The sequence below is a fragment of the Diadema setosum genome, chromosome 13 (assembly GCF_964275005.1).
Source record: "Diadema setosum chromosome 13, eeDiaSeto1, whole genome shotgun sequence".
Classification (NCBI taxonomy): Eukaryota; Metazoa; Echinodermata; class Echinoidea; order Diadematoida; family Diadematidae; genus Diadema; species Diadema setosum.
The window spans coordinates 20,577,591-20,649,679 of NC_092697.1; the positions used below are offsets into that span (position 1 = coordinate 20,577,591).

General features: G+C 38.9%; 1 protein-coding gene across 1 annotated transcript; it reads right to left on the reverse strand.

Moving 5' to 3' along the window:
• Positions 1 to 1,353: 1,353 nt before the first annotated feature.
• Positions 1,354 to 52,669, reverse strand: LOC140236894 (uncharacterized). The gene is made up of 18 exons (XM_072316828.1): positions 52,519 to 52,669; positions 51,475 to 51,759; positions 48,791 to 48,911; positions 46,838 to 47,025; positions 42,666 to 42,820; positions 35,005 to 35,185; positions 34,062 to 34,150; positions 33,113 to 33,230; positions 29,230 to 29,265; positions 23,945 to 24,046; positions 22,251 to 22,392; positions 17,464 to 17,612; positions 16,819 to 16,989; positions 13,170 to 13,331; positions 10,075 to 10,347; positions 7,003 to 7,317; positions 5,442 to 5,593; positions 1,354 to 3,422 (listed from the first exon to the last, which is right to left on the reverse strand). Exons 1-18 carry the CDS (start codon positions 52,589 to 52,591, stop codon positions 1,686 to 1,688), a joined length of 4,449 nt encoding a protein of 1,482 aa, XP_072172929.1. The 5' UTR covers positions 52,592 to 52,669; the 3' UTR covers positions 1,354 to 1,685.
• Between the last annotated feature and the right edge of the window lie 19,420 nt (positions 52,670 to 72,089).

Sequence of the window (72,089 nt, forward strand, 5' to 3'; positions counted from 1 at the left end):
ATCACATGGTGCAGCACTTGTTAGAAGTTTGTCTTCACAGCGCGATTACAAAAATTACTGCAAAATTATACACAAAGCATCTGAAGAACATACGATTATAATACGACATGGAATTTTACACATTCTATTTTCTCAATTCATGTTAAACAATAGGTGGCTTTTACTAACATGGTGCACTGTCTGGCAATAAAATCTATACTATCAAAGAATATTTCTTTAGGTGTAAGTTCAAGATTTGTTGCTGTCTTTATGATACCCATGGTTACATTTATTACATATTGGATGAAAAAAATTGCCACATAAATGGCAAAAAAAAGCAAGGAATGGCATTGTAAAATAATGAAATATAAAGTTATAATGTTGCGATGAAATTCATCCCATCATATGGTCTTCTGGGGACCTCCTAAAGTGACATGGTCCCATTAACGATTACATTACCTGAGCAGTAATCTTATTTTGGTGATGCCAGTCAGAATAAAAGGCTGAGTACTCCATATAATAAACTATATACCCCCTTCACACTATGTGTGGCGGGGGTATAATAAAGTGATGGAATTTTCCTTTTCCAAGAATTTTGAAGAGCACCGCATAATTAATATGTTACCATACAAGCAATTGTAACAACCGAGTAATCCTGGTACTTTTCATAAGATATGCAAAAGTAAAAGTATGAGAATGTAACAGTCACGTGAACACCCAAGACGGTCATAAAGACGAGTCCTGAGGAACATTTCTGCTGAATGACTTCTTTTAAAATGGTTATTTCTATCCAAATAGTTTGTAAGCATTTTTCACTGATTGTTGTAATTTTGCAATTTCATTCACTTTTTCCCTGGGGCAAATTGTGTGACAGAGAATATTTTTTCTCTTTTTACAGATACGGTGTATCTATATCTTAAACCATCTTCCAAGGGTGAGCTTTGTCAAAACTGCTGCATACATGTACATGTAGTTGTTACTGAAGTCCATCACCAATACTTCATAATGGGTGTGAATTGAAATTTTGTGCAATATTTTAACAAAATACAGAATTAACTTTATTTCTCCTATATAGTGAAGGATGAATCTATTTCACTGTTATGAACAGAAACTTTTCCAGCTATTATACCTTCTTGCTCCAATATCTCTACAACTGCATGATCCACACTGTCATGCCAATACACAGCAAATGTTCACATACAATCAGTATTTGCTCTGTGCTACCATAGCCACATACATGTACACTTTGGCAGTTACTAGAAATATAGGTTGTGCTAGGTGTGCCACTTAGTTGTATGTGCCCCGATTTGGTACAGGAGAATATCATGTGCATCTATGTACATACATTTGTAAACATCTCAAAGGGCACATTTACTGAATCCATTCAACACATATAAAATGTCACCAAAACATCTGATACATGAACATTAATGGCACTATTCATTGTGGGATGATAATGTCCTGTGGAGTTTTGACCAATACTTCCTGCACATAAATTCTTAAGATCAGAGGTAGAATAGATGCCATACATGAACACTATCACAAGTCACAGTCATATTGTTTCCACCATCAATGTCTAGAAACATTTGACCTCTATTTTTTTGCAAGCACATTTAATCACTAACAGCCAGTGCTTCGCAATTGTACACACATTAATAAATTGCTAATGCAACACTTACGCAAATTAGTCATGGAGCATGTAGCAGCTAACACACAGTAGATTCAACCTTGCTTCCACCTGGTGATGTTGGCTTGACATTGTTTCCAACATAGGGATCATCCAAACAAAGTTTCTTGCCTGTTGGCATTGGCTGATTATTATTCAGTGCGGTTGTTGGTGTGGTCGGTGGAGACCGCTGTTCACTGGGACCTTGAACAGCTTGCTCATGGGGGATGTACGGATTTGCCATAATGGAAGATGCCTGTAGCACGCTTGGAGCAGAAACTGTCAGAGGTATATTGTCGCTGGTTACATAACCATTCTCGCTCATCCTTGTGAGTCCATTTGGCATGCATCTCCTTGGTGACTGAGTGTCTTCAGGCTTCTCAACGTCACTCCCTTCTAAGTGGTCTCTCACTTGAGGTGATGGCGGCAGCAAAATAGCTTTCATATCTGATTCTGTTACATATCCACTTGCAGTTGGCTTTGCAAGAAGTGGAACATTCTTTGTTCTACATTGGGCTGGCTGGACTGGTGGTGGCAGGGTGGTATCATTTGGTATGTATCCATTAGAGGAGGAGGAAACAGAGACCGGAGTGGTACTGGACGGTCTTGCAGATGGTAACACTGCCTTGGGATGGTGGTGCTGAACAGGTGTGCTTGATGGAGAGTATGCAATTCCAAGGGTGCTATAGCCTTCACCATCTGTTAAGGAGGAATCACTCCCACTCTGTGACTTGGAATCAGCCAAGCTTTGGTGAATCCCTTGGAAATTATCCTTTGGTGCATTTGTGGAAGGTTTCAGTGAAGATTGGGCTAACTTAGCAACTGATGATGTTGTTACATAACCAGTGCTGTCTGGCTCAGACACTGGATGCGGGTGGCTGCCTGGAGCAAGGGCAGTGGCCACAATGATCTCCTGCGGTGGCTGAATTCCATTTGCGGCAGAGATGCTAGGCAGACTCATGGCAACTCCTTTAGCATCCTCAGAGGGACAGCTGGTACTAATTCTGCCATCAGCTGTGTGTGATGCCCTACTGTCTGAAATCCCTGTCAGGGAAGGATTACTTGAGGTTGCTGCAAGCTGGGAGTACTCAATGTCAGCTTCTGACCCTTGTGACAGTCGTGAGTAGGCCAGTGGTTCCTCAGATGGGAGTGTTTCTACACTAGTAATTGGAGTCAGGCCAGACAGTCCAAGGCGATGGTAGTTGACAGTTGACTGGCTCCCAAATGATGCCTCACTTCTTTGATCAGATAGCCCTCGGACTGAAGCAGCGGGAGTTGTGCTACCCTGAGGTGTCACTTGTGAGAGCTGTGCATATGCCTCACTTCCGTCACTCAGGTAATGCACAGAATCATTGTTCAACATAGGTGTGGAGCTATCTGGTGCATCTGCACCCTCTACTTCAGCGATTCGTGAGTAGGCCACACTGCCATCCCCATCATCTTGTCGTGTGCTGTGGCCACTGAAGACTGTATCATCTGCCTCATAGTCGTCACTCACTGGCATCTTGCACTTCCCATGCAGCTTGTTCTCTTCACTTTCACTATGGTTGCGACTGCTGGTCTTCTCTCGCACATAGCGCATTTCATCAGAGAAACCATCCATGTCATGGATACCTTGATCAGTGCTGCTGCTGGTGCTGGTGCTCTCCTTGGATGACGATCGGTCAAAGGGTGGCAGGAGCAGGTTGGTGGTTGAGTCTGCCTGCCGCAATGTGTCAAAGTTCTCCTTCTCTGCCCGTAAGCCAAGCAGGCGTCCCTTCATCTGGAACTTCTCATCCTATGAAAGAGCATAATACAATCATTAAGTGTGATGTTGTATTCTTGTTTTCAAGTGCCATTGTATATTTCTCAATAATTCTTTGTGTTCCCTGGCACTCAATCATAAATTATTACTATTGTTATCATTATTATCATTTTCTTTTTCCATCTAGTTCATTTCCAACACTTGACCTTTTAAACTGTAATTACCACTGAAGGTAATCAATTCCCTAGCCTAACATCATTATATAAGAAACCATCACTATATGAAACTTCAAATCAATGCAGGTTGATCATAAAGAAAATGACTGCAGTGATAGTTCAATTCTGCTTCAGTGGGGAGGGTGTAAAAAGTTGTAGACTTGCATACTCGAGTGGAATGGACACTCTGAAGACTGAATATTTTCAAAATAATTATTACCCTTAGATTATCATCGTATCATCATGGCAATATTATAGGACATAAAAAACCTAAATCTAAAGTAAAAAGCACAATTCAATTCATGTTTTCAGCTTGACTAGATACAAACATGCTTCATCTACTTTCAGGCCAACATTTCATTCATAAAATCAGAAATTAAACAAAATGTATAAAATCTAGGTTGTAATTGCCACAGACTTTTGCTAATAAAATGAAAAGTACTAATGCTATTGATGAAAAAATCATATCTGAAAGCAGAATAAATTCTCTACAACATTTGTGACACCTTTTGGTGATACAAGAGCATGTTGTGTGAAAAAAATGAGGTGGAAACATGTCGAAGTAAATCTGCAAAGATAATTATGTAACATAAGAGGGCATCCTATTTAAAATTTATGTGCGCCCTTGCTCAGATTATTACATAATATGAAAGTTTAGACCATAAGCTTTCAAATGATGTATAACATGACACATTAATGTCAATAATATAACATTCAGAAATGGACATCAACAATCTAGTGTCTGCGCACTGCAAAATGTCTGAGCAGTCTGGCTTCACTTTATGTGACAGAAATAGGGTTTAGAAGCTAGCATGAAGTTAGACCCATCCTCACATTCAAACCTTTATAGTAATTATTATTAAATGAGAAAGCACATCTTAATCAAATGATTGGTTGAGAGCGTGCAAGGCATTTATTTTGCCAAACAAATAAGTTTGCTAGTGACCGGTCACTAGCACTTTTCATGCCGTGATGGAAAGTGGGCAGGATTTCACTGTTTTATTTTAATACTCATGAAAATGGCTGGCGCGGAATTTAAAATACCTGCTTTTGAAACCATTTTCACTGAAGATGTCTGCTTTCTCATTTTATTTGGCTATTACCTCAGGTGTGTCAGACTGGGTACCTTGTGTGGGTAATTGCTATCATAAAATGGCGATATGGATCCTAATCAAATGATTGGCTGAGAGCAATCATGTGACAGTCTTTCATTTTGCCTAACATGCCCAGCGGGCATAAGTTTTTAGCACTAAATGTGGACTGATGACTGGTACTTACGACCACTATGAGATGCGCGTGTGACTGAGGCTTGCCATAATCATGTTCACTGCCGTCACAATTGCATGCTTTAGCAGTGTGCGCTCAATCAATTCTTTCTGTAAACAATTTCTAACTTCAGTACAGTGTTCAGTGCAGTATGTTTTGAACATTTCTTTGGACATCTTTTCCACAGTCATGTAGGTGATGGTACACATGTATTTACCTATGAAGATAAATGAACAAGTTCATTGAACCATTTTATAAATCAAATAATGTACAGGTTTAGGTTCGTGACGATAGTGGAGATGCAGCTCACTCTAGGGTATTCACAATGTTGTGCAGCATGCACTTTGCTGGACCTCGTGCATGTTACACCATTGAAAACACTCTTGAGTGTACTGCATCCCCACAAAAGCCCTCTCACCTGTGCATTATTAGCATACTAATGCCCTCACTGATGTGTACTATTTGTACAACATCTACTCACTGAAAGCGTGAGTTTCCTCTGATTATGAGCTTCATCAAAAGTGCATCAGTTACATGCTCTATTAGAAGTACTTTCTTCTGTATCACTTACACGCTGGTCCAGCACTGCTTCAATGAAGTAAGGGTCAGGGGCAGGCTTGAAGAAGTCTGATTGCTTGAACCAGAGAAGAATGAACAAGGCGATGATGACAAACAAAAGGATGACTGGGATGATGACAGCCAGGAGAACTGTGCTCACAGATCCTACGGAGAAAGGTGAGGAGTGTTAAGTGAAGAGTGTTAAAGAGTTTGGGACTCTAAGAGCAGTGCTGCTTGTTTGGCATCTCATGTGGTGTGATGCCACTTATGAACTGTAATGAGTAGAGATTAAATTGACTTGTCAGTGTGTCTATGATAACCCCTTACATCTCGGGCCTGGTCATGACCAAATTGCTACTTGGTTCCTACATGTACATCAACACAACATTTTGAAAGCAGTTTTCTCCTTTCCCGTTTTCATCTGACGGTGTTAAATTGTTTTTACAACTTTACCAGAAATGGAGTCCTTAAAAATATCTTTCATATCATTTTAAATCTTGAAATGTAGATGGCATTCTATTTGAAACCTTTAATTTTAAAAAGAGCAATCATGCCTGAAACCAGAATAATAGTGTAACAAAATTTGAATATCATCATGGTAATCATTTATGGCACATTCCTTGTACTGCTTTAAAGGTATTATCATAAGAAAAAAATGGCCTGATATGCATAGATAAGGTGGATTATACATTTTTTGGAAGCTGAAGACTGTACGAATACGAATATTGAAGTATTAGAATGTGAAAATGTCTCTAAAAGATGGAGATGGTGTTTTGACACCTTTTTCAGAACGCCAGAACACGATCTAACGGCACAGATTCGGGGACCCAAATTATGACGTCACGCCATGAACAAATCAGCGCTGCCCTGTCGCTACATGGTACTGTGGTTTAAAGCATGAATTCTGCATGAATTCCACATGATCTGTAGGCAAAATGCATCGAGGTGTCTTTCTCACAGAATCACGTATATGAACACTGTTTGTTAATATTTCTTTAGAACACGAATATAAAAGCAAAAATCTAATCCCTGTGCTCTGTCACCTCATCCTAGTTTTTTCTACCTCCCCAACTTTTTAAAACCTGTCATTATCAACTGGTGTCGTTGTCACTTTCGTTACTCGATGAATTATCGATATCAAACCCAATTTGTAGATTATAGTGTAAGAATTGGATGTTTTGACGGTTCAGCAGAGAAAGCCCATGTACAGAAACACAGCGCAGATATTACATGGGTGTACAGGCCATTATGACAGACTGCATCAATAAACTGCTGCACTCATAGAGGGTTGCGATGATGCTGTGACGTCACCATTTTCGTATGAATTTCATAATTTTGGCTTCTTGTTACAATGGTTTGAGGTTCAGCTATGGATATATCTACTAAATGTTAGTATATACTTTATCTATCTATATACATGTATATACTATATATATATATTTATATATATAGATAGATACTATATATCAATATACATATATATACATATATCTTTATATATACAGATAAAAAGGCATATTAACATGAAGAAAGACATTAAATATGTACATGGCCTTATCAAAAAATTGCTGTACCTTTGTGGATGTTGCACATCTCAAAGTCCACAAGAGGTGACGCAATGCCTGGTAAGGGAGAGCCGTCAATCTCATTAACTGCATAGACCTGAAAAACATATTTCCTTCCATCCTTGACCAGGTCACAGTTGACTTTGACCTCAGTCTGAGTAGTCAGAGACTTCACTTCCAGCCAATCCTCTTCACTGTCTGCAGGCCGACTGCGTGCCACATAGTATGCAATGGGACCATTGGGGGGAACAGGGCGGTTCCACTCAAGGAAAACTGCTTCTGATGTGTGTGGGCGTAGTTCAAGCATTTTTACTTGTGAAGGAGCTGTATATATAAAATGTTGGGTAAAATAAAGGTGAGCACTGTTGTACCATCTAGTAACTCAAGAGTGGGTGTGCAAAATCTCTGTGGTCACTGTGCTCCAACCAGTTATTGCTTATTTTTGTAATAGAACCCTGCATGGCATTTCAAAATGGGGCTTCAGCATGTGCCTTCTGAAAAAAAAAAAAAAAAAAAAAAAATCTTCCAGAGTTATGCATCTATACCTTCTTAAACAGAATAATTTTCATAAGAAATTGAACATGCTGTGTCAGCGACACTGACTTGGGAGTTTTAACACTGAAGAAGCAAAGAAGCAATAGGCATTAAGACTTCAAGGGATCGACGATACTGTAGCTGTAAGATAATTGCCAACAGTAGAGCAATATTACTTGAGCATACAGTGGTTATGGATCCTACTTTCATTACAGGTGTGGGAATAGTTTTTTTTCTACTGACATCAGCCAATATCGCTATGTTTCTTACTCATGAATGGATCTAAAAAGTATAGAAGGTTACTGAAACATTGATTGAAATCACAATTCATACAATGGTGTCTTTATGAGTGTACAGGGTTCACTTGGGAAGAAAATGACAGGAGAAATCGCACAAAGTAGCAATGGATGTGTGATATGTGGGTGAAATTTCTAATGCATCCTATCTGAGTAGCACGCAAGCAACCATCAACTCAGAGACCCCATATGCCACACATGGCTTTGCACTGGAGACTGCCTACGGTGTAATGATGGAGCTTTGCCTGTACATAATGTGTTGCAACAGCTTAATAGCAAAGTCCCGAGTGTGCACCAATGTACTTTACAGTATACTGCTATGTGTATGCAGGAAGTTAGTATTAGAGGTTTCTCAGATGTAATGCTCTGGAAGTTCAGGAGCATAGCAGTTTCTGATGTTTTAGAGACCTTGAATGCAGCATTTTCCATCACACTGCCAGGGATTAAGGGACTTTTTATTTTGTATTTTCACCATTTGCTGTGATTATGGCAAAATGCTGGAACGCACATGGAATATTCATATCCAAATTATCTGATTATCTAAATATAAAAAAATACAAAACATTCAATTTTTCATAGTCTCAAAATCTTAGAAATCTGATCAGTTCTGATTGAATCGACTGTTGGCAGGAATGCTGCAAGAAATTGACTGCTTTTCTCCCTTTCAGCCATTAACAGTTTAAATGTGTGAACTGTGATAAGAGACCTAGAATACAAAGGAAGTACATATTTTTAAACTGCCAATTCTTATTAGTAATTTTCATTTTGCATTACATTCAAAAATTTCAAAAGATGCCTTACAGAGACAATTCCAAACAAAACAAGACTCTACTTTGGATATACAGTATTCTCCCCTTAATCGGGCGATGTCTGGAAAAGCATTTTTAACTTGATTAAGCAGAGAACCCTATTAACCTGAAAACCTTTTGATATTCATTCACAATGCAGATACATGTACCACATATTAATCCCTCACCTTTCTCTGTCAGACTTACAGGCACAGTATGTCACTTACAGCCACAGCTCATATTAAGTCAAATAATTTTGCAAACAATCTGTATGCACCTCAAAGTCCTCATCAAGTCACATGCAAACACCTAAACATCTACGATTTGTAATTATATTCGTTATGTACATGCAGCCAAATGCAGCAACAAATTCTGCTGTGTCTCTGTGTGTTTCATGCCCACCGTAAATTTATTCAAATTCATGAATTTAACCCTAAAAGGGCCGGGGGGGGGGGGGGGGGTGGAATCCGCCCCCCCCCCTCCTCGACGTTTCGCGCTATAATTCTGTAACGCGAGAAGGCCTCGTCGCGAGGCTCCTTGACTTTCTTCGTTCAAGTCTCGCGCAACTTTTGAGACCAAATTTGCAACGTTCGCGCATACTTTTGCGAAGCCACGCCCATTTTTGTAACGCAATGTCGCCCCAAAAGGGGCAAAATTTTGTGATTTTGTGTAATTTCCTATGGAAAACAGTGCTCTGTCATGAAAGTCATAACAATCCATCCCCCCCGGTCTGAGCATAGCCAAAAAAGCCCGGCCCCTTTAGGGTTAAGATGCATGTCCGGAGATCAGGTCATAGGTCGAATCCTGCTTGAGCATGTATGCCTGTGATTTCTTGTCATGGCTACTATTAAAACATTGCTCAACTCAGTGCTTATTTATGTCAATGAAGGGCAATTTGTAAATCAGACTGTAAGTTTGTTTTCAATGAATGGCATGAAGAAAGGTTAGAGTATCAGTGGAGTTAGTTTATTCTTCTTCATTTTTCTTGAGAGCTAGCCATAGCTCACCAGCACATATACACACTGTAGTGATTAGTGTGCCACTGTGTGTGAGTATGTTGGTAGTGTATGTGGTGCTTTGCAAGGGTTCATACACAACATGCATAAATGCATCTATACTTGTACCAGTGACACGGCGAATTGGTCATACACTGCACACTTAACATGTTAAAACTGCAAACTAAGCTCTGTAACGACTTTAAGTACCTCACAGTTTCTTCATAATTTATATATACACACAAAGTCTAATGGCTTTCTGCAGAAATTACATGTATGTAATTAGACGAGGATAATTTGGAAAATTCCTACCCGTTTATCCAGAATGTCTACCCGATTACCTGGTAAATACAGCACGTATTGGCAAATGTTTTTCAGCTTGTACAAATGTAAGTCAATCAAGTGGAGAGAACAGTTATATTTGTTCAGTGGCAGCAACAACTTTCATAAAGATGATTTCACACACACCTCCAATATCTGTCTGCACATAAACAGACGTGGTGAATGGGCTACAGGCAACAGAAGGTGACCCATGGCTGCATGCCTGAACTGCCACGCTGTAGTTGGTGAAGCCGTTCACATCAAGCACTGCTGAGGTATTTACTACTTCCTTTGTTTGGCCATTGTAGCTCACTTTGTATGACCTGAGAACTCCATTAAGCTCAGTTGGCGGCTTCCAGGTGACATGAATGGTGCTGGCATTGAAGAAGGTCTTGCGGAGGTCAGTGGGTGAAGAAGGTGCTACACAGGATATAAAATTGAGTGGAATAAAAAAAAAAGATGCTTTAGACTGTACAGGCTTGCTGTAACTTGAGAGATTTCAAAGTGAATTAGAAACATACACCTGGGCAGCGTTTCATGAAGCGTTTTGTCTGACAACTTTGCTCTCAGCCAATTAGATGCAAGGATTTCCATAGCTCATAACAGTTTGTCAGAAAGACTATCAGACAAAATGCTTCATGAAATGCCCCCCCCCCAATGTATCTTCAAGTTTACTACCTATATGACATCATTGAAAGAATGAACAGTCCACTGTGTGTGCGTGCCAACACATGCAGTACACTGTGTGAAACTTCAGCTCTGAGATTACATCAATTGCCCCTTTCCCAGGGCCCCATCCATGCAATCTACAAGTTTGCTTAAAGGACAAGTTCACCTTCATAAACATAAGGATTGAGAGAATGCAGCAATATTAGCAGAACACATCAGTGAAAGTTCGAGGAAAATTGGACAATTGATGCAAAAGTTATAAATTTTCAACATTTTTGTGTTGGAACCGCTGGATGAGGAGACTACTAAGGCTTGTGATGTCATATGAGTACAACAGTATAAAGAAAATGTAAAGAAAATTTAACATATTTTCACTTTTTTTGCATAATAAAAGAACACTTGACTTGCCTCTTTCTAAAGGCAATGAGAATAATATTACCCATAACATATGTCAGTAACGAGTCAAGGGAATGTGTACTTTTTTCAAAAGATGAAATTTTGCGAAATTCTCTTTATATTTTCCTTATATTTTTGTACGCATGTGACATCATACACTGCAGTAGTCTTCTCATCCAGCGGTGACTGCACAAAAACTTCAAAAATTCATAACTTTTGAACAGATTTTCTGATTTCCCTCAAACTTTCAATGATGAACTTTTTCAAGATAAACTTGTCCTTTAAGCAGATTCCTTTCAGCCTAGCCAGGTGGCTGGCATGCTTGTTGGGTGTCAGACTGTCAGTTTCCCTCTACCATGGGTTTTTGTTTTTTTTTCTTATTCTCCACCTTACATGAGATACCTGCATGGCTGCTAGCAAGAGGTTTGTTGTTTTAAATAATCATTGCAGTGTTTTTGTTTTTCTTTGTCATTCATGGGATCGGGCCAGGGCGAGGGATATCAAAGGAAGAAAGTCTGCTTAAGCCAGGCTGCCTCGTGCACCATCTCATCAAATTGTCATTACGAACGCTAATCATTTTTTTTTTTTTTTTTTTAAAGTCCCAAAGCTGGGTTGCGTCTTATACAAGGGTGTGTCTATACACGGAACTTTACGGTATGTACATGTATTTTCAACTCTAAAAATACAAAAATGGGTTATTTTGTGGATCAAATGAATGGAGGTTTGTTCCGCTAATGCATTTGCCAAAATTATAAGACTGCTGTGTTCTTTCTTATCGCCGCTTTGTGTCTGCGCGCCGTAACGTGCGTGTATTTGCCGCTGTGGTTATCGTCGCGTTTGATAACTGTGCATGGTTTAATGTAATGCCCACATACTGGGCTTCATGTTGTGTGGTTTGCACAGGCCAATACTGGCAATCGCTTAAGCGGGAGCACCGCTTAAACAGGCGAAAAATTCGTCTCCTGACCCCTTGCGATTAACCCTAAAAAGACTGGGGGGGGGGGGCCTAAAAGGCCCCCCCCTCGACATTTCGCACGATTACTCTGCAACACGCAATGCTCTCGCCGCAATGCTCTATGACTTTTTTCTTTCGAGTTTCCCGCACATTTTGACACCAAATTTGTGACGCCCGGGGGTACAGTTCTGAAGTTACATAACTTTTTGTACATGCACGTGAGGCCGAAAATGGCTCAAAAATTTGATTTTGTGTACAAAGTCAATGCAAATTGAGTTTTTTCACATGGTTCATATAAATATGCTTATTTTTACTCTCAATGGCTAAAATTAATTTGTTTAAGGAGTATTATGCTTCAAAAAGTGTCTGCCACAAATTTTGTTAAAAAGACAACAAAAACAAAAGGTCGAAAAAACAAAGAAATACATAAGAAATTCATAAAACAATAAAATAAATAAGAAATTTATTTTGATACCGATTTTTTTTTCAAGTACATTTGCTAAGAATGCCACAAAGAATAATTAGACCAAAAATGAGCACTTTTGGAGCTTTATTTACTGATTTAGATCAAAGAGTCTGATTTCTCGCATAAATTAGCATAATTAATCAAAATAAAATAAAAGAAGACTATTTTGTAAAATTTAAATATACGATCTTGTAGATTACATCGCATACTACCATTGTGCAAATTTCCGCGGCAATCGCGCGATCCACGGCCGAGATCTTAAGGGGGGGCCCCTTTAGGCCCCCCCCCCCCCCCCCCCAGTCTTTCGAGCTACCAAAATACATGTAGCCCAGTCTTTTTAGGGTTAAGCGGTGAGCACTGTACAACAATAGATCTGACTGGAAGGCTGCCAAAAACCACAGGAAAGGAAAAAATCCTGGAGCTTCTAAAAGACGACAACAAATGGATGCATTAGCATATGGACGGATATCAGTGGGACCCATAAAAAGGTCGGGGGAACGCTTCATATTTTTGTTGCATATAGTTTGGTGGCACAGCATGTGCAGGGAATAGCACATTACCAGAAAGCAGATGAATAGTTTTACCTGATGTCTAGATAATATCAAATTATAAAACCATCAGACAAAATCAAGCCTGAGCTTGTAATAAGCGGAATGGATGCAATCAAATAATAAAATATTTGCTCAAATACCCGTAATAAAGAGTATGAGAAATGTTCATTACTAGATGTGTAACGCATACATTGTAAATACTTACATCCTTGACTCGTCATCCCGCGAGACACATCAGAATATGGCCCAGGGCCAGCTGCTGTTGAGGCTGATATGCGAATGCAGTATTCAGTAAATGGCTGCAAATCTCTCAGGAAATATGTAGACTGCTCATCCTCTGTAGCATGAATTGTCTTCTCACTGGCGTCTTATGGAAAAAAGGACACAGAACTGATTATTTTGGTTCACTGCATTTTAGGAAAGTTCACCAATATTGTTATTATTATCTTTTTTTTGCTGTAGAAATATTTGTCCATTAATTTTAAACATGGAGTGAACAGTCCTGGTGATGAGATTTAAGGATACATAAACAAGAGACTCAGTAGATCTAGCACTCACCTGAATATTGCAAGTTCACCCTCAATGTATTCTTGCAGTACTTTTAAATAGCTAAGAAGAACTAAAGGGGGCTTTGAAGGTCTCCAAGGACATGGTGTCCATTTGTGTATTCTCTTACACTGGTGATAATACCTGCCACGTTTGCAGAAAATTTGACTGCATGTTTTTGAAGGGAAGACTAAGATGTTAAAACTGACCAAAATTTAATACCAGCCCAAGTGGGCCACTCCTGGATCTGGTATATCGTCACTGGGGTGATACGACCTTGTATCCGCAATTTTGGTGAAAATGAGTTTTTTGGATTAATGGTCAAATAATGGGTTAAGTGATGTCCTGTCCCAATCCCAGCTGTCTTACTCCAAAAATGAAGCCACCACGGCATGTCAAAGGAAAGGCTATCCCATTTGCCACAGTGCTTGGGCCGCCATGTTTTTTGGCTCTCCTGAACATTTGACATTTTGTAGATACGAGGTCTTATCGCCCCAGCGACGATATACAAACTATAAACAAGAGACCCGCGGGTCTAGCGCTCACCTGAGTATCGCAAGTTCACCTTTCACGCAGTCACTAATCTAAATTATTCACAGCTCTACCAAAATTTGACCAGGCATTCTCAAGTAGAAGATGAAAATGTACAATAAGGGCCCAAATGTTTTAAGATTCCTTAATTACTGGGGATTGGGGCCCCCTGGGGCCCTCTGGGTGGGGCATGGTGCCCATTTTGATAAATTTAGATCCTGACCCCCTAGGGATGCTACCTGCCAAGTTTGACGAAAATCCATCATGAGGTTTTCAGGAAGAAGATGAAAATGTACAATTCAGGCCCCCATTTGGACCTTCCCAACCACCCCCCCCCCCCACCCCTGCCCCCAAGAGGGGCACCCCTGGATTTCCTATGAACAAACTCAAAACTACAGTCATTAATGTACTCACTCATAGTATTATCTTAGCTCTATAACTTCTGATTCTAGAGAAGATTTTTAAAGATTCCTTCATTTTGGGGATTTGGGCCCCCCTGGGGGCCCCCTGGGTGGGGCATGGTGCCCATTTTAACAAATTGAGATCCTAACCCCTTAGGTATGCTACCTGCCAAGTTTGGTGAAAATGGGTCATGGGGTTCTAAAGAAGAAGATAAATATGTACAATTTAGGCCCCATTAGGACCCCTCCTCACCCCCCTCCCCTGGGTCCCAAGGGGGGCACCCCTGATTCTGCCATGAACAAACTTGAAACTACAGACATCAATGTACTAACTCATAGTATTAACTTAGCTCCATCACTTCTGGTTCTAGAGAAGAACATTTTTAAAGATTCCTTAATTTTAGGGGGTTTTGCCCCCCCCCCCCCCCCCCCCCCCCCCGGGGGCCCCCTGGGTGGGGTATGGTGCCCATTTTAACAAATTGAGTTCCTAACCCCCTAGGGATGCTACCTGCCAAGTTTGGTGAAAACGGGTCATGGGGTTCTCAAGAAGAAGATGAAAATGTACAATTTAGGCCCCATTAGAACCCCTCCCCACCCCCTCCCCTGGGTCCAAAGGGGGGCACCCCTGATCCTGCCATGAACAAACTTGAAACTACAGTCATCAGTGTACTAACTCATGGTATTAACTTAGCTCTATCACTTCTGGTTCTAGAGAAGAAGATTTTTACAGATTCCTTAATTTTGGGGGGTTTGGGCCCCCCTGGGGGCCCCCTGGGTGGGGCATGGTGCCCATTTTAACAAATTGAGTTCCTAACCCCCTAGGGATGCTACCTGCCAAGTTTGATGAAAATCGGTCCTGGGGTTTTCAAGAAGAAGATGAATATGTAAAAAGTTTACGCACGACGCACGACGGACGACGCACGCCGGACGCTGGACGAAGGGCGATCGCAATAGCTCACTTGAGCCTTTGGCTCAGGTGAGCTAAAAATGTACTCACTAATGTTCTTACTCAGAGTGTTTCTGGTTTTACAGAATAATTTTAGAATGATTTTCTAATTTTTGAATGCCTATCCATACAAATATGTGACCATAAATCACAAAACAAACAACAAATCGCATCCCATGATTTTTTATATGAGGACTCAAAACAGGTGAAATGGGTCAACTAAGTCAATCTTGAGTTTTTCATATTTTCTGAACGAGCTATCTTTCTCCTACATTATTCTTTAGTTTGGGATCATAACACGAATGGGAAAGTCTGTTTTTCGCTGTTTTTCGCTGTTTTTCTACAACCCCTTTTTGGGGAATAGTAGAATGATCAAGTATGTATTAGAGGCCCCTTCTTATTTCTTGAAATCCTTTATACACTCTTCACTTTCAAGTCTAATAACTTTTGAAAGGATAATGCTACTGCTTTGAAAGTTGGCATTAATCATTGACAGAATGTGTTAACAGAACATGTACAATGTCAGCTTAATCTGATAATCCCTTCCTTGTTGTTGCTCTAGTGGTTGACATCCTCTGTTTTGTCCCTTTCGTCGCACAGCTAGCGCAGCTTGGTGAAAGATTAAGCACTTGAATAAACCCTGTACTTCAGAGCCTCTTTTCTCAGTTCACACTTTTCCTGAGTGTGTGCTTTCTTTCCAGTATTTAGGTAGGTTAGGGGAGTCCATTTGAATTGAGTTATACATCATTTTTATGCTTAGAGTCTGCTCTTTCAGAATCTGTTGTAGAAAAACTGCTGAAAAAAAAAAAAAAACTCTTTCCCATCAATGTTATGATCCCAAACTAAAGAATAACGTAGAAGAAGGATAGCTCTTTCAGAAAATATGGAAAACTCAATAGTGACTCGATTGACCCATTTCACCTTTTTTGAGTCCTTATCACATCAAATAAGAGGTGCGACTTTTTGTTCGTTTTATGATGCACGGTCACATATCATGTTTTACAGTATTCATCTTGCCTACTACGTAGAGGGTTGATTTTTAACCCTCTTTGCACACAGGACATATCTTGCATATAATTCTTATCCACCACACATACCTACTTTACCAATGGACTTTCCCATCTGAAGCTTTCAATGGAAACTGGAAGTTTTAAACCCAATTTCAGAATTCTTTTATTCTGTCATGTCTTCATCCTAATCATTTACTATTTTATTCCTTCTAAGTGACTTCATATTTCTTTAGCATTCATTCACAGATTCCAAACTTAACAGATTGACCACTATTATGTTTTATATATTTGCAATATTCTCTGTATGTCATGTATTTCATTTAATTTTGTTATATTTGATGTAATTTTTCATCGAGAAATATGAAAATAAATTGAAATTGAATTGAAAAAATTAGCGCTGAGCATAGCGATAGTTCTTACTCTGACATTGACAGTTGGCCTCAGATACATCAGTCTTGCAGTAGGAGATAGTGTAATGGCTTATGCGGCCATTTTGGTAGTCCACATGCGGGGAATGCCAGCTGATCTTCAGCTTTGTTGGGGAATCTCCAATGCTTTCCACTGTCACTGATCGAGGGGAACCATCAGGTTCTGTGGAAGAAAAGCAAAAGATAGGTATGCCACATCCAGCATATGGCTTTAAGTCAGGTTGGTGTTTATACATGTGGTGGCATGGTTGGCCAAATTTTGAGTGAAGTCTAACCTTCTTGGTGGCTGTTTATGACTGTCTGAAGTAGATTTTCTTGGTTCCCCAGTCTTTCACTGATATCACTAAAATTGTGAGTTGCTTGTTTATGCAGCTTTACTGCTGCTAGTGGTAGATATCAGAGTGGCCAGCTGCCCCACTTTAAAAAAAAAATACAAATAAAAACAAATAAATAAATAAATAAATTGCAGCCCTTGGGCTGGTCCCCAGTGAAATCCCATTCGGCATTCACAGCAGTTGCATCACAAGTGGTATGCTGAACCACTCTTTCATTGCTTCCAATGTGTATGCCTTTCATGTAGAATTTGGTAGCATTCAATTTCATGTAATATGAAGAAACAAAATAAGGCTGCTCTTACCTGCTTCACTTGTTGTGGCAAATACACTTCTCCAGTCACTGTCACCCTTCTTGTTGACAGTGGAAACTCTAATGTGGTATTCTGTTGCTTGATTCAGACCCCCAATTGTAAACATGCGATTGTTCACATCAGTCTGTGTAGCTCCATCCCTGAATGAATAAAAGACATGCAACACCCTGAAATTAAGCCTTATCTTTCCACAATGAACACACAATTTTAATCTTTAACGTTGGGAACTCAAAATGGGTACACAGTGCTTTTTGTAGCTGAACCTTTGCATGAAAGACATCGCCAATAACTACAGCTTTGGCATATTTTGCTGGTTTTTTTTTAATGAATTTTGTGAGTTGAAAAATATTTGAGATCTTCGCATCAAAAAAATTGTTTCCCATAACACAAATGTGTTGTACACTGTTTCGTTATGATTTAATTGCTCACTTTTCTTTTCAAGTAATACTTCTAATTCTGTCACTGTAGTTCTCAATTGTAACTATGCAAAATATAATGCTTGTAATATACTAGAATTATCACTGAAGGTGATTAATACCCCTGCCCCTAGTGTTGCTTTATAGTATGTGATGTCATGAGGGCAATGACGTTAATACCAAGTTTGTGCACTTGTCGAATTGGAAAGAGAATAATTTTAGTTTACTGTACAATTACAGACTTGACACTGAGTATAAAACTTACAGCAAACGGAAACATGCTTTCCCCCAGCATCACTACATGTACACTTAAAGACCATCATACATACCAAATTTGATCTTCATAGCTTGAATGGTTTATTTTGATACAAAAATGAGTGGTTACCATGGCAACACATTTTCCTTAACTAACACATTGGTGTCTTGCAAAACTACACTTCTAGATCATGATACATACTAAATTTGACTTTAATTGCTTGAATGATGGAAAAGTTATTCGATCTGCAAGGTTTTGGTAAACTTGTGGTTACCATGGCAACGCTTTGTCCGACAAACACAAAAATAATGTGTTCCACATCTATGCCTCAAGGCCATAATGCCTACCAAATTTGATTTCAACTGCTTCAAAACTGTGGAAGTTGTTCACTCCACAAGATTTCCAAGAAAACATGCGGTTACCATGGCAATGCTTTGTCAAGTACAAACACAAAGAGTGTCTTGCATAACTGCACTTAAAGAGCATCATACACACCAAATTTCACCTTCATAGATTAAATGGTTCAATTTGATACAAAACTGATTGGTTACCATGGCAACACATTTTTCTTATATTAACACATTGGTGTCTTGCATAACTACACCTCCCGATCATCATACATACTAAATTTGACCTTAATTGCTTAAATGATGTGGAAGTTATTCAATCCACAAGGTTTTGGTAAAATTATGGTTACCATGGCAATGCTTTGTCCGACAAACACAAAAATAATGTGTTCCACATCTATGCCTCAAGGCCATAATGCCTACCAAATTTGATTTTAATTGCTTCAAAACTGTGGAAGTTGTTTACTCCACAAGATTTCCAAGAAAACATGCGGTTACCATGGCAACGCTTTGTCAAGTACAAACACAAAGAGTGTCTTGCATAACTACACCTATAGATCATCATAGATACCAATTTTTAAATTGATTGCTTAAATACTATGGAAGTTAATCCATCCACAAGGTTTTGGTTAAATTATGGTTACCATCTCAACGCATTGTCCGACAAACACAAAAAACATGTATTGCACATCTATACCTCAATATCATCATTTACCCTAAGTTTCATTCATTGCTTCAAAACTGTATGAGGAGTTCGCGACGCAAGATTTTGCAAAAGACCGACCGCCCGACCGCCTGCCCGCCCACCCGACTGCCTGACCAACATCACGGTGATTCCTATATACCCCCTTCACACTATGTGTGGCGGGGGTATAATAAAGCATACACTATTGTATGCAGCATTTTGTGTTGATCTGCAGAATGCTGAAAACTAATTGAGAGAATGTTACGGAAAGTTTAAGATTTTGATAGAATTTTCTGAGAATGCATACTTAGAGCAAAATGTGGCCATTTTTTTTTCTGTTTTTTCTTTATTAAATATTAAAGTTGAATCACTATCTGTATTGTTCTGAGCTGGTTCTGAGTTATACTGTTAAAGTACAGGGAAAGAGAAATAAACGGTTGCTGCACTACACAGATAGTAACAATAAAAAATAAACAAAAAACCTGAAAGGAGCTTGACATCCACCTCAGCTTAAGGTATAGCATTTAACTTGAAGTGGGGATGCAAGTTATTGAATTAATAATGTTTTTTGTACACATGAATTTCATAATGACCACAGCTTCAAAAGGCCAACACCTTTTTAATAACTTTGGGTAAAGAAACAGCAGAGTCAAGTTGTGCTGTGTGAAGTCACAGTGTGTCATATCTTTTACAGTTGAGAAAACATGTTAATGACAGTTGCCCACAGAAATCGAGTTGATGGGTACTTAACAGGACATACAGTCAATAAGACTGACTGCCATGTATCCTCTACCATGAGTGAATCTGTGCCATGTTAAGTTATCCAATTTTGTTACATACAATGTATGTTCAAATGAACAAAAGAGTCCAAATGAACAAAAATAAATGTTCCCCTTTTTAAACACTTGTGGTCAAAACAAGATAAAAAGCAGACAAAATCACCATCGTTGGTAAATATTCTGAGTCTCCTCCCTACTGGCAGCTGCTCTGTGAGCAAGGTCTGATATAACACATAATCCCCAGCCAGGAAGGGGGTTAGACTGATACAGTGCACTGTACAAGCTGTTATTTTCGCGTACAGATATTTTCGCGAATTAGAAGGCGACAGACATTTTCGCGAGATGATGATTTCGCGAATTGACACCAACGCTATCTTGCATGTATTGTTACTCTAGTGTATGGCGACATTTTCGCCTGTTGTTAAATTCGCGATCCAACTATGATTCGCGAAATTCGCAAAAATTAAACCCTCGCGAAAATAACCCCTTATACAGTATTTTTGGCTAATGCTGACTGATGACCAAAGGCTTTCTGAACAATTTTCCAGCACACCCATTTCCTTTGAAATGACAAAAATGAAAGGTGGGTCTCAGGACTGATTGTATGTTTGTCTCCAAAATACAAACGTGGCATACATCACTGAAGAGAAACAGAGGAGTGAACAAATTTGACCGTGCATCACAAAACGAACGCCAAGTCGCACACACTGATTACGTGTGAGGACTGAAAATAGGTGAGATGGGTCAACCTAGGCGATTTTGACTTTTTCATATTTCCTGAAAGGGTGTGTCTTTTTCTACATTATGCTAAAATTTGGGAACATAGAACGGGCAGGAAAGTGTGTTTTTAAGCAGTTTATCTCGAACATTTTTTTGGGAGAATAGTGTGATTAGGTGTGTCTTTAGAGTCCCTTTCCATTTCTTAAAGACCTTGTACACAATCTTCACTTTCAACTCTCATAACTTTTGACAGGATGATGCTACTGCTTTGAAAGTTGCCATTAATTATGGACAGAATGTGTTATAAAGGCATGCTCAATTTCAGTTTAATCTGATAATCCCTTCATTGTTGTTACTCCAGTGGTTTACATCATGTTTTTTGTCCCATTCATCGCACAGCCAGCACAGCTTGGTAAAGATTAAGTGCTTGAATAGACACTGTACTTCAGAGCCTCTTTTCTCAGTTCACACTTTTCCTCAGTGTGCTTTCTTTCCAATATTTAGATAGGTTAGGAGAGTCCATTTGATTTGAGTTATGCAACATTTTAAAGCCTAAAGTCTGCTCTTTCAGAATATGCTTTTAACTGAAATTTCATGTCTGGAAACTTTTTGTTTGTTTTGTGATGCAGGGTCACAAATATGTTCAAAACACATACACCAACACCGCACACTGGCACTGGTGCGACGGTCCTTGACCGGTAAAAATCACTTTCGGACTGACCAGTAACTTTTTCAGGGATGGACCAGTAAAAAATGGAAAAACTGGGTACCTACTGGTCTGACAGGAAGGACTAGTAGAAAAAATGGTTAGTGTGCAGCCCTGCATACACAAAAGATATAATATCCAAAATCCGGTTGATGAAAATTCAGAAGTGGTACTTTCATGGAGCTTCATCAATGGGTACATGACAATTACTGTTCGGCAAAATAAAGAAGGTTCACTGTTGCTCGAGGAGCAGACTCAGGCGTGCTTCCTCTGCTTCATGACACTTTTTTTTTAAAAACATGTTTTCTTTTTTCTTTTTCTTTATTAGCCTTGCAGTCAAGATGATTTTTTTTCCCTTCTGAGCAGCAGCAAACCATTTGACGAGCTCAATTTGGAACTCTCTTAGGCAGAGCCATCTGAATTAGCTTTTGCTTGCTTTTGCACAAAAAAAAAAAAAAATACTAGGTAAAGTGAAGTGAAGTAGGGAACTATATTTGTGTAGCTTTGTATCTCCTGTCCCCAAGAATATTTCCTTTATTGGGCCCCAACTTGACCCCTCCCCCCCCCCCCCACTCTTCACTTATTCCTTCTTGTTTTACAGGAGAAGATTCAAGAACATTTCTTAATTTGGAGGCTTTGCTCCCCCCCCCCCACCCCCTTCCCCACTCCATAGGCATTGTGCCCCTTGAGGCCACCAAGAGGGGAATAGAGCCCATTTGGACACATATCTTTGGTACACATTGTATCATTCTAGCGATAATCCCTGCCAAGTTTTGTGAAAATCTGAACATGCATACTCAAGAAGAAGAAGAAAATGTGAAAAATTGCCTATTTGAGCTAAAATTACTAGCAGAGCAAATTAATCTTACCAATCTGAAATTACATCTTTCTCTTTCCACTGCAGATCATATCTTGTGATATAGCCAGAGATAGTAGCTGGCTCCTCCCATGCTACAGTTACTGCTGTTGCATTGACAAAGGTGGTTGTCACTACCTCAGGTTCACTTGGCACTGTGGAAACAGGAATAAACAAAGGAGAAAATAAAAATGGTCACATTTGTTTGGTACAATCTAGGGTACATGTGCTAGTGATCATTACCATCTTGGCTTTCCATTTACATGCTCAGAGCTGCTAACTTTTGGAAGCACAAATTAGCACTCAGCATTGATATGCAAAATTCATATTTATCTCACAAAACAAGAAGTGTCTTTTTTGAATCTGTCCTCTTCCCAACAATCTTTAAAAGAGCACTGTACGTTTATTTCACCACAAACAGCCTGAAGAGAGGTTTTGAGTCTAAATGGAGCTGGCTAGACATGTGTAGTAAGTAGCATGCTTCTGTTTGTTTGTGTGTGTGTGTGTGTGTGTGTGTGTGTGTGTGTGTGTGATAAGCTGGTATAGGGTTTATACAGGGCATGTATAAATGCATCTACTTGTAGGGATATAGCAAATCAATCATACACTCCACATTTAACACGTTCAAACATAAACCTCAGCTCACAGCTTTTCAGAACATTCATCCCCAATTTCAAAATCTTTCTGCAGGAATCTATGAGAATAGATGAGGTTTATCTGGAATATTTCTAATCATTATTAAAATTAAAATGCCTACCAAATTATTCAGCTACAGCTGTAATATACCACAAACTGGAACTATTTATAAAGCTTGTGTGTCAATTAACCCGTTCCTCTCGATAGTCTCAGAGAGCCTTCAGTGACACAAAATGAGACTCATTTTGCCTGTGGACAAGGAACAGATAGGTAGGTAATCCACCTGTGTGAAAGCAGGTGCACTACTACTACAAATAAGTTCACTACAGGTACCACATTAGAAAAAAGGTAAATTAGACAAAAATACATGCAGTTTTGATGCAGAAAAAGAACAAACATTGATAGAAGAACCTCAAATCTTTCAATCAGTTATTTTCTGGTCAGCATAACAAATGAACATAAATCTATGTCATAAATGTAAACACTCTGGTCTACACTATGGGACCCCTGGGCCCTGTTTCATAAAGCTGTTTGTAAAGTTACGCATGACTTTAAAAATGACTGGAGTATGAAGTGCCAATATAGGTGCCCATTTTTTCCCCTTGTTTTAACAAAGTACAATTGTATGTCAATATTTCATCTACACTGGGTCAATAATACACCTTCAACTAAAAATATGTATTAAAATGTAAAAGTAATAATTGGTGTCTGCATATTTCAAGTTCAACTTGTGAAATTAACACTGATTAGGAAACCCACTTGGCTTGCCATATTTAAGTCGTTTGTAAAGACGTGCATAACTTTACGAACAGCTTTATGAAACAGGGCCCTGGTATACCAGGTTCCTGCAAGGAATGGGCAAAGCAGAGTACCCAGTTAGGTGGTAGGACCCCTAACTGATTATGGGGAGACTACTGTACCAAGAAAATCCATGTATGACTGCAGGCAGACAACACGAAAGCATAATTATTCCAGTTCCCTATTGGATTATGCATTCATATTTGAGAAACATAAATTTATATGTTTCTCAAATATGATACTTTCAGTAATGACAAATGAAACTAAACTCACCTCTTGTGCCATCATTTATGTCTCTTGAAATAACACTGCTTCCATCACCAACTTCATTGTAAGGTGTCACAGTAAGAGTGTACTCCTGAAATTTGTCAATGTCTGGTCCAAAAATTTGTAAAGAAAAGAAACGAAAAGAAAAGAAACAATCACAAAATTAGTAAATGGTCACAAAGTTTAATCAAACTTTTGTATGTTTTATAGGGCTCAACCATATTCCTATCCCATACATAAATTCAAATTAGGGTTATGCATGACATTTGTAAAACTTTACAATTTAAACATTGGATTTGAATCACAGAAATTAATGGGTACATAAACTGCAAAGCACATAAAGCATTTCTATCTGTGGAACTAACCAGCATGAAAATAAATGACCTATATTAGTAATTAATTTACCTTTGTGTTTTGGGGTTGGAAAAGTAAGGTATTCCCAATCCTTTTTGCCGAGAGAATGCATTGATTTGGAAGCAAAAACAATCAATATGGCGTTTTTTTTAAATTTTTTTATTACATGCACAGAAAGAAAAGCAGTGAGACCACTAGGCCATTACTGTAAGGTGAATATTATCTTGGTCAATTAATATAAAGCATTCAGTGCATTTTGAAAAGCATTCACATGCATTACCCATACAAAGAATAACTACCAAAATACAATCATTGGGACGACTTCTGGACATTATGCACACACCTTCCTCACCCCCCCCCCCCAAAAAAAAAAAAAAAAAAATCAGTAACTTTTCTTTACATTGAAATGAGGACAAACACTACTTAAATCGCATATCTCTTTAGTGTCCTCTGAGTCATGCTTAGCGGGGGAAAACTCTTGTCGCTATGGTTATACCCCCGCCAAACAACATTTCATAAGCTTTGGTCAAAAAACTGAGGAAGTAGTTAAATCCGCAAGATCTTTCCTTGATCTTCTGCCATTAATATGCCGTTACCATGGCAACGTACTTTCGGGTACTGTCAAAAAATGCGTCTTGCACATCTACAACCAAAGGCACACATCTGTACCAAGTTTCATGGAAATTGGGCAAAAACTGAGGAAGTAGTTTGCAACACAAAATTTTCCATCATTTTGGCTCATAATATGTGAGCTGTTACCATGGCAACATACTTTTTGTCACTGCCAAGAAATGTGTCATGCTGACCTATATTCTAAGACAAACATTCAATATGTATTCCATGAGAATTGGAAGAACACTGATGAAGCAGTTTTGCCATGAAGCATTTTGCCCTATATTTTACCAATAACATGCCGCTACCATAGCAACGCACTTTTTGCCACTGCAGAAATATGTGTCTTGCACATTAACATATTCAGATGAACATCTGTACCTAATTTCATAAAAATTGATCAAAAACTGTGGGAGGAGTTCGCGACGCAAGATTTGTACCCATTTTTGCCCATAATATGCCGTTACCATGGCAACGTACTTTTGGGTACTGTCAAAAAATACGTCTTGCACATCTACAACCCAAGGCACACATCTGTGCCAAGTTTTATGGGAATCGGTTGAAAACTGAGGAAGTAGTTCGCGACGCAAGATTTGCAACGGACCGACCGCCCGACCGCCCGACCGTCCGCTGATTCCTATATACCCCCTTCAAACTTCGTTTGGCGGGGGTATAAAAAAGACATTTGTTTAGCCTTATAGAGGATGATAAGAGTGATTGATAAAAACCAAAGAGCTCTTGAACATAAGGAAGGAAACTAAAATCAACACAGACAGACAGACAGACACACAAACATAATTACATAAACAGATAGCGGCCTACTTGTACTGTAAATAGTACCTTTTTAGGAGAATACTTAATGATTCCCCACCTTGGATTATCATGTCCCATGCACTTGTGTTACTAGAGACAACATTTTCATGAGTTGTTTACTTTTTGAAAATTGGTTGAGTCACAAAATTTGAAAGAAGAACAGCAATAACATATGCAGCATAAACTGTAAATCATACAAAAAGTCTTTAGAAATGTGGAAAATACAGAGATGAATATTGAATATCATAGTAGAATGAAATCTTAAATAAAAAAAAAAAAAAGAAGGGGAAGAAACAGCTGAAAATGGTATTCTTAATAGCAAAACTTCAGTAACCAGGAACTGCCACCTAGTGGGACTTTTCAGAAATCTAATCAGTGCAGTCACACCTTATGTAAAGGTCAGGCACTGAAAAAATCTACTCAAATGTTTCCTTAAATCTTGATAAAGGTGCAATGGATGAGATGGATGGATAAACAGGCAACCCCAAAACATGATGCCTCATGCAGACACCTCGAGGTCTGAGGCATAAAAAGGCCTGTGCTGTTTCCTGCCATGATGGTGACTTCTTCCAAAGTATGATACCCTCATGTAGTTGAAGCCACACACTGAAACTTATCTTTACCATAAGGGGCCTAAAAAGGATTTTATATTCCATCATCCTTTCTTCTTTGTGGTGCAATCTTTAATTCATTCGTTAAAACAGGTACTCAATGTTCAAGGATGACAACAAATGATAATTAAAACTTGAGCCCATACTCCTTCCTACAAAGGATACACTGAATATACTTCCTGTGTTTCAGTGTGTTTTAGATGTGCATGAAAGAAGAAGGTGTCACAAAAAATTAAACCTTGACGCATCTTCCGCTGCCACAGAAGGGTTATGTCATTTTGGCTCAGTGGATAAGACAGTGGATCCTATGGTCCTAGGTTTAAGTGACCTTGCAACAGTAGTTGTGCCCTTGGGCAAGGCACTTTATCCTCATTGGCTTCTGTTTTTTTTTTTTTTTTTTTGACACTGTAAGCTGTTGGTCCCATGGTTACTTGATAGCATGCACCAGGGAGGTGGGAAGAGTTCCCACCTCCCTGCATGCACTCATTACTTCTTTTGCAGTCACATACATGTACAAGTAATTCAATACAACTGCCTGTAACACTTTAGATACATGTAAGGCCTTCAAACACAGATTATTCTGTGTTTCAAGGCCTTACAATTTACAGGTATAATGTATAAACTCTTACAGCTTCTTACACCTTTTGATACACCTACAAAGAGGAGAAATGCTTGAATGCACTGTTTTGGCCCTCACAAACCCTTCCCCTTGTTCGCCATGGGAACTACATGCAACATTTTTTTTTTTTTTTTCAAAGACTGTTCCTTTATATCCATATGCTTGATTCTAACTAACATTGAAGGTGGATAAAAAGAAAAAAAGTGACAATGCACAATTAACATATTAATGAAGAAAGGGCACACAAATAAAAATCAATGTAAACACACTTTTACACCATTATGGTTACGGAAAATTGACCGATTTATTGTTTCTTGTGATTTTCAGCTGCGCTTTCAAGGTCATTGCCAATAAGACTAAATGATTTGTGATGTATACCCTTTTGGTACTAATTACAGACTATCATCCCAGAAGATACCATTGTGTCTTGGCACTTCATCTCTGATTAATCACAATTTGAAATGTGCTTAAAATCTCACATGTCATTTTATGTGAATTTTGGACGTTTATGACCATTTTCGAATGCATAAACCAGCTATTTAACATTTCGGTAACAAAAATGTTTTCGTAACCCATGAAAATATAGGGGAATGCCTATCAATACACAAAAATTGGTGTCGCTCCTCCATGGGACTAGTGGTGATTTGTGACCTCGAACTTGGCAACTTTTTGAAAAAAATCCAACTGTGAGGGCGCCCTACGAGAAAACAACGCATACTTTTTGGCCGATTTTTGGTAGGTCTGTAGAGCAAGTGAGAGTCTTTAAATAAGCATTATATTGGGTTCTAAGCTAATTGAATTTTGAAGTTATCAGCTTCCAAACATGCACCCAAAAACATTAACTCTGATGCTTAACACCATTTTCGATGACCTCGTGCGCAATAACGAATATCATATCCGCGGCATAATATATTGTGCATGTAAGGATCATAAAGTTCTTCCAGTTTACAGAAAATGAGCAATGTAACTCATCTAACTTGGCTACAGGAGTCAATCAAAAATAGCAAATTTTATTTAAACTTGATTGCTCGACCACGCATTGGTTGCTAAGGTAGGCCATATCTTAGCAACCGTTTGACCTTGGGGCAATCTCAGCAACCGTTTGACCTTGGGGCAAAATATTTCAGAATCTTCCGTCAGACACTTGGGGGAACATTTGGTGCGAGTTTAAAGAAAATCGAAGGGGTCGCGTTAACAGCATTGGTTGATTTGACGTGGATTGACCCATAAAGCCTACAGGACTCTTTTGGGCTGGAGGCATGCGGTAATCCCTGAAACCTGTTGTACATTCTTGATACAACGTACTTGTGAAGAACCGCTGGATCTCATAAAATTGCAGGATGCTAACATTGCCTACAGTAGGTGTAATACTGATATGTGTGAAAACACACAGGTTAGCAGTTGTACATAGTTACATCAAGGAATTGCAATCTACCTTTATGCACCTATAACAATTATCATCTCCTTGTACATGTATATTTTTTACATGGCCAATCAGAGCTTGCAATGCAGTCATTGGAATTTGTGATAACACAGAGAATTATCATGCAAAACAAAAAATAATGCAACTATGAGCTTACTAAAGGTGCTGCTTCCAATTTCAAGAAACATATAGAATTCAAAATCATCCTTAACCCATTGAGGAAGAGTCCCGAGTATACTCGGGCAGGTGTCTATGGGAAATGTGTGCTGCAGCAAAATCAGTTCATCCTCAATGGGTTAACCCATTGAAGACTAGTCCCAAGTATACTCAGGCAGGTGTCTATGGGAAATGTGTGTTATAGCAAAATCAGTTTGTCCTCAATGGGTTCAGTGAATCTTTTTTTTTTTTTTTTTTTTTTTTAAAGAGTTCTTGCTGAGTGTAGAGTAAAAGGAGGAAGTGCTGACAGAAATTAAGATGATGAAACACAAGGCATAATCAATCAAGGTATCAATTATCAACATGTGCATCAGCTTAATAGCAAGAAGAACTAGAAAAATTGCACTTGATAAGACAGGCAGCAACTACAGCTAAAAAAGAAAAAGAAAAAAAAATCAATTGTAATGTCTCAACGGGGCAACATAAAATCTTGTGAAGCAAAAAGTTATCTAAAATGCAAATCATAGAAAAACACTCATTAAGAACAAATGTAAATAGAATAAAGTCAAAGTGACATCATAAAAACAATTCCATTGCTTCCAAACAGTGTGTCTAAATACCTTGAAGACAAGGTATGTTTACATTATTTCATCAAATAAAAAGAAAGTGAAAAGCCAGATTGCACCTTTGCAATTTTACTTACTACGTAATGTGGTGTTTATCTCTTCTCTTTCATTTTCTATTAAAGAACATCAAATGCATAATTCAAACTTTATTAATAAGGTATCACTGAGTCCCAGAATGAGTCAAATGTTCTGTGTCCATAACAGACATGCCTTGTTTAAGGTCATATGAAGGCTCACAAGGAATGCCACACCAAGCACATTTTAAATACATTATGTTCATTATCTGCAAATGCAGTCCAAAGGCAGCAACATCAGTTACATTCAGACTTAAACCTCAAGGATACATGAAGCTATCTTCAAGGATAAGCTTGTAGTTAACCAATTAGTAACTGAACCGCCGGAAACCGCCCCTTTGATTATTCCCCAGAACACCCCAAACCGCCCATCCACTTTTTATAGTTTTATGCCAGTTTTATTGTTTTCACATAATAGTATATAATTACATAATTTGAAAGATGTCACAGGTCAATAAAAGTATGGTTCAGAATTGGTCTCAAAATGCTTTTTATGATTACTCCTCCTCTCAAGAATATCAGCCTACACACGACTAACATACTATTTTTACTCATGACTATTGAAATGTTGCATAGCATCTTGGTTATTTGCATGAAGGGTTGCTATGTTTGGTTTTGTAGCATGGTGTTTCGCTGTATATCACAGGAGTATACAGCTGCATTTTGCACAGTTTTCAAGGAGAAGTTATATACGACTTTGATATCATGACTGATATCATGAACAGGTAAGAAAATAAAGATTCAAATGTTTTGCATGAATATGTATATGAATAGAATGTAGAAACCTGAAGTGGAATAAGAAAATTGCGCTGAAGGCCTTTTGTTTGTTTTCTTTTCTTTTTTTCTTTTTTCTTTTTTGCTTGTTAGCTGATGAAACCAGGAAGTGCCCCCAGAAATATAAACTGCCCCCCCCCCCCCACTTTTGAAAACATGGTGCTTTCCATGCACTCAACTGAGGGCCTCTGCTTTTTTACATAATCACTGAACTTGCCTAAAGAACACGGCTAATTATTTACACTTTGATGAAATTAATTAGTTTTGTCCACTGAGGACTGACCCTGAAAACTGTAAGGATGGAATATTTCCCACTTTCTACTGAATAATATAATTACTAGACTGAGCCATTTACATGTAGCTTGTTCATGACCTTTGACAATGACCTTAGACCATTCAACCCTTTAACATGTCAAGCCCCCCCCCCAACAAAAAAGGGAAAAAATTGACCATGACCACTAAAGCAATCGAATGAGGTTTTCTGCAAAATGTAGGTAATACGTTATAGCTTCATACCCTGAAATAGTATTTTGTTTGATTCATTATTTCTAAAGTTATATTGTATACGATATTGCACAAGGGGTGGAGAAATAGCTTTTAACCCATATCGGGCCAACGCACTTGTGTATTAAAACAAACACCGCAGTGGCCCAGCACCGTTTGTACACACACGCCGACAGGCAGACAACTCTCCAAACAATCGCTCTTCATTAGCAAACAGTAAACAAAACATAGAAAAGTTATATATCATTTGAAAGAGGATAAAATTCCCTTTTAAAGGATATATGACATGCTGCCATTCAATGCACAGTACAGAAAATGAGGCTTAGCCCACGGCCTTTAATGGGAGATAGACATAGATACGGGGGAACCTTGATCTTGAATTGACTATCATAGAAATGTTTACTTTTATCTTTCATATAACTTCATATTACCACTGGACATTTAAAAATGACCTCTGACCTTTCTGGGATTTTGTTCATAGTCTAATCACCCCATCTACAACTTTATGTAGTACAGAGGAACAATGTATTAAACAAGGTCTGATAAAGTGAGATACCTAATGGAACAAGGTAATCCTGCAGGTCCCAGTCCTATATACAGTGTATTGGTTTTTATCTGTGATATATTACAAAATAGCCCATTCTATATAACGAAGAAATGTTTATGTCCCAAGCATATTGTTATAATGAGATTCCCCTGTAACACAAAAGGTAGGTCCAAAAAAGTCTACTGAATGATTTTTCTTAATTGCTACAACACAGTCTGAAAAAGATGGCTCACCAGGAAACATAATGCCTCTAATGCCTTCAGGGTAGAGGCATATATACAAATGTAGGTAAAGTGAAGATGGTAAATTTTATAATGACAAATTAATGCTTTTGGAGGAATATGAAGAAGACACTGAATCAAAATTCTCCCCGTTGCATATGACTATAAACCCTAAAGCGGCGGTGGCGGATCAATTTAATATCCGTAATAATGTGTTGACAACAATGTGCCAATGCAAAGGGCAAGTTATATTTGGTTGTACAAAAAAAACATGAAGCACTATCTTAATCTCCGAACTGCCATACATATAGTTTCAAAGATTTTCACAGCAACTGTTATGTGTTGGGAAAATAAATATTAAGTTATTTGTCCTGGAAATGCATTTCCATTGTGAAGTGACAATATTTTAGTCATGATAAAAAGGGAAAAAATAGATGTAATCACTGCATATATGCTCTATCCATGCCTGCTGCAAAGTAACTCTGCATTACTGGAAGTACTGGAAGTGAACACCAAAAGTGTGACTCCACTTGACCTACATGCGTTGTGTGTGTGGGTGCGTAAGATCACCTCATTCATTTGCACGTAGCGTATGGCCGGCATAAAGACCCGACCGCTAGTGACAAAATGTTTGCATTTATATGCCATACAAAGAACTATTCTTAATGAAAATGTGCCCCAAACTAGATGTTACAGGAACATTCACAGCTTTCTGTCATACCCGATGTCGCAACCCTCACCTATAAATACATAATGAAACATGAGAGTGGCCTTGTAGATGACTCCAAATGGGTGGTTCCAGACTTCCTTTCAGAATGTATGTTCAGCATGGGAATACCAACAAACTGTCTTTAACGACCTCTTAAATATTTTGACATTAATGAATCGGTATGGGGGGGGGGGGTGTTCAATGATACTTTTTGACGAAGACTACTTTCCTCCCTTACTGCCCTTAGAAGGTCTGATATCAGAAATATTGTAATCACCTCTCAATGAGCACCCACAAAATAAAATGTTCTATTCTTGACATATCAATAAACGTATCTACATACAAAGAAGTTATCAGTGCTACTGGGTAGAGCTAATGGAAATTCACATTGTTGTTTTTTGTTTTTGTTTTTTGCTTGTTATTTACGCTAATAACTTTTTGAAGAAGCTATGACAGCATATTTTCCCAGTGAGGCAAAATGGTGTCATTGTCACGCTGCCATAACAACAGTTACCAGTTACTGGTATCTTTCCAACATATGTGGACTAATGAAATACTGATTTAAAAGGTGGGTTGAGGAAATAAACATGACAAAAACAGGTATTTGTTCAAAGCTCATTGCCACTGCTATGAACTACCCTAAGCTCAGCTCATAGTGTCATTACCCTTTTCAGCAGTAGGCGATGGTAGGTGGTACTTCCTGGTCCCTTATTTTCACTTGCTATATCATAATGCAGATGGAACAACGTTATGCAGAGCTACTTCAAGAAACTCTATTTGTTCTGGCACACTTTCTCTCTGCAAAATTACATGTAACTCCCTTAATGACCATGCAACACAAATTTTGTACAGATTCTTGAACAATGAAATAACTAACAATAGCCTACCACAAGACACTTTTATATTTCAAGCTGAGTATCTTTAATGCTGAGGGATGGCTAAATGAAGAAATGTTTCCAGCTGTCCGTCATGTTCATTATCATGTACCCCTTTTCCATGAAATAGGCAAAAGATAAGAAAAAGCTAACATTAAATAAGCTAATCTTTGCTAATTGCAGAGGATATTTCCTTGAGTCAAATAAAGAAAAGTGATATAAGATCAACCTAACAACCTGTCAAGCATATACATACCTTCTATACGAAGAGTGTGGGCTTTGGTGTTTTCACTGATATGCACAGTGCCATTTCGAAAAGAAATGCTGATACGATAGCCAAATCCACTGCCGTAGTGGTCTGATTCTGGAATCTCCTAAAAAAAGTGTAACAAATGAACGTTTGGTAACTATATGACAAAAGGCATGTAAATTCCTCACAATAATGACCACAAAAGCATTGAAATATCTAAATACTTAATGCCACACCATAAATACATATATACACTGGTGTTCATAACAGCAAAACGTTTCTGCTCGGAGTCTAAGAAGACATTGGTTCACAAGAGTAATAATTAAGGAAACACTGTGAAAGATGGTTTAACGAATTTTCACCCATAGGGTGGCTTTGTCAAGTTAATGGCAGATTTTATTTTTAAAGATGGTATAAATCAAAATAAAAGATGCATCGTCAGTGGTAGCGTCCCCACGACAATTTGCACACATACGCAACGTATAAAATAGGATGTCACAAAGAACACTAAGAAGGCAGGGAAAATACAAAAAGCACACAAAATAAGATGTCACAAAGGACACTAAGAAAGCAGGGGAAAACATGTCACAATAGAAGCTAGTGGAAGATCACAGATAAGGGTAGAGGGAGAAAATGAGAATAGAAAAGAAGATACAACAGAAATACACATACCATATTTGGGTTTCATTCTTTTAAGTTGGGTAACCTTTAAATGTGAAACTTTGAGTCAAATCTAATAGTGCATCTTTACCTCATGAAACATCCACTGAACAATTTTCTTCAAATTGCAATAATGAGCTTTGTGTGGGACAGATGGACAAACAAGACAAAAACATACTGCCTCTGGCACTCATAGAGGCAGAGGTTTAAAATTAGCATTGCCCACAGTTAAATATCAAACAATTTTTTTTTCTTCTCTCCATTCCTGATCATGTACAAAAGAAACAATACTCACATGCCATTCTATATATACGATTCTCTTGTATGCGTCCGTTTGATCATCATTGACATCCATCTCAAAACCTGTGATGGGGGCTCTTGGAACTGTGGAGAAACCATTTTTGAAGAATGATAATTTTCAGTCATATCACACAACTGTGATAATTGTTTACTTGACAGTTTGTTCATTTACTGGGAAATTGAAAAGCTAAAATGAGACCCTATTCCCGAAAATCGGGTGTAGCTTGCCAAGATAGGGCACATTTTCATGATCAATGTCACTTAAAATGACAATTTCCAATAACTGAGTCCAATCCAAACTTCCATACCTTGGAATACTATGTAATATAGTGTGTGTGTGTGTGTGTGTGTGTGTGTGTGTGTGTGTGTGTACGTGTGTGTGTATGTATGTATGTATGTATGTATATATATATATATATATATATATATATATATATATATATATATATATATATATACATAGTACATAAGCAAAGTATGACTTCCAAGTGTCCTATATAAGGCTTTAGAGTGGTAGGTCAAATACATCAAATCTGTGGGTGTGATGAAATAGTGGCTTTGCTTTATTCTGCCACAGCTATGAACTTATAGACTTGCCATAAAAATGATATCCTTCTCAAAGGATATCAATGATAAACAAAAAGTGATTTACCTCAAACCCACTTAAGAGTGTATGACTAATTTCAGCTGATGTAATGTTTGAGCTGAATACTAGCTACAACATGAGAAAAGGTAAAAATACTATGTGTCAATTTTTATTCCACTGGCAAAACCCTCAGGAAGCACTAATCTTCGATCTGTAAGATATGAAAAGAGTAGAAATTTAATTAAAATATAACATTGAATGAAAAATCAATGGAAATTATGTCTCACAAGATGGTAATTTTGGCAGCAGTTACAAACAGACACAAGACTGCAGTTTCAATATTTTTACTGACCTTCTGCTCGAGTTCTCTGATGTATCTCTTGTGACCATTCCCCAAAGACATCTGCACCTCTGGTATCTGCTAATGGTGATATTAAAATATCATAGGCACACTTCATACGCACAGTATACTCCGTGTACGGTCGGAGAGGATGGATAATCTTTGATAGGCCACTAATATAGTCATAGGAAATCTGCAGATAGATGGAAGAAAAAATAAAGAAACATATTTTAGCAATACATGTAGTGGAATCATGAGCCAGATTGGTTCAATCTGAAATTTTCACAACCACCATGTTACAGCTACATGTACATGTACATGTATAAGGTATTAATTCACCAATTCTGCAAATATCAGGCATGTGAACTTCAATCCTCATTGTTGTTAAAGAGAAACAGTGATCATCAGTTCCAAATAACAAGAGACCCAAGGGTCTCGCAGTCACCCAAGTATTGCAAGTTCAATTTCCATGCATTCTTGCAGACTCTTACCTAACAACATTGCAAGCTTGGGGGGGGGGGGGCAGCTTTGAGAGTTTCCATGCAGGCATGATGTCTTTTTGCACATTCCATCACACTGGTAAAAACAGCTGCCAAGTACACTGTATTTAGAAAATTTGACTAAGCAGTTAAAAAAAAAAAAGACTGAAATGTAAAAATTGCCCCCCCCCCCCATTTAATCCCCACCTAACCCCTGGATCTACATTGAAATTAATAACCTTGGAAGCGCACTCACTATATGTATTTACTCAGAGTATTTCCAGTTGTAAAGATTCCTTAATTGCAGGGTTTTGCCAGTCCCCCTCCCATAGGGGAATGCTGTTCATTTGAACAAATGATGCATCACACATTACCTCACGTCCACTCGAGGACAGCCGCAGAGAAATGCATGCACTGTGTGTGCGTGTACATAGTCATTCCCATGCCACTGCATGTTATACTATGCATGCGTGGTACGCTGTGTTAGCAATAGCGTGCAGTGCAGTGCAGTGGTTAGCTATCATGTGTGGCTTAATTTTCCACTTTTGGCAACCCCGTGGACAACCTTAAAAAAAAATTATAATAATTCAACAAAATGACTGATTTTTATTTGGTACCCATGGTACCATTTATGTCATCAAGTATATATTCTATCTTCCAAGTAATGCTACCTGCCAAGTTTGATAAAAATTTAACCCTCAAGAAGATAATTAAAATGTACAATGAGGGCCCCAATTTGGATCCTCCCCTTCTCCAGGGGCTCCAAGGGGCACTTCTGAATCCAACATAAACAAACTTGGAACAACAGCTAGTAATGTACTTAATCACAGCATTAACTGAGCTTTATCACTTCTGGTTCTAGAGAAGATTTTTGCAGATTCTTTAATTTGGGCTATTTGGGCTCCCAAGGGCCCCCAGAGGGAGAATGGTGCCCATTCAAACAAATTGAGATCCTATCCCCTTACGGTGCTACCTGCCAAGTTTGGTGAAAATCCATCATGTTGTTTTCAAGAAGATGGAAATGTACAATTTAGGCCCACATTTGGACCCCTCCCCAAGCTCCAAGGTGGGCTTCCCTGCATCTGCCATGAACAAACTTGAAACTACAGTCATCAATGTACTAACTCATAGTATTAACTTACACTGTAGCTCTATAACTTCTGGTTCTAGAGAAGTCTTTTAAATTTTCCTTTATTTGGGGGTTTGGGCCGTTAAAGGGTTTCAAGAAGAAAAAGAAAATGTAAAATGTTTATGCAAGACGGACAAAAGACGACGGATGATGGAAGGCGGACGTCGAATGAAGAGTAATCGCAACAGTTCCTCTGAACCTTCGGCTCAGCTGAGCTGAAAATGAACATAATGGTCCAACCAAGATAGTATTTAGCTGGATTTCAAAAACTAGGTAACTCTTTAAATAATTATGATTTTTGACTCATTGCCCTCACACCAACAATTATGAATTTAATGTTTTTGAAAAAATTGTTTGGAGCATACTTGTATGCCAGGTGAAGATAGATCCCTTTCAGTTTGCATGTGACCAGGTAAACAAAGGTGTAGAAAATGCACTCATATATGACTCTTTTTCATACAAATTGCATGTCCTTGTCATGTGTGCATTTAAACATAACAGAAAACATACGTCCACACTTAAGTTTGCAGATCTTTCTTCAAATTGTACATGCCATTGACCAAAACTGTCCAATGAATAAACTCTAGGTTATATGAGAGTTCATCCAGTACTGTGCACATGAATACTGTGCACATGAATTTTGAACTTCTCAGAAGGTAGTCCAAAACAAAGGGTCAAAAGTAATGACACATTTCAGATGCAATTGCCAACAATAGAACTGCCACGAAAGGTCTCACGTTCACCCAGGCGTGGAAGTTCACCTTTCATGCATTCTTGCAGATTATTACTAAAGGACAAGCAAACTTTTTTTTTTTTTTTTTTGGGGGGGGGGCGGCTTGGGAGGGGATAGGTTTGAGAGCCCCTAAAGGAGGGGTATGGTGTTCATTTGTATCACACTGGCAAAGATACCTGCCAAGTTTGTCGAAAATTTGACCATGCATTTTCGAAAGAGAAGATCAACATGTGAAAACTGTCTCCAAATTTTGTCCTAGCCCAGATGGGACCACCCACAAATCTACCATAAATAAGCTGTTAATAATGTATTCATTCAAAGTATTTCTGGTTTGAAAAAAAATATTTTGAGATTCTCGAATTTGTTTTGAAAAAAAAAATATTTTGAGATTCTCGAATTTGTTTTGTTTGTTTGTTTGTTTGTTTTTTGTTTTTTTGTTTTTTTGTTTTGGGGGGGGGGGTGGTCCCCTGGGGTTCCCAATATGGTGGAGACATGGTGTGGATTTGTATTTACTGTCACCCTGGTGATAACACCAGCCAAGTCTGCAAGTTTGGTAAAAATTTGACTATGTGTGCTTGAGAGAAAGATGAAAATGTGAAAATTAGGCCCCAATTTGGTCCCCCTACACATCGAATCATGATCCGAATGACACTATTTGTGCTCTTGTTCTCTCTCTCTTTTTTATTTTGCAATCTTGATCAAAATTGTGCTTAGCGCTTAGAAATGTAATAAGCGCTTTATACATGATATTCACTATTATAATTATAAAATTACACTGATTCACGAAGGGAAAATTGTGACTCAATTTGCACCAGTTCGAGTGAGGCCAAACTGCATGAGGGAGCCTTGGAGTTTGACCTGACTTTGGTACAATTTCATACAACATTCAAACATACTTAGCACCACAAATAGCTGCAACTACTTCCGAAATGTTGTACCTTTAGTGATGTGGATCGAGATTTGAATGTCACTCACAGTCCCAATTATTATGGAGATGGCTGATACACACACGACAATCTGTGATGGACTAAAAGGGACCTAATGTCTAAATGTGTATCACTTATGTTGCCATGGCAACGCTTTGTCCGACAAACACAAAAATTATGTGTTCCACATCTATGCCTCAAGGCCATAACGCCTACCAAATTTGATTTCAATTGCTTCAAAACTGTGGAAGTTATTCATTCCACAAGATTTCGAAGAAAACATGCGGTTACCATGGCAACGCTTTGTCAAGTACAAACACAAAGAGTGTCTTGCATAACTACACCTATAGATCATCATAGATACCAATTTTTAAATTGATTGCTTAAATACTATGGAAGTTATTTAATCCACAAGGTTTTGGTAAAATTATGGTTACCATGGCAACGCATTGTCCGACAAACGCAAAAAACATGTTTTGCACATCTATACCTCAATATCATCATTTATCCAAAGTTTCATTTAAATTGCTTCAAAACTGTAGAAGGAGTTCGCGACGCAAGATTTTGCAACAGACCGACCGCCCGCCTGCCCGACCGACCAACATCACGGTGATTCCTATATACCCCCTTCACACTACGTGTGGCGGGGGTATAAAAAGGAAAATGGACATCCAATCGCTTTTTTAATCGAGACAGAATTTTCTTTAAAAACATGATGTACATACAGTGTAACTTCTCCTTTTTACTTTATCAGGTAAAACATAATGGAATTCATTCACATAGTTCAGAGCTGCCAACCTTTGGAAGCACAAATTAGTACTCAGCAGCTCCAAAATTCGTATTTTCCATCAGAATTCATATTTTTTCAATCCCCCTCTTTTTGCTATTTTGAATTAAACTCGCCGACTTTAAGGCCTACAGGCTCTAAACATAACATTACGACACATGCCGAAGTACCGAGCTGGTCACCAGCACAATAAAAATTCCTAACTATGCAATGTTCAGCGTTGATTGATTGTTTACTCGCAGTGAATGTGTACTAGTGCATGTATGTACCTCCAAAAACTTGCTGGGCTGGTTATGGAAACTTCCACTACCTAGCAGGGGAGGGGGAATGCTTTCATCTTCTCAAGAGAGCTTTTGTGTGAGCGAATGCAAAACTCTGTTGGGTGTTTCCAATTATTGTTTATTATAAAATATAATTATGCATTGTTTTCAGGTTTTTTTCATTTTACTGGATTTTAAACATCATCATTTTGCGAAGTATCCAATTTCTTTTCCCCTGTTTGGAATCGGAAAGTCTGCCATATAACGATGATCGCTAAATGCCGTGCTGTGTGTGGATGTGCCGAGATGTGCGAAACAATGGTTTCACTTCCAAGTTTAAAGGAATGCGCCATGTGCTCCTGCCTTACAGGTTACTGCAAGTTCGATGGATCGAATGCACCATAGCTGAGCTTAATGGCTTGGTTACGGTAAACATGCAGTTTACGTTTGATACAAAGAAATCATTATGTCTTTCAAGGGGGAAAAACACACAAAACAAACAAAAACACCCATGAACAAATGTTGACAGCCAAAACATTGAAAAATAATAAGCAGTTTTGATGAGCGTGAAATTAATTGTCATGATTTTTCTGTCTAACCAGGTGATGACTGCATTTCATAGGACCTACTCGTAGTGAAATTGTCTGGGCATACGAGACCTTTCATGTATTTCTGTGATTGCATTTTTAATCAACTGAATAATCAATCCCTTTTTTTTTTATTGTTCAGGGAACATACAAGACATTCGATCAAGTACACTATAATCGACTGTTCGATGTTTCCTACTATGTGCCAAAAGAAAGGCTATAGAATCATGATATCTTTGCGATGATTCCTTTAATTCAACTCATGAGCTGGTTCTTCGATCGATATTTCCAGGATATTAAAACGCTGTTTATTCCTGTGCGTGCATCCTTTCGTCTGGCATGCACCTAGGTACCTGCTTTTGTGGAAATTTCCACAGGGGGAGAGAGGTTTCTTCCAGCTGAAGAGACTGCATACACAATCTCTTCGCTTCTACTTACCGTCACTTGTGTTTTCTCCATATTCTTTGCTGGTAATAAACATTCAGATTTAACTTTACGAAGGTTGCTAGCACTTGGTTCTTTTTGTTGTGAGGTGAATGTATTTTCTTTTTTTATCATTCCTGGGAGGGGATAGAAGAGTATGAGGGAAAATGAAATAAAAAACAAAACAAAACGAAGGGCACGTACGCTCAGCATTCACAGCAAGCCGTCTTTTACACCAGCATCATTAATTATCATCACCATCAGGCACCACTCAGATAATTTTGTCCTTTTCCTATCAACATTTAGCAACACGATCACCATCACTCGAGATAAACACCATCACTCGAAATAAATCACAAATACAAAGTATCAACACCTAACGACAACAACACAAACATTACAAAAGACAAGACACAGCACACCGAAGCAGCTGGGATCAAACTCGCTTCGAAATACATAGTATTGCAGCAAAGCGGAGAAATCGCTGTAACGAAAATGCATAGAGTAGGTCTATACAGTGCGAGACACTTGAAAGAATTACATTGAAATATTTCAAAGTAAAAGGGGAACGAATAAAGAGATATTAAACGAAAGAAATCGTACCAAACGAGGTATGAGAAACGACAGAAATAGAACGATAAGTTTAGTAGGCCCTAGCAGAAGTTTGCAGCACTGAAAGCTACGCGAAAATAAATACACATTGAAAACTCGGTACCGGTATTGTGACGAGATCCTTGGGATCAGCCAATAAACGATACAAAACACAGGAAATCAATTATTTGGACTGGAAAAATAGCTTGTTACAAGCATTCTGTTGTATGAGATCTCCTTTAATAGGCCTAGAAATACATCAAGTTTCCATGATACACAGGAAAGAAAGTTCGAACGCTTTTCACCTGCATTACAGTCTGAAGTGCACATCAACACATGAACAGAAACTCACCTCTTACTTGCAGAAAAATGATGCATTAACGTTGTAAAAAAACACACAACACTCTAAAAATCATTTCGTACTTGGGAGGCAAGGGAAAAGCAGATGAAGAAGAAGAGAAAAAGAAGCAGACATTGTACAACAGAACGCCTTCTACCCCGCCTCAAAACGAAATAGGGTATGTGGCTGGAATCTGGCTACATACAGTGTGTAGCTACTCGCGCTCCCCATCCCAACCGGTAGGCCACACTATGGGGATACCTATGGGGATACCACGGCGATCAATGTAAACATCCAGGGTCCGTAGGCGGCAGGGATTCACGCGCGCGAAGTTCCGTTCGGTGTACACAGTACGCAAGCAGCGATTTGCATGTGCGCACACTTTTCTATTCAGAGCTTTCCACATACAGTGCATACGCGTTGCATCGATATCCCAGCCGAGTACAGATAACATGGCACATAACGCGATGTGCATTTGTCATTTTTTTACCCATTATTTTTTCCTACTGTCAATTCATACTTTTTAAGGATGTTTTCGTATTTTCGTATTCCCTTCGATATTTTGTAACAAATACAAATTTTTCGGAACGGTTGGCAGCTCTGCATAGTTGCATGACTGTCTTCTCAAGTCATTGATAAGATGTACAGAATATTTCTTGCATTACCACCTTTACCTCTACACTTACCCATGCAAGTTCACTGTTAACAGTAACACTGATAGTGGGCAACAATGTGGTATGCTTGATACATGGTGGACTTGTAAGATGAGATCTTGGGTTCAATCATTGTCTTCCTCTAACATCTTTGGACAAGATGTTCATCCTGACAACGTTGTTTGAATGGATATATGTTAGTATTTGGGGCAATAAAAATGGCAGAATCTCTGAGAGAGTAGTGTTCACAAGAAAGAGGCCACCCTGCTTTGATGAGGCTGCATTGATATTATCTGCATGCAACATGTTATAGGATGGTCCATGAGAGGTTTGAGCTTTCACTGCAACATGTTCAAATTCTTATGCAACATCCTCAAGAATTGGTGATATGCTCAAAATAAAATGGAATCAAACATATGAGAAACCTCTGCAAACTTTGAGAAACACTAAACTACCATTGGTACTTTAAAAATTTGTGCTCAAAATATGAGACAGAACATTGATCGTAAGCAGCACAAGGGGAAATAAGTCATGAAATATTGTGCACTGTGCACTCACGATATACATACAATTCAACACAACATTCTCACATTCAGAGCTTGCAACATTCTCATATTTCAAGTTGTGGACCACCCTGGGTCTGCCAGGATAATCTAAACAACAACCATTCCATGGATGAATAGTATTGTAGATGTTCACAGAACTACCATCCTCTTATCCCAATAACTGAAGCAAATACCAGCAAATCAAGAGACAAATACTCACATCTTCCCACTCGGAGCTATCTTTGATTCGATACTGTATCCAGTACTCAAGACCATAAAGAGGATTCCAGTCGTCGGGGGTGCTCCAGTTCACTTCAAGTTGCCCATTTTCACTTGGTTGGCCCATTCTAATGTCAGCAGGAGGTTTGGGCCGAACTGAATATAAACAGGCATGGAAAAAAAGGTGGTAATGATCAATCAACTGTTGGTTCGTGTAGTAAATTAATTAAGTTCTGAAATTGAGCAATAATCATCAAAGACACATGACTATGACAGCTCTTGTGTTGAATTTCTTAACTGACTGTGATATGCTTTGCTACATGTAGAGTAAGGCTTTGCACTGACACCAAAAAATAACCGCTACTGGGTTATTTGAGACCAATCATTTAACTTAAGTGCAAATACATTTGTGGTACACAGTTTCATTACTCTTTGTAACGCTGCACACTGGCACTGGTCTGATGGTCCAGAACTAGTCAAAATCACTGTCGGACCAGTACCTTTTTTAGGAATGGACCAGTAAAAAATGGAAACTAGAAATGTCGCTTTGGCGACTGGTATGCCTCCGCCATAATGCATGATTTTCCCAATAGGTCTAGATAGTACATGTGGACAATGTGTGATTACATTTTCACAAAATTGGCAAAATATTGAAATGACAAGTTTGTCACAAATGTGTTGAATGTTCACCTTCCTTGACCTAGGTTTAATTGGATGGATAGGAGAGCATGTATCTACAGTAGGGATTTAAGGACTTTAACTCGACTTTGACCCATTCATACATTTAGGCATTGAGTAATTTTCAAGGTACAGGTGTGGAGAAAAAGTGCAATTTCTGAATTGAATAGTAAATTGTTACCATTTTCATCTGGCCCTTGACCCTAAAATTCATAAGATAATCACTTTCAGGTAGAACATGTATAATATGTACTAAGTTTCAAGATAACTTGAGCCACTTCCGAGATATGGAGGAAAAAGTTAGTTCAGCACTTTCACTTGATCTTTGACCTTTTGACCTTTGAGGCAAAAAAGAAGAAAAAAAAAAACTTTCCAGAGAATTTCTATTAGGTTACACATGTATGCATACACCAAGTGTAAAAAAAAATAACCCTGCTGGCATTGCATGATAGGAGGGAAATAGTAAAATTTTGAAGTGTTGCACTTGACCTTTGACCCCATGAACCCTACATTCTCTAGATAATCACTTCCAGTCAGTATATGTATATACTATGTTCCATGAAGATACCTTGAACAATTTTCCAAGGTATGGAGAAAAAAAAAGTTTTAACATTTTTACTTGACCTTTTGACCTTTGACCTCATGACCCAAACTTTCACCAGAGAATCTTAATTGGGTAATACATGTATACACTAAGTTTCAAGAAAATATCTTCAGGCATTCAATAGATATGGTGGAAATAGTGAAACTTTATGTATTTGACCCTGACCTTTTGACTTTTGACCTTTGACCTCATGACCCAAACTTTCACCAGAGAATCTTAATTGGGTAATACATGTATACACTAAGTTTCAAGAAAATATCTTCGGGCATTCAATAGATATGGTGGAAATAGTGAAATTTTATGTATTTGACCTTGACCTTTTGACCTTTGACCTTGAGCATGTGCACCCAAAAGTTGATAGGCACAACTTCACCCCCTAATACACATACATGCCAAGTTTCATTAGGATACCTCAACAGGTTTTGATAGTTACCTTGTCCACAAAATTCATTACGGACGGACGGAAGGACGGACGGACGGAAGGACGGACGGACGGACGGACGGACGGACGGACGGACGGACAACCCGAAAACATAATGCCTCCGGCACCACTTCGTGGCGGAGGCATAAAAATGGGTACCTACTGGTCCCACAGACAGGTCGGACCAGTAAAAAAAAATGGAGTAAAGTGCAGCCTTGCTCTTTGCATATTAAAGCTACTTTTGGCTGAACATGAATTCTGTAACTTGTGAAAATAATTTTGCAATTTTCTCTGCAGATTTTGAATGGGTGGAGTTATGCACTTTGGCAGTGATGCCTCCCTAGTATGTGTGTGAATGTGTGTGTGTGTGTGTGTGTGTGTGTGTGTGTTTGTGCTCACCAAAGTACAATTAGTAGAATCCACTGACTGCATGTGTGTATGTGGTACAAAGTTTCCTTGCTGACGGTATATTCCAAGAGACTACACAGCACATAAATTTTCGTGCATGGAAATGCCAAATCAAATTCTGACTTTTCTGTAATTTGGAAGAAAACAAGCAAGTAAGCAATAGTGCAGAGCAAATTCAAGAACCAATGGATATGTATCAGGGGCGGATCCAGGAATTCCGTAGAGGGGGGTCCACAAACAATATTTCTGATGCTACTTCTGGGTTTCGTCTCATTTTTTTCTTTTTATTTCTTTTGTTTTAACCCATATTGGGCCAACGCACTTGTGTAAACAAACATCGCAGTGGCCCAGCACTATTTGCACACACACGCCGACAGGCACACAACTCTCCAAACAATTGCTCTTCATTGGAAAGCAATGAACAAAACATTGACAAGTTATATGTCATTTGAAAGAGGATAAAATTCTCTTTAAAATGTTATATGACATGCTGCCATTCAATGCACAGTGCAGCCATAGTACTCAGCAGAAGTGAAGTACAGTCATCCAAAAGTTACGAAATCAATTTGTTTGTTTGCTGTCATGGATGGATTAAAAATAGCAAATGTTGTAATTTTTAACCCTAACTAGGCCGGGGGGGCCTCTGAGGCCCCCCCCCCCTTGACGTTCCGTGCGATGTATCGCTATCGCTAAAAGCTATTGCCACGACGTTTCATGACTTTTTTTCTTTTGAGTCTCCCGCATCTTTTGACACCAAATTCGCAATGCCTGGGTGCGCTGTTCCGAAGTTGTGCATAAATATGTACATGCATGTCAGACCAAAAATTGCTCAAAAACGTGAATTCGTGTACAATTTCAATGGAAACTGTGCTTACAGGCAAATTTCATAAAAGCATGATTATTTGGGGGTTTTATTGATTAAAATCAATGAATAACATATTTTCTTGTTCAAATTTCATCGAAAAAACAGTGAAAAACATAGAGTCTAAAAAACAAAGAAATACATAGGAAATAAAAAAAATAGTAAAATACTTGAGATTTTTTTTTTTTTTGATGGCACAATTTTTTCTCTTACATTTGCTAAGGACACTAAACAGTATATTTACACAAAAAATGTGCCTGTTTTGAGCTTTATTTAGTGATTTATACCAAACTGTCTGATTTCTTGCATCATTACACATGAATTAGCATAATTTAGCCTAAATGATAATTTAAAAAAAAATTTAACTTCATGGTACTTTAGATTACATCATAGGCAATGTGTGTGCCAATTTTCATCGCGATCGCACTGTTGACGGCTGAGATCTGGGGAGGGGGCCTGGGAGGCACCTTTTTTGAGTCCTCACGTAAAATCAAGGGGTGCGACTTTTTGTCTGTTTTGTGATGCACGGTCACATATAAAAATCGGGTTAGAAATGGCGAAGGAGTAGCATTTTGTAGCAAAATGTACAATATAGGTCAAAAATCAAGGTCAAAGGTCAAAATTCTGTGTAGAAGTTTTGAAGCCCTCACCTAGTGCCATCACATAAAGCAAACAGAATCGAAATCGGGTTAGAAATGGCGAAGAAGTAGCATTTTGTAGCATTTTGATCACACACGGACACACACACGTACGGAGCCCGTTTCATAGTCCCCTGCTCGAACTCGTTCGGCGGGGACAATTAAACGATTGGACTTGTGCTCTTTTCTGCTGAAGAGGTAGCAATGCACAGGATCTTGATCGTCACCATGCATTTTCAAGAACAACCAATTTTTACATTAGGATCTTGATCTTCACCATGCATTTTCAGGAACAAGATGAAAATGTAAAATTGGCCCCCAATTTGACCTCCCCGGTTCTACACAACTAGATTTTTCAGATTCCTTAATTTGGGGCTATGGGGTCCCTCTGGTTGCCCTAAGTGGGGCATGGTGTCCATTTGTACAACTATGTATCCTAGTGATAATACCTGCCAAGTTTGGAGAAAATTTGACTGTGCAGTTTCCAAAATAATACAAAGATATGAAAATCAAGCCTAAATTAGGACCATACTTCCATCACATCTCTCTGAAGACCACTCACCTTCTGTAAATGGATTGAATTCTTGGCCCAAACTGGTGAGAGCACTCCCTAACTGGTTTTCAGTCACAACCCAAACTGGAGTCCTGTGTCCCTGGTTACCAATGGTGCAGTGATTTGGCTTGCCTTGTTGTTGCTGCGTTTCATGACCACATGAGATGTTCTCCTTTGAGTTGGACTGGGGTAACATCCTTCAAAACAAAATAAAACAAAGAAACAAAAATGCACCACAAATGAATCACAGGCACTATGGCTACCTTTTCACCACAGCCATAAACACCAAAGCTTGCTTCTGTGACAGGAAGGTGGGAAAGATATGGAATAGACTCTCAAAGAAGCTTCTGTAGGGCCCTTCGCAAACACAGTCTAGGCTATACACCACAATAAAAAAGAAAAAAAAAATGAATTTAATTTCCACCATTCATACATGGCTAGAAAACTTATTCAGATGCATGTGAAGCATTTATGATTTCTAAAGTTGTGTCCTGGTTTAAAGAAAAGGTTTCTACATACATGTAGTGTGTGAGAATGGCATGTTCACACACACTGCACAATGTATATTACTGAGGTTTTTCTTTTTTTTTTTAAAAAACTAAGATCCCATCACCACTGCACTGCTGCACATTGCTTTATCAGTAACATTTACTCACAGCTGATTCTTACAACTTTTGAAAATTGATTTGTGCAACCCAATGCAATGTTAACTCTTGTGTGGACAATAGAAAGTAATCAGTAACTGTTACAATAAGCACTGCCATGCAATAATTAACCCTGGCTGACTTTTTTGAAACTCTTGCAATAATCTGCCATGTGCAGCATGTGTGAACATCATGCAAAGAACATAATGCCACTCGTCACACTGGATCCACAAACTCGGTTGCCTGGGGTCACGCTTCAGCCATTGTTCAGGCATGTGCAGTCTAGGGCTTCAATGTGCTTGAAGCCCAAGAGCAAGTTCAAGCATAGGTTTCCCTTTTGGGTTAGGCCTAGGTAGGCTATGAAGATCTTACAAGCCATTACCTTCAAGAGTCAAATAACATAAATTCTTACATTGGGGACTGCGTGTTTCCCCCATTCTGCAGTCTGTACCCCTTCCCAGCATCACAGGTCCAACAAGAATATTTGACTAGCCCTCAATTTCAAGGTTCACATCCTCGGGTGTGTCATCTGATGATTACAAGCCACCAAGACCCATACAGCAAAGCAAGCAGAGGGCAATCCCAAGCCCCCAAGGTCTGGCTTCAGTGAAAGAGGGCAATGCCTGGCTAGCAGGCGTATCTCACACGCGAGTGTTGCAAGTAAAATCTTTACCTGCATCGTCCTACATGTTTCTTCATCCTTGTGGAAGATATCCCCCCTGAGTGTCAGTGCGACTTTCAAACATCTCAACACACAATTGATATCTTTTGAGCCCTCAAACTACAGGAGAAGAGTCAAGAACAACAACTGCCTGCAATGTTCAACTTCCAGGATCTCTAAAGAGCTACTGACAAAGTCTCCTATCCTGCAATGTGGCAATCCTTGGTTGATTTGGATGTCGGATGTCTGGAGGACTTCACTGCCATGGTCTGCTCCCTTCATGATGGCATGGTGGGTAGGGTATGCCATCAAAATGCCCTCGCAGACCCCCTTACAACCACTGGAGGTCTCGAGCAAAGATGCACCTTGGCGCAAATCAGCCTCATGCTATACAAGGCTGTCATGTTAAACAAAATTCCATCCGACTTGCCTTCCATGAACATGCGCTACGGCACTGATGGTAAACTATTCAAACTTGCAGCATGCTTCTGTGGAAAGACAAGGAACTTTAACCTTCTCGGTGTCTATGAGTTGCAGCATGCCGCCGACTTTGCTTTTGCCTGGATAGAGAAATACACATTACAAGACAAATTTTGCTTCAATAAAATGCATAATAATATACCTACACAATATTACCAATGTGTAATTTGTACTTACCTCTGATAGTAAAGTGTATCTTTTGTGTTTAAATTGGTTTTTCTGCCATCTTCCCAGCTGCATGTAAACGTATCGATGTTCGTTGACCAGCATGTCAGGTTTGTCACTGCAAGTGGTTTATCTACAATGTCAAACACATTACAAAAACAACATTTATATTGGTGTACAATGTCATCAAGCATCAGACTGAATCAGTTGCAGAGTAGTTTGATGTTGACCAGCTTGTTATATAATTGAGGTTTCTGCACATATGTACTGTTCCCAATGTTGATGGAACAGACATTTTTGATCTCCACACTGAAGTATGGGTGCCGGTAGGGGGTTCCTGTTTCCTTTGTCTCTTTGGTACAGTCTATATGTTTTTGTACAATGGCATATCAATTTTGATAAGTTGTTTTTTGGTTTTGGATTGTAAATTGTCTTGGATATATATGATTAAAGAAGATCTAAAAATATATAGTGTGCGTATATAGCAGCTGCGCTACAGCGATGTGATGTAAAGTGCCGTGAAACGACTTACAGCTTGTACCCGTAAGAGCACTATACGATTACTGTATTTTAAATTGTACTGTGTGGAAATTGGTGGAAAACTCATTGAAAGATTATTGAGCTCATTGTGGCACTCTCATCTTTGCATTTACTAGCCAACACACAACTTTTAAAACCCTAACTAGGCCGGGGGGGGGGGGGGGGAGGGCCTCCGAGGCCCCCCCCTCAACGTTTCGCGCGATGTATCGCTAATGCGAAAAGCTATCGCCGCGACGTTTCATGACTTTTTTCTGTCGAGTCTCCCGCATCTTTTGACACCAAATTTGCGATGCCCGGGTGCGCGGTTCCGAAGTTTTGCATAAATATGTATGTGCATGTCAGACCAAAACTTGCTCAAAAACGCGAATTCGTGTACAATTTCAATGGAAACTGTGCTTACGGTCAAATTTCATAAAAGCATGATTATTTTGGGGTTTTACTGATTAAAATCAATTAATAACATATTTTCTCGTTCGGAACAATGTCGTGGACAAGTTTCATCGAAAAAACAATGAAAAACATAAAGTCGAAAAAACAGAGAAATACATAAGAAATTCAAAAAACAATAAAATACTGAAGAAATTTTTTCGGATGGCTCAATTTTTTTCTCTTATATTTGCTTAGGACACTAAAAAGAATATTTACACAAAAAAAGTGCCCATTTTGAGCTTTATTTAGTGATTTATACCAAATTGTCTGATTTCATTGCATCATTATGCATAAATTAGCATAATTTAGCATAAATGATAATTTTTTAAAATCTAACTTCATAGTACCTTAGATTACATCATAGGCAATGTTTGTGCCAATTTTCGTCGCGATCGCGCAGTTGACGGCCGAGATCTGGAGGGGGGGCGTGGGAGGCCCCCCCGGCTCTATGATCTACCTAAATAGCCCGGCCTAGTTAGGGTTAAAGGGAATTGGGTCCTTCTTATTTCTAACCTTCACAGATTCCTCATACTTTGAGTTTGTAATGAAACATACACTTCTTGTCACCTTTACACTTACTAGAGGGGCAATCCCAGCATTGTGGGCCTTACATTCAGAGAGTTTTTTTTTTTTTTTGTGACTTTGTGCTCTTATTTCAACAACTCAGCATGATCATGATCATTCGGAATCCATTCATACTTTATTCTAACCTGGTCATCCTGAAGCGTTAACAGTCCAAGTTTTGATAAGTAAAATATCATTCGGTAGATCCTCACAAGATGCTATTTGTGACGGACATTACATTTTTGGGGACATGATCATTTACCTCCATGTGGACATGTTGAAAAATTTATGAATTGGAGCATTAAGTAAAAGTAAAATTCTTCCGTCGAGAATTCCATTGAATCCTGCTCGAGTATGTACGCCCATGATTTTTTTTATCATGGCTACTACTAAAACACTGATCAATTCAGTGCTTATCTACGTCGATGTAGGGCAATTTGTCAATCAGTTGCAATGAAAACATCTTGACGGAAGAATTTCATGAATTTGAATAATTACGCAGTACCCATTGCATGCTACTAGTATAAGGATTAGACCCAACACTTGCTGTCGGGCGAAAGCTCGGTGGTCTAGTGGAGATGACGCCTGTCCGGTGATCAGGAGGTCATAGGTTCGAATCCTGCTCGAGTATGTACGCCCATGATTTTTTTTTTTAATCATGGCTACTACTAAAACACTGATGAATTCAGTGCTTATTTACGTCGATGTAGGGCACTTTGTCAATCAGCTGCAATGAAAACATCTCGACGGAAGAATTTCATGAATTTGAAAAATCCTACCTGTAGCTCAAATGTGCTTGAAAGTATTGCAGATTTATGATTTTTTAAAAGAAAAGTAACACTTTTCATAGAATTGCCCTAAGGAAATAATATCCTTAGCATCCTAAGGAAATAATATCCTCAGCATCCTTAGGAAATAATATCCTTAGCATAAACTGTGCAAACTGAATAAAATCTTTTCTATGTTGTGCTATGAACCAATTTTCAATTCATATGACAGACTAGTTATACATGTAAAATAATCCAAAGACATGCTGAAAGCTTTGAAAACGACATAAGGACAAGCCTTTTATGAGACAATTGTATGAAATAGAGAATGTATCCTGCAGTGAATCTCAGCACTGTTATAATCCTGGAAAATTCTGTAAAAAGTGATATACTCACAACCAATACGAATTGTAGTGGCGGAACTTTTGTAGTCATTGTATGACTCATTGGGTAGACCACAAAAGTAGGCGCCCTCGTCTTCGAGACTGGCATTGATGATGTGCAGCTGCCCGATGTTGTCATTCAGAACAGAACGGGTATGTTTCTCTGGTACTCGATTATCAAAGACCAGCATCCATATGATGTCGTTGGCTGTATGATTTGTCAAAGTTCGGTTGACTGCACAGTGAAGTGTTAAGTTTGTGCCAACCTCGATGGCTTGTTCCTTTTCCAGAATGTCCGCTTTGGGTGGAAAAGACAAAACGCAATGCTTAAAACGAAAATTTAACTCTCTCAGCCTTGTATGCATTTGCACATATTGTAGAACAAACTTATGAATATCTTTACATTTCAATGCTTGAAAAACAAGGAATTTGATAAGAAAGGAGAAAATACCTACAGGCCTGTAAGAGAAGAAAACAAACTGTGGTGCACTAGTACACACATTTGTAACTCACTCTCTCCACGCAAAAGACCTGAAAAATCTTGAAACGATCGCTTTACACATCAAATTACTATCTACTGTTGATATGTAACAGATACTGTAGCAGAACAGTTTCATCAACAAGGCACTTTTTGTCTCACTGTACAAAACATTACAGAACAACAAATGGACAATGCACATGTACAAATAGTGCATTGAGCATGCACTTCAGGTGCAGCAAGAGACACTATTAAAGAAGGATCACTGAGAAATGCAAATAATAAGTGGGGCCTTTTTTGGCATGTATGGATGGAAATGAGCTGCTTGGTGGTCGTCTGCACTCTCAGAGTGCTTTTCTAGTGTCAATGTATGATAACTGAAAACTAGAAATACATTGTACATTAAGACTTGACATTAGTCAAGTCCATTTCATGACTGTGTACAGGACAGGCAACCAACATGAATATGGTCTTGTGACTGCATGAACTACTATCTGACTGCCACTGATCAACCAAAAGATTTGGACAAGTTTATTAATTTTGAATGGACGCATACAGTGTACATTAGTGCATACTCACTTTTTCCTCCAGAGCAAACCAAGGCAAGCCAACAGAGAGTAATGACCAGGATCCACACTGATTTTGCCATCATGTGTCTGTAAGTCTCTCCCTCTTCACATCTGAGGAAGGCCTTATGAAAGGCATCTAGTTCAGTATTTATTCCTGTTTGGTTTGATATCCACGTTCTTCTTCAAACTAAGTAATGAACACTGTGGCTTCAGCAAAGTATCTTGTCAAAACTTAGATTGGATTAAAGGCCTCTGCTTGATGTCTTGAAAGATGTCTGCTCTGCCTGCATTAGAAAAAAAAAAAAAAAAACCCACACACACACACAAGAGTAAACAAAGTGAGACACTGAAGGTAAATGTGTACAAGATATTAACAAAATCCATGCTTCAAGAGAAGTATTCATTGCCAAAGATATATGTACATGTACAATCAGCCAGAATATTAATCTAGTCATGCCAGCATGGAAAGGCAGTTATAAACTTCAAACATTACATACAGTTCTGTATAACCAAGGAGGTTTAAGAGATGGAGTTCCAACTGGCTGTAATTATTCAAACAGCAGCCATTTTTCCATTGATACACAAAACAATTCCACAGGTGCACTTGTGCCTTTGATGTTCAGGGTTCCATGCCGCCATCTGTTTGAGCAATCTGAAGATTCATTTTAAACTCTAACATAATACCGTCTATATTCTGATTGCTTATTTGTCCAATAGAATGAATGTTCACTTAACTCTTTATGTGCCACGTTCGCACGTCCGGCTCAGTCGACGGCGTGCCAACTTCGCATATTCTGCTCAACAAACAAAGCTGCCAAAACCGATCGATATATCGCTAATCCCGCGGTACAATCAAAGCGTTTCTCGCGCTTTTGTTCCTCTCACATACGGCTTGCATTCTATGTGGTGATTGACTATCAAGCGGTGTTCCCAACTAGATTTGCGTGTACATTCTAAGTTTCTGTCACTATTTTATGTGCAAAAGTCATGCCTTTACAGTAATGTAGCAACTGGTAATTCAAAAGAAAATAGAAAATAGAATTGTTATACATTGTATCAGTAGAAGCAAAGTTTGCCATTTCTCTTTAACTTTGCTCACTATTATGTCCCGCTTAACAGAAATTTGTAGAAGCTATACAAATTGAAAAACAGAATTCTTTCTCAAAGCATGACTACCTTCGTGTCTCAGAATAACATGGCACACAGGGGGTTTCCACCATGGCACATAAAGAGTTAATGATGAAGCATATGAAACAAGGAAAAGTAGAAATTACGCGGTGCGTAACATATGTCCCCGCCGGAAGTAGCATTTTGTAACAAAATGTGCAATATAGGTAAAAAATCAAGGTCAAAGGTCAAAGAAGTCAAAGGTCAAAATTCTGTGTAGAAGTTTTGAAGCCCTCACCTAGTGCCATCACATAAAGCAAATGGAATCGAAATTGGGTTAGAAATTGCGAAGGAGTAGCATTTTGTAGCCAATGTACAATATAGGTCAAAAATCAAGGTCAAAGGTCAAAGAAGACAAAGGTCAAAATTCTGTGTAGAAGTTTTGAAGCCCTCACCTAGTGCTATCACATAAAGCAAACGGAATCGAAATCGAGTTAGAAATGGCGAAGGAGTAGCACTCTGTAGCAAAATGCACAATATAGGTCAAAAATCAAGGTCAAAGGTCAAAGAAGTCAAAGGTCAAAATTCTGTGTAGAAGTTTTGAAGCCCTCAACTACTGCCATCATATAAAGCAAACGGAATTGAAATCGGGTTAAAAATGGCGAAGGAGTAGCATTTCGTAGCAAAATGTACAATATAGGTCAAAAATCAAGGTCAAAGGTCAAAGAAGTCAAAGGTCAAAATTCTGTGTAGAAGTTTTGAAGCCCTCACCTAGTGCCATCACATAAAGCAAACGGAATCAAAATCGGGTTAGAAATGGCAAAGGAGTAGCATTTTGTAGCAAAATGTACAATATAGGTCAAAAAATCAAGGTCAAAGGTCAGAGAAGTCAAAGGTCAAAATTCTGTGTAGAAGTTTTGAAGCCCTCACCTAGTGCCATCACATAAAGCAAACGGAATCGAAATCGGGTTAGAAATGGCGAAGGAGTAGCATTTTGTAGCAAAATGTACAATATAGGTCAAAGGTCAAGGTCAAAGGTCACGACCGATATTCTGTGTAGAAGTTTCAAAGCTCCCATGTAGTGCTATCATATAAAGCAAACAGAATCAAAATTGGCTCATAAATGACAGAGAAGTAGCAAATTGAAGATTTTGATCACACACGGACGCACACACGGACACACGGACGGACACACGGACGGACGGACGGACACACGGACACACACACGTACGGAACCCGTTTCATAGTCCCCTGCTCGAACTCGTTCGGCGGGGACAACAAAAGTAAATCCCGTCCAAGATTATGTACACATTATGTAAACCTAAAGCCCGCCGCACACTTCACGATTTTGCCCCGATTCACCGGTCTTAAGACCTTAAGACTAGAAGTGTGACGTCACAGTCTTGCCATTTTCTAGTCGTACGACTGGGTCTTAGCGCCAGTCGTAGAGATTTGACATGTTGAATTTCTACGACTAGTCATACTGTAGGCTTTCAGCCATTCACAATGCAGTAAAATGCAAGCGCAAGTAGTGCGCACTGCACGCGCTCTACAGTCGTAAGCCTACTCGTAAGGTTCGGTCGTACAGTGTGCGGTGTCCGGTCGTACGACTGGTCTTAAGACCCAGCTTGTCTTAAGACTTTAAGACCAGTCTGATCGTGTAGTGTGCGGTGGCCTTAAACTGTATGTCGTGAAAGTATTTGAAACTGTACCCTCACTACAAAGCCGATTTTATCATCTTTCAGATCACTTCCGACAAATGAAACTGATATGGTATAATTTTTTAGTATAGTTCTTTTAATATGCATTTATATGTTAGATTAGTGTAAAGTCATGTAAAAATGAGTAATTTTGATTTTTATTTCATCAATTTTTGAACAATTTTTATTCGCACATCCCCGTGTCTGTACTATCACATGTGCAGCTTGTTTTCTAAGGGACGGCGAAAAGCAATTACCATCATAGACATATATCTTCCTTTGAGAGTGACAAGTCATGATGCAATGACATATGAATCAATTGTCTTCCTATATGTGAGGCAGCTCCAGTTTAGCACATACTCCAAATATTTCTGAGTGGCGGCATGAAACATGGGATCAAAGGGAATGAGACTGTTGTTACTCCATTTCTCAAACCTCCTTGGTATGACTGGGAAATAAGCACTGAGAAGTGTAGTGCTCATCACATTATTCTAACTCAACCGGGCAATGTGTCAACTGTGAGTTCTCTAGCTTGAAATGTACATGTACAATGTACACACACAAACAAAACAAGGTACATAATTATGAATATGAGGGTCAGGGCTTTCAAAAGCACAGTGATGCACTGGCTGGCACTACAGTATGATCCTTCCACAAAAGTCATCTTGCTACAGCATGTAGGTTATTGTAAAAAACAAAACAAAACAAAACTTGATGCAATAAAGATACTTATGATAAAACAATAGAACAACTAGACTCGGAATTTGTCAACACTGACAAATTAGGTGATCCGATCTATTGGGAAATCAATGATTTGAGTCCTGATCCCAATAGGCATGACCATACAGGTTTCATCTGTGTTGAGGGGACATTGGCCATGTGATGTTTGAAGTCTCATTTAGAAAAGGGAGTCAGACCTGCCATCTTTGGTACCGAATTCCGTATGCACTAACGAAGATACAGAATGAAGTATATTTTGACCTTTGACCCCATTTTGCACACCAAAGATGGCATCTGAGCAAAAAGTGGTTATTTTGTGAAATGATTCTTGTAACATGGTCTTTGCGTGTGCAAAATATGGGAAAGTTAGGACAATTATTCACCAAGATACAGGATGAAACATTTATGACCTTTGACCCTAATTTACATACCCAAGATGGTGTCCGATCAAGTAGTTGTTATATTTTGAAATAATGTACGTGACATGAACTAAACATGTGCAAAATATGGGGATGATAGAGGCTGTTTTTCTTGAGTTATTGCAAAGAAAGTTGCAAAAAGAAAGAAATATGTCAATACATCGACGATAAGCTTTAATTTCAACCAAGTTTTTTAGTATGATCCCGACATCATATGAAAAAACAAAAGGCACGCAGACGACAGCGCAAAGTCTCAGCTACAACATATTAAAATCTGGGAGAATTTCACCGAAGGGTAAGCGAGCTAGTGCTCGATAAGGACAATCATGTCAACTTTCACATCTAGAAAATTCCCTCCCATAGAGATAACACGTCATAACGAAGGTACAGAAAAAAGTACATATGACCTTTGACCCCACTTTGCACAGACAAGATGGCATCTGAGCAAAAAGTGGTTATTTTGTGAAATGATTCTTGTAACATGGTCTTTACGTGTGCAAAATATGGGAAAGATAAGACATGTATTTACTAAGATACAGGATGAAATATTTTTGACCTTTGACCCTAATTTACATACCCAAGATGGTGTCCGATCATGTAGTTGTTATTTTATGAAATAATGTACGTGACATGAACTAAACATGTGCAAAATATGGTGGTGATAGAGTATGTTTTTCTTGAGTTATTGCAAAGAAAGTTGGAAAAAGAAAGAAATATGAAAATACATCGAAGATAGGCTTTGATTTCAACCAAGTTTTTGGACGTGATCCCGATACCGTATGAAAAAATGAAGGGCACACTTGCGATAGCCCAAAGTCTCAGCTACAATTTATTACAATCTTAGAGAAATTCACCGAAGCATAAGTGAGCTAATGCTCGAAAAAGATAGTCATGTCAATTTTCATTTCCAGAAAAACTGCACTCCCATTAAGATAACACGTAAACTGGTCAAATTTGACAAGATTACTTTCAATCCAATATTACGAGGTGATGCCCTCATCTAATCAAAATGTTGTTATTATATTAATGAAAGAGCATTTAGTAAGCTACAACATACTGAAATCTGAATGAAAATGGGCAAAGGATAAGTGTGATACGCTCGAGTGAACTTGTAGTTTGATGACGTCATTTTGAAAATTTACTCTTTTTATTTTATTAAGAAATTTGATATCTTTTAATCATTTTTCCAGCATCGCCAACCCATGAAATGACATGTACAACTCATCAGCTTTCAGAATATGTAAAGAAAATGGGGGGTCACCGCCCATCCTGACGAGTAAAATCGGATTTAAAATTGGCGGTTTTTTGGCATTGTTGCACTGTATATCGCCATTGACGCGCGCGCGGAATTTCAACTTTGACGGGCCCGTATGACGTCATATTGAGTCGGATTGACTTGAAACTTGGTAGACATATTCCCTGACATTTCAGGCAGGCGATAAGTGTGAAAAAACGGGAAATTTCTATTGCATATGAGCTGTGCGTGCGTATATGCGCGCGCGCGTACGCGTCCGTAAAATTTTTTCAATTTTTCAAAAAATGCTTTAAATGGTCTGAAACGTGTGCAAAAAAAATTTGAGCTCGATTTGAGCATACAAATATTTGAACGCGCGCGTACGAGCACGTTTTAAGGTATAGATGAATTTTGAGAATATGAGTAAAATGCGCTTGACTTGAAATATATGTGACATAAATTTCATTGAAAAATTCCATTCCATTAATGAGATATGATTGAGAATGTGTTTTCATATAATGACGTCATTGTGACGTCACGGTCGACTGATCACTTTGATTTTAGTTCGATTGCCGTCTTTGGGAGACGATACATATATGGTATAAGTTTGAAATTGATAGGAAGAGGACTTTCTGAGCTAATCGATGCACAACTTTTGGGGAGAAATAAGAAGAAAAAGAAGAAGAAGAAGAAGAAGAAAGAATCCGTACAAAAACAGAAGGTGATCCGAGAGGATACTCGGATCACCTAATTCTACACAATGTGTGTACACATGTGTTGTATGTACACCAGCAGACTTGTGAGGCTAGATCATCACCTCATCTAGTTGGCATGGGTAACCGTCACTGACATCATTGTTATTTTTGAAAATGTGTGATACTGTAAAAGTGGATATTTTCGCGGAATCAAGACATCAACTACTGGAACATATGGCATGCAAAAATATTCGCATGCTTTTATTTCCGCGCTAGTTTCTGACTGCGCGAAATGCGCGAAAATTTCAAAAATGCGAAAATTTCCACTTTTACAGTACTTATAAACCAAATAAATCTTATTTGTAGTCTGATATAGAGGAATCCTCTAACATGCTGGTTGTTTGATATATCAAAGTCACTTTGTCTACATATATGCATGAGTGTACCAGGGAGGTGGCTCCCTGAGTGTACATTGTACCATGAAAAGTTTCGTGCCAGAACACTGGTTATGCAACATCTTGCTTTAGTCATAAAGGCAGTGGCCAAAATTAAAAATACTGTATGAACATGTCAGCATTCATCTCATCACTTTGAGCTGATCGATGCAGATGGATAACACTAGTGTTCTTACAGTGGTTCTGTGTACAATGTACAATGTACAAGTGCATGATACTTTTTTGTTTATTTGTTGTTTCTTTCAGCAGGAATGGCATAAAAAGCCACAAAACTTCTGTTCCTCAAATCATATTTTCCAGGTCAAATTGTACAGATGTCCTGTGCAGGTCCGTAACTAGGGGGGGTTCAGGGGGTTCGAACGAATCCCCCCCCCCGATAGCGAGCAGGGTACGCTTGAACAACAACAACAACAAAGTCAAAACTTCTTCCTAAAGCTCCAAATACGACAGAAGAATGATCTTTAAAGATAAAACAACCAAAATAAAACAAAAACAAAAACAAAAAGCCAGCATGACCCAAACTCGACTAATGTCTCTTGCGCTTCTCCATCTACCACAAAGTGATCAACCTGGAAGAGGTGGTTGATATCTTCAACAAGGGCGCCGGAAGTTGGGGGGGGGGGGAACCCCAAATAAAATAAAATTTAAGTTTAGATAAAAAGATAAGTTTTTTTCCCCCCGGCCTCCTGTAACAAATGCTTAAAGGGAAGATAAACCCCAAGAACAATGTGGATTGAGTGAAAGCAGCAACATTAGTAGAACACATCAGTGAAAGTTTGAAGAAAATCGGACAATCGATGCAAAAGTTATGAATTTTTAAAGTTTTGGTGTTGGAACCGCTGGATGAGGAGACTACTAGAGGTTATGACGTGTGAGTGGACTGCAATATCAAGAAAATATAAAGAAAATACTACAAAAATCCATTTTTCATGAAAATTACAAATTCCATCAACTTGATATTGACATATGTTAAGGGTAGCAATTATTCCCCCTGCTTTCTGAAAGCGGTTGGTCCACTGCTCTTTCATAATTCTAGAAAAGTGAATTTTTGTTGAATATCCTTTATATTTTGTGACCAAAATTGTGGAATCAGTTACCTCTTCAGTTAAGGGAACTGTCATCTACAGAGTCATTCAAATCCAAACTTAAAACTTATCTGTTCCTTTCATACTGAGGACTGTAATTGCTGTATGTCATTAATATTGTATTTTTAATTGATATATGTTGTATTCTTTATTTGGTATATATTTGCTTTTGTTTACCATTTTTTTCTTTGTTGAAATGTTTGAATATGTATACATATGCATGTAAATATATGATATTTTTTCATTTTTGAAGCGCCATGAGCACTGAAAAGTGGACCTGTGCGCTATACAAGTAGCCACTATTATTATTATTATTATTATTATATTTTCTTTGTATTGTTGTCCACTCATACGTCATATCCTCTAGTAGTCTCCTCATCCAGCGGTTCCAACACCAAAACTTTAAAAATTCATAACTTTTGCATCGATTGTCCGATTTTTCTCAAACTTTCACTGATGTGTTCTACTAATGTTGCTGCTTTCACTCAATCCACATTGCTCTTTGGGTTTACCTTCCCTTTAATCAATCAATTATTTAAAGACCAATATGAACAATAAAGGCACTTTTCTTGTCTAAAAGGTGTCAATTTCATAACCGAAAATGCAAAATTTTCGCCCCATTAAGGGGCGAAAATCATAATTCATTATACACTAAAATATCTAAACACTATATTTACTTATGAGTAAATTTGTTGTATGTAGATGGTAGCCTCGCGTCCTCAAGTGTGCCCCCTGAAACATATCTTTAGTAAACCTTACATTTTCCCTTTCTTCTATGCTTTTTAGCAATATAAGAATTTTTATTGCTTGAAAATTGCGACCATGTTTAAGCTTTTAATGAATACATTCCAGACGAATGGCAAAGTGAAAGTGGCTCGCTCGCTCTGCCTGTACATAATTATAGTAAAATGAATAGTTTTCGTAAGTTATGAGGATAATCCTTCGCAGTGATGTTTGTTTAACCCCCCTTCAACACCCTCGCCAAGGATCTCACACCGTCACATAATCCGAATATTAGCCTGCCTTATGCAATAATGATTTGCTTGTCATCAACATATTTTACAAAGCATGTGGAAACATTATGCTTTTCAGGTGGAGAAATTGTGTGTGTTTTTTGTAATGTATCTCATCATTCTGTCTCTTCAGTATGGGCTTAACGTTATACGAACGATACAGCGGAAGGCGTTGTGCATCAATCAATGCCGCCACAATCAATTATTACTTGCCGGTTTTTTTGTTTGTTTGCTTCTTTTTTTTTAGAGGGCCTCGATCTTTTCATCCACAAAGATGCTTAATTTTGAAACTCACAAATCCGGTTATCTGATTTGAGAAACCTCTTCAGCGTTTTCATTATTCATCGAAAATGATCATTGATATTCTTTAAGCCATGAAAACAATAATGGCTACATGGATTGTTAACTTGTTTCTCTCTGAAAAAATCCCCCAAACCATCCTCCTCCCCCCCCACCCCCCCAAAAAAACAAACAACAAATTAACACACTTCACTGTTGATGCTGTTTACAGTGTATTTGCATTTTGAGCACCAATTCGCACATTCATGAATGTGGAAAGATTTAGAACCTCAATGTTCATTTACATTGAGCTGATGATTCCATTTCACGTCTATAGCACCTTTAAGATTAAATCATTTAAGTTAACTCAATATCACATATTAGAGTAAAAAATGTTTATCTGAAATTGCCAGTTTCTGACAAAATATGCATTCATTTTGTATTTTTTCGTTGGTCAAAGATCCGTGAATTTTGCTTGATTTGTAGGATTCAGCATAGTTTACATTCATACTAAAAAAAAAAAAAACTGTTTCTGGTTTTCCCCAATTCGAGTGTACAAAAGAAATCCAATAGACAACACAGTGGAAACGAGAAAACAACCTAGATGGTTATGCATTGAAATACAAGTACAAGTACTTGTACTTGTACAAGTACTTGAGATACTTTGTGACTGTAATGTGAGGGAGGAAGGGAAATGTAGTTTGCAATTGTGGACTTTCCTGATCTGTATATTACACTATACATTAGTTGAAAAAAAAAATAGCAAAAAAAAAAAAAAAAAAAAAAATCTTCCTTGGACACCTAGCCCTCATTGAGCTTATAAGTAACAAGGATATGTGATTTTGATTTTGTCGATAGATACAATGACACAAAATGGTCTGCTTTAATTTTATTGGAAACATAGTTCTCTTGACTTTTGTGCGTATCTAGAAGTAAACAGGAAAAAACGTGAGTAACAATCAAAAACAATGAAAACTTTTAGGAATACACATCATGGAGTACACACTGTCCAGGACTGATTCTTCCATCCGACCTTACAAGGTGTTACTTTAGATCATAGAATAGTCAGAATGTTCGTGTCATCAGGGAGGTAGAATATACACCTCCCTAAATATACCATCTCCCTCATCCTGCATACTTTAATAGTATACAGCATCCACACCATTGGTACACACCGCGATGCCAACGCACAGGGAGTAGGGAGAGTCTTCCCACCGCCCGGCCCTAATAACACGTTGTAGCAGGATAAAACGAATTTCGCGCTTCAGAGGACAGGAGCGCTGACAGATTTATGGATTCTGCCCAAAATTGGGCGAAATCCATTAACTCGAAGGCGAATGCTTCCAGACCCTCTGCGGGACAAAACCAGCTTAAACTATAGTAGTTTTCGACGTTGAGGGCGTCAATATCCTGAATAGCGAAATAGTATGGGCAGTGGGTCTGGAAGCCAGACTAGGAAAATTAGTATTTATTCACACAGTAGCATGGCATGGATAGGGTAGAACAGGAGGCATGGAAGGCAGGCAGCAATCCAGCAGAAGCTCTGCAGCATATACACACATGTATGCATGTGTATGCATAGGGTGTACAGTAGACCTGTGTGTGTGTGTGTATTTGTTTGCACATGTGTGTATTAGCTACAGTCCTCCAGCAGTTCTCATTGGACAGTTGCCTGCAAAAGAAACCTTCTCCCCTGAACACATTGCTCTCGCCCCACATTATGCCGAACGTTTCTTCACTGTGCCCTAATGCCTGCCTGTTTCCCCCACTCTCTGTCCTGCAATTCCTCAGATGACTGTCAGAAGCATCTACAGATATCTCGCCCTCCCTCTTCCCTACATTATGCTGTGACATTTTACCATGACTTCCCCTCCTCTTTCTGTCATCCTGTATCTCATCTAACAATTATTCATAAACCATACACAGAAACCTCTCTCTCTTTCTTGAGGGCCGGAACAAGACCAAGGTTTTCTTTGTGAGTATTGTGTTGTTGTTGTTAGGTGATACGCTAACAGCATATCACCTATTGTGTTTGTACGGAATCTTCCTTTTTTTTTTAATTCTTCTTTGTTTTTGACAAATTTTGTGAACAAAATATCTCAACAATGACATGATCAGTTAACATGAAATTTTCAGTCAACATATCTCATATCAATATCTAATGACATTAAACTTTTCATGACAATAACATACTGTATACGCCATATATTTAGCGTATCTGGACTTTCCGTCGTTTTTAGACCGGGGGCCCAGAAGATTTATTCAGCTGAAAAGGGTCACACTTTTTAATGGTCTCATCATATAGGGATGTGTCCAAGGGTCAATAAAATGCATTGCTGGCAAGTCACATCCTGTACCGTAAGCCTAGGGACCACAAAAAGGGACCCCGAAAAATGGATTTATTCAGCCGAAGGGGGTCACGGACAAAAGTTGGTGGATATTGTTCCTTTGGGTGTACTTATCATGAAAACAGCAATGCCAGCTATTTTATCCTGTACGGGGCCCCAGACAGTAGCCCCAAAGGGCCCCAGAAATATGGTGTTATTCAGCTGAAAAGGGTAACGGCTAATTTCTTTTGCAATGGAAGTAGTTCCCATCAGAGATATCCAAGACACCAATGCCAGCTATTTTATCCTGTACGGGGCCCTAGACAGTAGCCCCAAAGGGCCCCACCCCCCATAGGCCTACGTACAAACACACACAAACTTTGATTTTATTCAGTTGAAAAGAGTCACGGCTAATTTCTTTTGCAATTGAAGTAGTTCCCATCAGAGATATTCAAAACACCAATACCAACTATTTTATCCTGTACGGGGCCCCAGACAGTAGCCCCAAAGTGCCCAACCCCCATAGGCCATACGTACAAACACACACAAACATTGATTTCATTCGTGCAGCTGAGAAGAGTCACGGCTAATTTCATTTGCAATGGAAGGAGTACCCATCAGAGATATAAAAACACCAAAGTCAGCTATGTTATCAAGTACGGGGCCCCGGACAGTAGCCCCAAAGAAGCTCCCCCCCCCCCCCCCCGACACACACACCCACACTAGTTTCATTCAGCTGAAAAGAGTCACGGCTAATTTCTTTTGCAATGGAAGTATATAGTACCCATCAGAGATATCCAAAATACCAAAGCCAGCTATTTTATCCTGCACGGGGCTCCAGTCAGTAGCCCCAAATTGCTCCCTCCCCCCCCCCCCCCCCCACACACACACATTGATTTTGTTCAGCTGAAAAGGGTCATGGCTACTTTCTTTTGCAATTGGTAGTAGGCATACTCATCAGAGATATCCAAAACACTAAAGCCAGTTATTTTATCCTGTACGGGGTCCCAGACAGTAGCCCCGAAGTGCACCCCCCCAACACACACACGCAACACACACACACACACACGCACACACACACACACACACACACACATTAGTTTCATTCAGCCAAAATGGGTCACGGCTAATTTCTTTTGCAATGGATGTATACCCATCAAAGATATCCAAAGCACCAAAGCCAGTTATTTTATCCTGAACGGGGCCCCAGAAAGTAGCCCCAAAGTGCCCCCCCCCTCCACATACACACACACACACACACACACACACACACACACACTAGTTTCATTCAGCTGAAAAGGGTCACGGCTAATTTCTTTTGCAATGGAAGTAGTACCCATCAGAGATATCCAAAATACCAAAGCCAGTTATTTTATCCTGTATGGGGCCCCGCACAGTATAGCCCCAAACACGGGTAATTTCTTTTACACTGGAAGAAGTACCTATCAGAGATATTCAACACACCAAGGCTAGTTATTTCATCCTGCACAGAGCCCTAGACAGTAGCTCCACAGTGTCCCATCCATTACTGTGAATCAGCTGAAAATGGTCTTACAAATTCTTTTGTAACGTTAATATCAGGGCCTACTGAACAGAGATATCACAAACACTAAAGCAAGTCATCTTATCCTGTATACGGGGTCCCATAGGTTACAGTAGCAAAACACTCAAGAAATTTGCAAAGGAAGCATACCTCTGTATAGTGCACAACCAAGATGACCATATTACGAAAACCAGTCATTTCATCTTGTACTGGGCCCAGGTTACAGTAGCCATAAAGTGCCCCTCCCCCACATAATTATTATGACATCATTTAGCTGAAAAGAGTCATAGTTGTTTTTCTTTTACAATCGAAGTAGGCCTTTATAGTTTACATCATAGATACCCAAAACATCAAAGCCAGTTAGGTTTTCCCAGCCAATTTCGCACTTTTGTTGGTTCATTAATTTTGATAGAAGGTTCGAATTCGTAAAATGGGTATTCAAATTGGCTGGTACCCTACGTTCATTCAAATTCGCCTTGACTTGCCGAAAAGTGTATTTCAGTCATTAAATTTCGCGAAAGACAGTCAAATTCCAAACGTGTTCATTCAAATTCAAATCATGCTATTTCTTTGTTTCAGATCTTTTTAACATGTCTTTCTATGTGTGTTTTCGTTTCATCTATAAATTACTGTTATAAAGCAGTAAAAGTGTCATATTTCTTATCTAGTATAACTGGATTTGGTTGTTCTATAACCAGACTGGTAACGCTCCTTCTCTTTCATATACATGTCATTATAGGCCTATATGTGTACCAGTAATGCAGCTTAACTTCATTTTTTATAGTCATGACAGCACAATATATACAGACGTATATCTCTAGAAGACATAGAAAGAATTATTAAAAAAACAAACATTTGAGGATCATAACCTTGACTTCTTGTAACTAGCCGACCGCTCGTAATAAAGCGCTCGTAACGGCCAGATAGTGGCTTCTTACTTCTTTGGATTCAAAAAGCACGTTAAAAAATGGTGTCAAAGTCTCTTAAACGAATACGAAAACATGAAATGCTATGATGCTTACAAAACAATAACTACGACGAAAGAAAATAAGGAAAGAGGCCAAGCATGAACATATCTGTTTAATTGACTGCAGAACATGTTATTGTAAATTAGATGGCCAGAAATCAATTTGAATGAACGAGTGCGGCATGTAATCACGTGACTATATCATTATGGATTTATGAATGAACGCATAGTGGAATGGTACTTGTCTTATAATATATGGATTTCAGTTGAAAAAGTGTTATTTAGAATAAGGTTAGAGGTAATGTGAATGTTTCAAAATAAATTTGAATGAAGAGATTAATATGACATTGAACTAGCATGTCATCTAGGCGAAATTTTTGCTAAATTTAATTCAACATTAAAGAATTCGATTAAAAGAGGTGCGATATTGGCCCGGATGCAGGGCCCTTGACAGGTATAGCCCCAAGGTATTCCCACCCCGTATGAATTAATTGTTTTTAGGTGAAAACAGTCATGTATGCCTATTTTCCTTGGCAGTGGAATTAACAGCTGAGATACGTAAAACACAAACCCATCCAGGTAAGGGGCCCCCAGCCAGTAGCTGGAAAGTGCTCCCGTATTATTGTATTCTAAGTGAAAAGAATCATTGCTATAATTTCTTTTGCAATGGAAGTAGTACTCAAGGAGTTATCAAAAACACCGAAACCAGTTATATAGCTGTACGGGGCCCCACGGAGTGTTCCTAAAGTGTCCCCACATGTAATTCCACTATCAAGATCTGCATCCCGATCTATTCAATCTGTCAGATCGGGAGAGAGCGGCAAAAGTGTACGGGGACCGGGAGTATCGTAGCAGCAGCGTTTGGGTGATGGGGTTGGATCTGGCAATTTTACAGATCGGGAAGAAATTTTGAACTGGTTCAAAATTTCCTCCTCATCTCCCCATCAAGATTGACGTATTTTGAATCGTAGCTCAAATGGGGAGAGAGCAGTGACAGTGTAAATACCACGGGATGAGCGTAACAATTCCAGGTTTTTCTGACCGTAGTAACACTAACAGCGGCACAAGAACGGGAAATATAGTCTAAACTAGACACCGACGACATGGTCCCGCTGCTGCGCCGCTTTCTTGATCAAAGCACGACCTTCCCCCTTTAACGACGCTCTCACTAAGTTCTCTACTCTCGTATAAAATCAAGGCCTGTTCCTACGATGCTTCATTCCTGCTTCGATAACGCTGTTGGCCGCTTTAGCTACGCTGTTCCTACGCTTTCCCAGACTCAATTATGCACGTCTTCCGCTCTCGCCGCTCTAAAATCGAACGTAGCCGATACGCTGGAAAATGTTTGCCAGAACAGCAAAACTGATGATGATGAGGAGGACGCGTTGTCGTTGTCGCGAAAATGAAGACGAAGGAGCGCATATTTAAGAAGAAGAGATGTAAACAATAAAGAGAATAAAGCAAAACACTTTGGAGCTACTGTACGGGACCCTGTGCAGGATAAGATATCTGACTTTGGTATTTTGATATCCGATGGATACTACTTCCATTGCACAAGAAATTAGCCGTGACCCTTTTCGGCTGAATGAAACCAATATATATATATGTGTGTGTGTGTGTGTGTGTGTGTGTGTGTAGGGGGCACTTTGGGGCTACTGTCTGGGGCTCCGTACAGGATGAAATAACTGGCTTTAGTGCTTTGGATATCTCTGATGAGTACTACTTCCGATTGCAAAAGCAAGTAGCCGTGACCCTTTTCAGCTGAATAAAATCAATGTGTGTGTGTGGGGGGGGAGGGGGAGGGGGTAAGGGGGCAATTTGGGGCTACTGTCTGGAGCTACTGTCTGGGGCTACTGTCTGGGGCCCCATGCAGGATAAAATAACTGGCTTTGGTATTTTGGATTTCTTCTGATGGGTACTAATTCCATTGCAAAAGAAATTAGCCGTGACCCTTTTTCAGGTGAATGAAACTATTGTGTGAGTATGTGTGTTGGGGGGGGGGGCACTTTGGGGCTACTGTCTAGGGCCCCGTACAGGACAAAATAACTGGCTTTGGTGTTTTGTATGTCTCTGATGGGTACTACTTCCATTGCAGATGAAATTAGCCGTTACTCTTATCAGCTGAATAAAGTCAATGTGTGTGTGTGTGTTTGTACGTAGGGCTTATAGGGGGTGGGGGACTTTGGGGCTACTGTCTGGGGCCCCGTGCAGGATAAAATAGCTGGTATTGGTGTTTTGGATATCTCTGATTGGTACTCCTTCCATTGCAAAAGAAATTAGCCCTGACTCTTTTTAATTGAATAAAATCAATGTTTGTGTGTGTTTATACGTAGGCCTATGGGGGGTGGGGCCCTTTGGGGCTACTGCCTAGGGCCCCGTACAGGATAAAATAGCTGGCATTGGTGTTTTGGATATCTCTGATGGGAACTACTTCCATTGCAAAAGAAATTAGCTCTGACCCTTTTCAGCTGAATAACACCATATTTCTGGGGCCCTTTGGGGCTACTGTCTGGGGCCCCGTACAGGATAAAATAGCTGGCATTGCTGTTTTCATGATAAGTACACCCAAAGGAACAATATCCACCAACTTTTGTCCGTGACCCCCTTCGGCTGAATAAATCCATTTTTCGGGGTCCCTTTTTGTGGTCCCTAGGCTTACGGTACAGGATGTGACTTGCCAGCAATTCATTTTATTGACCCTTGGCCACATCCTTACATGATGAGACCATCAAAAAGTGTGACCCTTTTCAGCTGAATAAATGCTCTGGGCCCCCGGTCTATTTGCGAGTGGTTAAATTAGTGATTGTGATGTACTGTACTGAACAGAGAAATGTATACAGGTGCGTCACATTCATATTGGGATTGGAGTAATCATTATTGTGTGTCTTTAATTTCGTGACTAGCACCTGACTCACGAAATTCATGAAAATAAAAACCTCCCAAAATATTCGCCATATACAGTATCTGTGATGTCATCCAGGCGCCATTTTGTGATTTTCAGATAATGTCAGATGACCGATCATATCTTCATAACTAAATGTCATTTCCTTATCATTTTCGGTAGACATAAAGTTCAAGTCACGTCTAATTGTCTTGCACTACGCTAGTCATATAGGTCATCATGCGCAATTCACAGTAGATGCCAGAATTTCACATGGTTCTTGCCAGTTAAAAATAAATTGCATGGCAAAAAACAGGGTGAGAGAAATCGCACATTTCAGACAGTTTTCAAACGCTTGCGACTCTGTCGTGCATTTGCAAATCGTAATCAAGTACAGTCGCCTACAGAGTAATACTGCAGGTGTTCGCAAAATTCTCACGATTTGCAGTTTCCAAGTGGCATAACATTATTACAGGACTGGTATTCTGAAAATTTTGTCAAAGTTTTGTTGATCATATTATGCAAACTTTGTGATTATTCACAAGAGATAGATTTTCACAAGCAGGAAGTCACGCTCTAGTATACTTGTCAATGATGTGCTATTAATTATTTGTCGCACTTGGTGATCATCAGAATACCAATAGGGCCTACTGCAACTTGATCACGGTTTAGAAAGAATCCTACGTTTTTAATGATTGAGCGAGGACAAGAATTTCAGCGTACGATTATGTGAATATCAGTTTATCGCATAATACTAATTAATGCGTGTGTTGTTCATGTCAAATTATCTGAAATGTTTTTTGTTTGTTTTTGCAAGACATAAGCGCTTGCCCGGGGCAAGTGAAATCAAAGTCGGGCAAGTGTTTTGAAACAAGGAGAAAGAAATGTTTGACCAAATCGGACAAGCAAATAATTCTGAAGCCACCTTCCCCCCCCCCCCCCAACATTTTCTTTCAAACAAACCCATGAAATCAAGCATATGGAACTTTCTAACACTTACTTGAAGATGCCTATTGCATTGCGATGCAACATCAACACTCGATCACTGTCACAGTTTAGTTTCTTATTCCAATGCAATGTGTGTCTGAATAACGTTCCATGGTGACAAAGCCGAGTAATTTGGCAATGAGTAGAGGCAGCAGTAGAAAGCTGCCTGAAGGTGAGTGGTGCGCGCTCCACATGTATGAAGAGCACAGTGAGGAATTAAAAAAAAAAAAACAAAGAAAACAAAACAAAATGTACAGTAAGACAAGGTATTAAACACCAACTTGACCAAGACATGAGACCTAGACCTATGGGTCTTGTGCTCAACTGAGTATCACAAGTTCACCTTTCACGCATTCCTGCAGACTCTTCCCTAAGAACATTGGAAACTTGGGGCGGGGGTAGCTTTGAGAGCTGGGGGCATGGTGTCCATTTGCATATATTTCATCACACTGGTAAAAATACCTGCCAAGTACACTGTACTTTACAGAAACTTGGACTTTGCAAATTTCAAGCTAAATGCTCAAAGACTGAGGGAATTAACTGAATCCACAGTAATACTGGACGATTTTCAATCAAAGTATACTGTTACCATGGCAACGCATCGTTCAACAATAACGAAAGAATAAGTTTGCACATCTATGTACTATTGCAGTCACATGTGCCAAATTTCAAGCCAAATGCTCAAAGACTGAGGGAGTTAAGTCTCCATTTGGTCCCATCCCACCCAACTCCCAGGGCTCGCCTGATTCTGCCATGAACAAACACGAAACAACAGTCATCAACAAACTGACTCATTATATTAACTTAGCATATTGCTCATTTGAAGGAATTGAGATTCTATCCCCCTAGGGATGCTACCTGCCAAGTTTTGTGAAAATTCATCATGGGGTTTTCAGGAAGATGAAATGTACAATTTAGGCCCCATTGTGACCCCTCCCCACCCCCTAAAAAGGGTCCCAAAGGGGGCACCCCTGATTCCGCCATGAACAAACTTGAAACTACAGTCATCAATGTACTACATGTAACTCATAGTATTAACTTAGCTCTATCACTTCTGGTTCAAGAGAAGAAGATTTTTTAAGATTCCCTACTTTTGAGGGGTTTGGGCTCCCCTTGGGGGGCCCAGGTGGGGCATAGTGCCCCCATTTGAACAAATTTTCAGGCACAATGAAAGAGCACTTGACTAACCGCTTTCTTTTCTGAACTATCCTCCACTGCCCAATAAAAAGAAAAAAAAATGTTACTGTCATTACTCTGAAAGTTTGCTATTCCGAAGGTTTGTTAGTAAAAAAGAAATAAGTAAATAAAAAGGGTTCGCTCTTTCAAAGATTCATTAATCTAAGAAGTTTTGTTTTGGAAGGTTCGTTCTTTCGAGAATGAAAGAAGATTCAGTATTCTGTAAGTTCATTTAGTCGAAAAAGAAATAAGTTTCATACAATTCATTTTTAGATTAACAAACCGTCAGAATAATGCCACAAATCGGATTGACGAGCCCTAATACATTTTCAGATTGATAAATTATTTCAGTTCTGGATAACAAGCCATCAGAATTACGAACATTATTCATCTTTTGGAATAATGAACACTTTGCAAAGAAATGAAGGACGTCAACCTAGGAATTTAACTCATTTTCTTGCCTCAAAGACTTTCCATACTTATTTACTGAACTACTAACCCCTAATGCCAGATTTTAAAAAAAAAAAAAAAATATATATATATATATATATATATATATGTATATAGAAATGGGTAAAGTCATTCCGAAGGTTTGTTTGAATACGAAAATGAAAAAAAAAAAAAAAGGCTAGTTACACAACAGCATCAGCTGTCCCAACTGCTGTTGGGACAGCCTCCTTGAAAAGAGAGCAGACTCAAGTATGTGAAGACGGTGTTAAACCTGTCATCGTAAGACTATTCCAAATTCACACTACTGCCATGTTACAGTACTTAATAGCAAAAAGGAGAAGTATAATATGTGTTGCGCTTTCATAGTTAGATTGAATCATGTGACTGTGAAAAAAATTTGGTATACAATAGGCCCATTTACACTTGCTTGGAAAAATCACAAATTTTCTAAAATCGCGACATTTGGGTGCAAGTTGCTAAGCAACTACACCCAAACACCCTCAAAACATCGGCAGAAAAATCGCCAGCCGGAGTGCGATTTTT

Excerpts from the sequence above, each read along its gene's own strand:
- LOC140236894 (XM_072316828.1), bottom strand. The coding sequence starts at position 52,591 with ATGATGGCAAAATCAGTGTGGATCCTGGTCATTACTCTCTGTTGGCTT. Across the intron at positions 33,231-34,061 it reads TCGTATATATAGAATGGCAT|GAGATTCCAGAATCAGACCA; the intron begins GTGAGTATTGTT and ends CACTTTTTTTAG. Across the intron at positions 3,423-5,441 it reads AAGCAGTGCTGGACCAGCGT|GATGAGAAGTTCCAGATGAA; the intron begins GTAAGTGATACA and ends GCTCTTTCATAG.